The sequence below is a fragment of the Haplochromis burtoni genome, unplaced genomic scaffold (genome assembly GCF_018398535.1).
Source record: "Haplochromis burtoni strain Fernald_Lab_line unplaced genomic scaffold, NCSU_Asbu1 Contig_12, whole genome shotgun sequence".
NCBI classification, from domain to species: Eukaryota; Metazoa; Chordata; class Actinopteri; order Cichliformes; family Cichlidae; genus Haplochromis; species Haplochromis burtoni.
In genome coordinates, this window is record NW_024582373.1 from 563,384 (window position 1) to 628,780 (window position 65,397).

The following is a 65,397-nucleotide window of genomic DNA, read 5'->3' on the forward strand; positions in this document are numbered from 1 at the left end:
CCATAGCTAAAGCTGTTTTCAGGGCCTTCATGGATAGCAAACAAAGCACGCCTATGTAAGAGAACTGCCATTTACAACAGGTCATAATATACAAAGATATGGGAGGTATTCACACCCCAGTACCTCAGCGATCCAGAGGCGTGTTTGAGTTTCTGTTACATTGCTCTTGCTGATATGGAGTCCCTCTAACAAGTTGAGAGCTGATAGCAACACTGCACCAGCAGATGGAGGAGGAGGAACCTGAATTATAAACTCTAAGGCAAGAATAACAAACTGCAGATGAAGACGTGAAGAAAATAAAGATAATTTTATCAATTCTGGTGTGTAAAATGTCACCTTTATCATTGTACTGGGCTTCAATGGGTAGCTCTACATCCACACTGTAGTTACCAATGTCTTCTCTGCTCAGTACGCCTCCATTTGCTTGTACCTTTGTAGTGAAAGGCAATGCCGGACTAAAACACATGTCATATTTGACTCACAAAGTCATGCCATTTTGTATATGTATATCAGTCACCTCATCTACAATCTCTTGAGATAGGTTGCCATGGTAGAAATTCAACAAACCAGCCTCCAGGACTCCTGCCAGGCGAGGCAACCTCACATATGAACCAGCACTCAGAGGTCTTCCATGTGGCATGAATGCATTATTGAAGCTTTGAGATTGCTGCTCACCACTCACCTTTGATATAGAATCAGCTGTAGGAGATTTAAAAAAACAAAAACATCCTGATGTTAAAATTATTGTATTTATTATTGTATTGTGAAGGAAGAGAGGAGAGAAAATACAAAGAGCAGCAGTTTGTCTCACCTAAACTGTGAGACACATTGAAACCTTCTCTTGCTACAGCTGCAGCTCTGCTGACAACATCCTCCCATGGCAGACTGCAGCAGATTTATGGCATGACGTGTGACAAAAAAAAACAAAAAAACAAAACACTAAACACCTAATTAAAATGAACTTTTCTATATTCTTACCCTCCGTACAGTGTGTGGGCACGGTGCAGTCCCCTGAGCATGCCTGGCACTCCTACTTGCAGACCTGCCTGAAAATAAATTATAGGTGCAAATGAAAAAATGCAGATGTTTCAGGATTCCTCCACCCCAGCCTTTAAACTACCTTGGCCTGTGAAACATTGTACAGCACCTCCCTTCTGAATGCTTTAGGAGCAGATCCCAGAAAGTTGATCACCCTGGTTTCATTCCTGTGTATGTCATGAACGAGCATAATTCCTCCTCTACAGTGAGGAAATCAAAAAAGGTCAGGGACTTTCGTGTGTATTTATAAATAGAAGTCGCATCAGCATTGAACAATGAGCAAATCACATACCCACCAACACCTGATACGTGTGGATGAACGACTCCCAAACACAAGGCACCGGCGATGGCAGCATCCACACTGGATCCACCATCACGAAGGACTCTGTGACCGAGTGCGGTGCAGCGCTCGTGATCCGAAAACAACTCCCCGTATTGGAAGACCTGTAAACAACTGCCGTGACGAGAAATAATGTGACAGGGGTTCGACGTGCAAATTTTAGACACCATTGCATACCAAACTTTCACCCAGGTAAATCTGCAGGACCAAAGCAATTGACACTGGCATGGCAAAGATGGTAGACAGAGCGTAGACAGCTATTGGTGTGCCTCTGCTGGAGCAGTCCTCATCAGCCTCCTGATTGGATGGACTTTGGTCAAACAAATTTGTGCCATTAGGTGCCAGCTGTTTCAAATGGAAAGGATCTGTGGCAGCAGCAAGTGAGGAAAAAGCAACTTTAGCAACCGAGTTGAAATTTGTTGGGTTTTCAAGGCAAATTTGAACTGACTCTAAATAAGACGCCTTATTTACTAGTACTATATCTTTGTGTTTGAACTCTACCTCCCAATTCCTCACCATGATTTTTAGTCAAGTCACAAGTTAAGTCACTGGGTGATGAGCCATCAGCCAGCTGATTTGAACTACCAAAACTCTTGTAACCAAGTGTTGACTGCTTGTTAAGTTTTGTTTTAGGAGACGCCTCCATCCTCGCCATATCACAAGGTCTGAACTTCACGGTAAACCTCCAGATTACACCAGTTCCCCACCGAGCGCGCTCCTCCTGCAGCAGGAGCAGAACACAGCAGGTGCAATTTCCTCCAAACTAATGAGATCAACTGTTTGCATCTGTGAGAGAATGAGCAGTTCACTGTCTGTGGGACATCACAATTTCACTATAAACAAAAGAAACAAACAAGCTGCAAAATCATACTTTTATTGATGTATCAAAAAAAGGTTCTGAACCAACAACATACAGGGAAGTGCATGGTGTCAAACATAGCATAGCACTTGGTCCAACACTGTATAAATTTACCTGTGCACATACACAAAAAAAGAAACCTAGCGTATCTCATTTTATGAGGTGAAATCTTCATTTCAAATTCAGATACAGTACAAGTTCAAATGCTAATGTAGCTGCCTGGTAACAGTTAACTAGTGTTGGCACATAAAGATTAAATGTTTAGCTTAATTTGCAGAAACGTGGAAAAGCCTACAAGTGTTTTTGTTTTGTTTTTATTTTTTGTCTGTCTTCAGTTGCTTTAGCTTTTTGTGTGAGTGTGGCAATCTGTAGTGAAGAGATTCAGTGGCTGAGGCTGCGACAGCCTGGCTGTTGGAGGTGGTAGGAGTGGTGTTGGACTCCTTGGCGAACACGGTTCTGGCGTTGAATAGCGTTGCGGGACACATGATGCCGGTCTGCCAAAACCTTAGCCTGTGTCATCTTGGCTATAGCTTTGGGCTTGGACAAAGAGCTGAACACGGACTGAGCGCTGGTCCCGGTACTCCCGCTTTGTGCTGTGGGCTCGGCATCTGCAACGCTGGCCAGACACATAAAATAAATCCAATAAACGGACAATAACGCTTTTCCTTATTGTCTGCATATAACATATATTTAAAAAAACACTGTTACAGTGGTAGATGCTCACATTAAACACCGCCAGTTTAAAACACTACTAATTTAAATGCTTGCTTTTAGATTTTATCATATGTTTTGAATCCCTTAATAAGTTGGCATCATTATATTTTGCTGATCTCTTAACACCTTATGATCCCCTAAGGCACAGGTGTCGAACTCCAAGCCTCGAGGGCCGGTGTCCTGCAGGATTTAGACGTGTCCTTGATCCAACACAGCTGATTTAAATGGCTAAATTACCTCCTCAACATGTCTTGAAGTTTTCCAGAGGCCTGGTAATGAGCTAATCATCAGATTCAGGTGTGTTGACCCAGGGTGAGATCTAAAACCTGCAGGACACCGGCCCTCGAGGCCTGGAGTTCGACAACCCTGCCTTAAGGTCACTGAGATCTGCTGATGTAGCTGGGTTGGGGATTGGGCTTTCTCAATTTTATTCTTTCACTTTCAAACCAGAGTGAGAGCTTAGGTATTTAGGCTTTTTTATTTTTGTGATTCTTCGGATATCTTTACTAATGTGTGTGGGCGTGTATGCTGTATTGTCCTGTTTCATGTGCACCACTTTGGTCATCTTTGTTGTTTTAAACATGCTTTATAAAAAAATGGACTGGACTTCTTTCAGTTTCCTCTGAATCTCTGTTTTTCAGTGATATTCATAATATGGTCATCTCAGACTCATAACTCTGGCTATCAGCACAGATACCCCACCTACAGACTATTCAAAACTTTGTTTACACGAGGCAGCCAATCAGAGCAAAGATGTCTTAAAAAGAGGGTGTAAAGCGGCTGCATCAGACCCAGTATAGGATAAATAAAGGATTACTTTGAATTGTGAATCATCTTTACTTTACTAAAGTCAATGAATATAATTATGGAGCTAGAGATTAGCGTAATAGGTCCATTTATTAAAGTATTTTAACTTTAAATATAATACAGAAACAAAAAAACAAAAGCATGCGATGACCTCACCAGTCAGTTTCCAGCTCTGTTCCTTGAGGAACAGAGCTGGATGGTTGGCTGTCAGTCAACATTGCATCCTGGTTTTCTGCTGAACCTGCCTCTGTGAAGACAGAAGTTGACCTCAGTTATAAGACTGGGTAATAACCCAGTGTATGCTAAGCATTAGAGCAGGGCGATATGACCAAAAATATTTATCACGATATACATTTGAAAATTTGCGATAACGATATAACTGACGATATAATTGACACTAGACAAAATACTTTACAACTCCACAACTTTATTAGGGAAAAAAACATCAATGTATTTACAATTAAACAAACAGCTGTTTTTATGTGCATAAAGTTGTATAAAAATTTAACAGTGCAAATGCAAATTCCTTGCTGACAGTTTAACCAAAAGGCATTTCCAGTGGAAATGTTCCCTCTAAGCTGTGCGTGTGCGCAATTGCGCACTGCTGGCACGCTCTCTGCGCACAGAAAATCTGCTTTGCGCACAAAAAAAAAATCTAACCTGAATTGAAATTAAAATTAATACTTTAACAATTCTGTTTTGCAGTGTTAGTCAGTAAGTGACTGGCTGCTCCCGTATGGGATTAGAACGATGCCACCTTATCCCGTAGTCCAGCCAATGATGCGAGCGTCGTTGACAGGCTATGACAGCGTCCTTATGTGCCGACACCGGTGTTTTAGGTAGCAAAGCGGCGGATGTGGAGTGAAGCCACGTTAATGACAACGTGTACAACCATTGGAGATGTGAGCAGGACAGACGAAACAATTGACGGAAAAACTGTGGACTTTATACCAGTTTTTAAATTGTGTTGATCGGCCACGTAAAACCAGAGTTATGATAAAAATATTTGCAATGTTTGTTTTTTTCCTGAATACTATCGTTGTTTATATTTACTGCGGGAGAAACGGTAAAAACGGCGTTTTATAAGGAAAACGCTTGAAAGCACTCTCCGCCTGTGAGCAAAAACAAAAAAAACCCCACCCTTTCCTATTGGTCGAAAAATGTACCATGTCGACCAATCAAAAAAATGATGTGAGAGATTTGAGACGTTCAGCACAAATCTTGTGTAGTTAGTGTGTAGTGTAGTCAATAGTTTTGTTGTGCGTGTCAGAACAATGAGGCGACTGCTGAATGTTACAGGTGTTACAGGAGTGATACATCTCCTGTTGTCAGGCCTGCAGGTATCAGGCGGTTGTTCTCCTTCATCTCATAGTGGACAGAAATGATTTTTTGGAGTGGCACAAATAATTTGTGTGGCATCAAATTTGATGCAGAACAGCTGATTGTTCTGTAAATAGTTTGAAATGTTTATTTAAAAACTGCCTTGGCTGCATTTGTAGGTAAACAGCTGCAAAAAACTTTGTTGTTTGCAAAACTCAGTTACTTTTTTGAAGAAGTAACTATATAATTAATTGCCCATCATTGGTCATTATATTCTGTATTTTGCAGACAGAGAGTTACAGACTCTCTCACAGACCACAGACTCATACTCGTAATACAAGTCAGAGCTTTATTAAAAAAAAAAAAGAAAGAAAGTTGTGTTTTCAAAATTGGAGTTCAAGTTATTTTTTACTTTCAGTAGTGTTAACATACCACACAGGTCATGAACAAGATTTTTTTTTAATTTTCATTGTATGTGGGCTAAAGCAGTTAATTAAAAGTAGTCTAACATAAATGCTGTAATTTGATTATTTTAATAAACCATGTAACTTGGATGGATTCAATGCTGGCCTGACCACAGTGCACACGTCTGCTGTCGCTCACAGTGGTCCAAGGGAGTTTGTGTGTTTGCTCAGACACATGAAAAATTAGAGGAAACATTGCACACGGGATTATAAGGGGCACTGTCGATTTTCAGAAAAATCAAAGGACTGATTTTAAGTGTGCCGTATTTAGCATGCTCTACCAAAAATAGTGCTTTGTTGTGTATCTGACGGACGAAAGCCAAACCAGTTCCACACCACTGAAGTTGCAGCATTTTTACAAACCATTTCTGGTTCATCCGTTTCATTCAACGATCCGCTTTCGCCCTTCTCATTCTCCGTCGCCGCCATGCTTTTTCTGCCATGTGGGTATGTAAACAGAGGCAGTGAGCATGTGCATTTTACCCATCTTCTATCGCGATATTTCATTTTCTTATCGTTGCCCATCATTATACCGGTATTACCGTGAACGGTATGATATGCCCCAACCTAAGCACTGTACTCGCGTGTAAAAACAAACACTCAATATCAAGGTGTGCAGTTCACGGACTAAATAACTAACAGATGACCTACTGAATCGCAGTTCACACACACACACACACACACACACACAAACACACATACATAAACATACATGAAAGAAGTTTAAAATCTTGTTTAACTTTGTTTGACCATTTTTGTGTTAGCCTGTTGGAATGATGTAAAATATGTCACTGTTTTAATATGTTATATTACTGACAGACGCTGCATGACTGACCTTGGTGAGTGACAACATGCCACCCTTCCTCCATCGTGTCTCCAGCCTTGACATCTTCAGGGGTCTCCTCCTCTCTTCCAAAAAGCATACGCGCGATTGTTCTGAACATATCTGTTGTAGTTGCTCTTCTTTGTTCTGCACGGTGCTCGGGTGTTACAATGCTCTTCAGCTGCTGTGGGCAAGAGAAAAAATCAAAAAGAATAAAATATCATTACTTCCTGATTTAATTCAACACAGCCCTTGATCCCCCCCCCTTACTGTTTGGGAGTGGGTGATGCCATGAGATCCCATATTACTTTTAACATATTCAAGCAGTCTCAGGTCAGCTGACTGGGATGCCCAATGAAATGTTTAGTAGTTTGCTGGTTTGAATAAGAATGCCCACTCCCCAAGAATTTCATTGTTAGTGACCATCTGTTTCTAGATACATGGGGGAGGGGCTCTTTTCATCAAACATCTGACCAGTGGGAAGCTACGGCACTTAATTCATAAAGATTTATCTCTTTTTTTTTTTTATAAATGCATCAAAATTAAAACACTGCAGATATTATATCATTAAATCATATTTTCATCTCTTCTCGTTGCCTGAATTCATTATCAGATGCATTTGTTGTATATTGTTTCATGTCTTTTGCTCACTCGGCGTCCTCATTTACAATACCAGAAGATTATATCGTATCAAATCAAAAGACCTTAGACGGCCAGCAGTGCCTATCAGTCCAACGCAATAACAAGCGAACGAAATGTAGCTTTATGACAACAATTCAAATGTAGGTTATCTATTTCCCGTCAACGTTAGCAGCCTGTGAGAGCAGCTCTGCAGCGACCTTACCTGCGCTTTCTCAGTTTGACTCGAAGATCATTATGGAGTTTCAGCTGGGTACATATATTCAAAATAAGCCTATAAATGCTACAACGCACCTCAATGCGACTGTTGTTTTGGATTTCAAATATTCAACCGATAGCTCAATAACAGACCCGCCCATATCCCCGCCCACCAGGAGCAGATCACCAATCAGAGGCCAGGAGGGAGCTTGTCGTTTTGATTTGAGTTTAGTCAAAGATGAAACATTTTTGTTAAGATAATTCCCCTCATTTAAAAAAAAAAAAAAATTTAATTTTTTAATGTAACATTTACGTTTGTTGTTCGGTCTATTCAGCTTTGTAAATTACTTCTATACAAATTACACCAACGTAACTTTTTGTATTTTGCTGCATGACTAAATAAAGGGAGAGATTTTTAGTCGATATTGTGAAGTAATAACACTAAAATTTGACTTTTTGCGGCAAAAAAAACATGTTTTGCACGGGAATAAGGTATTTTTTTCATAAGCGGAAAGAACTGGACAAATATTGGTGTTATGTCTCCATCTATTGGTTTGCTAAAATGATAAGGGAGGTTAACGCATCTTAACATCCCTTGCTATTGTTCCATATTACTGGGTGTTTCATTAAATAAATAGGCCTAAATGAATAAGTATTTAACGTTCAATAACCTATTTCAATCGCAGTTGAATATTAACACGTGTACGAAAAATACTGTATCTTTTGTGAACGTGTCTAAGTCTGAAATTTAACTAGATCCTATACTAAAGCTGAACGCCAATCAAAGCGCACAACCTATGGCACAGAGCTTTTTTGAAAAACTAAGAATCCATGCTCACTTTTATATGTGTGTGCTGCTTCACAGTAGGACCTTGTGGACATCCATGATCGGCTCATTGTCCGTGATGTGAAGGACAAACACGTGCGTGAAATTTACACAAAAAAATCACTGTATGGATGTATGCTTAAATCTGTCAGGTATATTCAATTTCAGTGTTCTTTTTATTTTATTTTCAAAATCAGAAGACTGTGATTTACTCCAGGATTTCTACCTACCAGTAGGACAAACTGATTATTACTACTGGTTTATCATCTGTGTCATTCATGAATGTTCATGTTGTTTTGTGTTATTGTGTGTTATGTTCTCAGTAATGATCTTATTTTTAAATCGTGAATTACTATATCACGTTTGCTGTTCAAACGTGCACAACCTTCTTCTTAGTTTGTTTAAAGCTATTTCACGGGTGACATGACTTGGACGCAAGAAGACCGCTTTGACAGCAAAGTGGTTTCACATGGCGTGAGTGGTCATATAGTTTTACTTCCTTTCTTCCAGGAGATGGTGCCGTTACTCTGCTGACGTTGATCTACGGTCCATAAATTGATAAACTGGCATATAGCTTATTCTATATCAAGCTGCACCTTTCTTAAAATGGAAAGTCCGATGACACTTTAAACCAAGTCAAGATGCCGTTTCACAATAGCAGCCAGTGTGTTTTTAAATCAGCATATGGTTATTCTCATTCTTTCATCTGCTTGGAATTATTGTTGCGGTGTTATTATTACGTATATATGGGGTCAGATGTTTATATCCTTCCGTATCTATAATTATATGAGCTTAATAGAGGGCAAATTGTCATCACACCTCCAAGAATCTGCATTATTGCACCACAGAGAGCCACAGTCACCCAAACTGCCATTTACATGCATGTCAATAAAACAATTCGCTATGGTTCCTTCACCTTTTCTCGTCTGCGGCTCAGCGCCGCTGGATTCCTGTGGAAAGGCTGTGAGGCTCATGTTTTTGTTGTCGTAAAGTGTGTTGAGCGTGAAAGCTTCTTTCTGAGCACTTGAGCGGCGATATGTGAGGTGGGAAGGTGGGGAGGGCCCTCGGGGTGAGCACACCCCTACTTGCCTGTGTCAGAGTATTTCAGAACAGAGGCCAGTATTTAGAGACTCTTCATGAAAGCTGTACATATGACTTTTTGCTGAAGTTCCACTTTAACTTTTGGGGCTGTTGGAGGACTTTTTCTCCCCTGTTTCCCACGGATCCGCAGAGCAAGATTATAAACGACTTTTTCGACTTCTAGAAACTGCGCCGTGACCACAGGATACTTTAACGCACAGTTGCTACACCCTCAAAGAAGGACAATGCCTCGATCTTTCTTGGTCAAGAAATACTTTGCTAAGCAAAAGCCAAACTACAGTGAACTGGAATGCCAGAACGGTGAGTTACGAAGTTGTTTATCCCTTCAATGAATTATGAAAGCATCCTTACATAAGCGTCGCAAATGAGGCATGAAATTGTCCCTTTTTCTAACTGTAGAAGTAAAGTTCAAGTCGAATGTAAGAACATTTTCTAAATGTGTTGTAAGTCTGGTCCGACTACAAACCAGTCTATTCCCCGTTCAAGTTGGGACCCGTTAGATGCACTTTACCCCCCTTCCTGCACCCAGACAGAGCTCCATTCATGTTACAAGCCCTTGTGAATACGTGGGAGGAAGCGGCCACAGAGCCTTCCCATGGCTCTAACTTTATTCTCAGTAAATCATGAGGAAAAGGGGAAAAAACGAGAAGAACGCAGAACCTAAATCAGTCAAGAAGAGAATTCATGCAGTCCACGAGAATAGATAAAATAGTTTTTAGATTTCAGTAATGCATTTACAAGCTTAATATTTAACTTTTGTAAGCTTTCTAACACTGGCTGTGAAATCATCCTCTTTCCTTAACAGACACTTATTTGGAGAATTATACTCTTGCTGATCTCTCATCAGTCAACACCACTGCCACCTGCTTCACCACAGGTTTGGTGTGGGATCTGAGTGTTCTTCCCACCCTTTACCTACCAGCCTCCCAAACAGAACCCTCTGCCAACACAGGGCCCCTAGACCTCAGCTCCCCATCCAGCCTCAGCAGCAATGCCAGCAGCAGTGGAGAGGAAGATGAGGGGCGCACCTCGGACCCCCCTAGTCCTGAACCCGTGCACACGTATGGCCCTCGCCAGCGGATGAAATGCACAGGAGTCATGGCTCATATCAGTCCCCCAGAGGAGGAAGAAGAGAGAGAGACCCCTGCCACAGCTGCCAGGCCAGCTTTCCTCTGCAAACACTGCCCCAAAGAGTACACCAGCTTGGGGGCTCTAAAGATGCATATCCGCTCACACACTTTGCCCTGCGTTTGCACCACCTGCGGGAAGGCTTTCTCCAGACCGTGGCTGCTGCGCGGTCACATCCGCACACATACAGGTAAGACCCATTTTCACACGTATTGTGCAACACTGTATGGTATCTGGCAACTCTCCAATGGATTGTTGACACATGAATGAAGAAATCTGTGTTACTGAAAATTTGTAGCTCTGCGTATGAGTTGACATCATTGTTAGTCAGCAGCAGGTCACTCCCTTATCATTCAGACTGTGTATGAGGCAGCAGGATATCCATGACAATCAATGTGATGAGCTTAACACTCAATCAGCAGACATTATCACACAGGGAAGCCCTCTGTAGACCTTGCACTCATTGATTACACATTGTGTTTAATGTCTCGGCAACAATGACTCATCTGCTAATTATCTTACCACTGCTGTTGGTTATCACGCAGAATAGAGGGACAAAAGGTTTAAGGAAAGCCTGAGGGCTCCCTGCTATCACTGAGCACTTAGTACCTGCAGCAACTTGTTAGCGTAATCTCATTTGGCCCTGATTAAATCATGCTAATTCAGTCAGTCTCTGACCCCACCGGTCTGCCATGTGATTCTTTATTATCTTCACAATGTGACTGCTGTGTGTGAGGTGTTAGTGGAAAGCTCTTGTGAACTCAGTGATGCTCGAGTTGTGTCCCTGTATGGGATTTTTACTCACATCTAGAGGGAAGTTCCAGTGAAGTCATAAGTTTCCAAACTTTTCCCTGCAGGTGAGCGCCCATTTTCCTGCCCCCACTGCAACCGGGCCTTCGCCGACCGCTCCAATCTACGGGCTCATCTGCAGACCCACGCCGAGGTGAAGAAGTACCAGTGTAGCGTGTGCTCTCGCACCTTCAGCCGCATGTCACTGCTGCAGAAACACAGCTCCTCGGGGTGCTGCTCCACTTCGGTGTGAGATGGCCTGAAGGGAGGCAGAGGGGACCCACTCAGAGCTCAGGAGGGCTTGCAGCCATGGAGAAGAGGTTTTCACAAGCCCGGTTGCCCTGTTGAGGACCTATAAGGCCACAAAGAGCATGAAATGGCCTGCTTTATGAGACCTGGATGGAATTAAACCTCATTATGGATCTGACTTTACAAGCCTCTTTTTCACCATTAAAAAAACAGCTGACAAGCTGATTTTTTTTTCTTTTTAAATATAGTCCAAGGTCTTGAGGCTGGACCAAATCTGAACTGCACTATGCAGACACTCACTTGATATCAGCTCCTATGTTGCTATTGTGCCCATTCCAAACACCAAATATGTAGTGAACTCATTGGGTTAAGAGGTGTTCTTTCCCGTCTCTGTCCCGGTGCCGGTCAGCTCAGGATCATGGCCGAGACACAGCTGCTCAGAGGTAGGGGTGCGTGGGTGGAGTAAATCTCTTAGCGTGTCTCAAAACACACACACACACAGACACACAATTGAGTGCACACACAGCTGTCCTCGGTACTGTGGTGTAGATAGACGAGGTGCTAACAGGTGCTACAGCCCTGACCTTCGCTGGTTGATAGCAGGTGACTTCCACTGCCCTTGGTTTGCTTAAGAAAAAAGAGGAAGCATGTCATCACAAAAGAATGGCACCAGTTAGTGTTTTCTTCACCAGTTGGGGGATCATTTTAAGCCTCTATTTTGGCTACATCCAAACCTTCTCTTTAATCTGATGTGTTTAGGAGATAGGAAAAGCCGTTCCGTCTGTTATTTTCCAAAGGAGTTTCACTGTGCAGCTCTGCCATGCATTCTAGGTTACCACAGTGTTAATAATGTCAGCCAAAGCCATACAACTCAAATAAATACGTGCCTTGAAATTATATTATTTTTGAAACCAAAATGTGCCTTGTGTGTTTACCTCATTTAGTAGTCATGGTTTTAAGAAATGATTGCAGTATTAGTAGAAATTAGTTCTATAAAGTTTTAAAATGCAAAAAGGCTGGGACCAAAGAATTTTGTAGTTTACAGCATGGAGACGTGCTTGCCTATGATGTAATGAGGACCCTGTAAATGGACAATGCAAAGATGAATTTTTTAAAAACTTTCCTGAACATTTTATGGCAGTGTTTATTGTGCAATGTGCAAGTGATGCGTTATGTCATATTTTTGTGCTATGCTTGTGTGTTCAATTCCTATTCCCTGTATTTCGCAGCTGATATCCTTTCATTCAATAAAGTAATTTATGTTTATTAAAACCTGCAAACCGGCTGTTTTATCTCCGCTTCGATGCGACAAAACGAGCGCGGCTGAGAAGTGTTGGTTCATGGAAGTCTGTTTGATCATTAACTGGGAAATTTCTGCTCAGCGCCTTGTAATTAGTGAGCGAAATGACCGGGATGTTGAAACTGAACTGCAGATGTGCAGGTGAACACACTGTGCAGATGATGGATGGAAACAACTGAATGCACCTGCTTCCAGTTTGCACCTGCCATTTACTTATCGTTCGTCACTGTGCAAACATTACTGGATATGTGAGTGTACAGTTAAAAGAACTCAAACAAAAAAACTTCTCTTTCCCCCTTCTGTCCAGCCCAAGATTGAAGATTTAATTCACATGTGCTCACCTACCTTCTTTAAAATGATCATATAGGGGATTTCTTATTACTACTTGATTGCAGTGTAAATATGTTGTTCCCTCTCTGGGGAGAGAATTACATTCTCCTCTTCCTCTGCCTAGAGAGTGAGTCAGAAACTGTTTAGCTTTAGTACCCATGTCTCTCGTGCTCACAGTCAGTAAGTCAGGCCACTAGTCAAGCCAGCAGTCAGTCAGTTAGTTGGAGTTGGTGTGCGTGGGCTGAGCCAGCTGGGCCAACAGAGTGAGGTAAGGTGTTCCACGGCAAAGTTCCCTATTTCCTTTTGAGTCAGCTACCAGCCAGGATGCCTTCTGCAGCATGTAACGGTGACTCACCTCACACAATCCTCAAATGAGATTGCTTATGCAAATTCTTAAACATCTGTGGACAAACACCAACAACCTCCAACATGGAAATAATATGAGGATTTCATTCGAGAATGTGGCTGATTGTGGCTCCTTTTGCCCTCATGTTCTCGTGTGTCTTAGTTATTGTGCTTTTGGATAAAAGCACTATTAAAAGATCAGCTGTTGGATGTTAGCTCAAACTATTTTGATGTCAGCTGGTATGTCCCGAGGTCAGGGTGTTAGCTCTGGCAGCAGACACAGTTGAAACGAGTCCTCAAATTAAACATTATCCTCAGGTTTGCTCTTGATTGGCTTTTCCTGATGATTTTAATCTCTGTCATATTTCTCATCATCTAAGATTTATAGGATACTGCAGCGATATATGTGTGTTCAGAAAAAGCAAAGGCCTTTCTAGTTTTATTTATTTATTTATTTTTGTGCTAAATGTTTTGAACCTTGGACAAATCTGGCTTTCCTCTATCCTTTATAACTAGGTCAGAGTTTTCCCAGATAGTGCGAAGCCTTATACATTTCCTGTAAAAACACAGGCACATTTCAATTCATTGCTGCATCACAGGTTTTTGTACTTCTTTCTGCCTTTTTATAGAGAATTAAAAACACAACATGCTCCCCTTCCCTTGTTCCTCGGGGGAGAGTGGAGGCCTGGATCTGAAATCTGAGAACGTTTTCCTGCTGTGTGCTTTACAGTGCCAGAGCACTCACTGTAATTTACCAAAAGTGGCTGCTATTTATGCCATAAAGCATGTGTTTAACATTCCTGAACCCCACTGTGTTTGTGTATTCCTCGCTCACTCGCTTGCGCTCTCCCACTCACTCTCTGCCTGCCTCTACTGCTGTATGTCTATTTATGTGTGTGTGTGTGTGCGAGTAGTAAGTGGAAATGGTCCCTACAGAGCAGCAGCCCTTTCCCTCTTCACAGGAGGATCATCTCTCCCCCTCTGAGACAAGGCGGACAGGAAGTGGGAGTTTACATTGGCCTACTTTACCCAAAAAAGCAGCCCTGGGTCGAAAAGCTAAAGTGCTCATGTGGTGTTTTTTTTTTCTTTTTCTTTTTTGGCTGCTGCAGTTTGCCAGTGCCAGCGCTGTGTCCCATCCCCCCCATCAGCTGTCCCACCCATGGTTGCTCTCGCAGCCAACTTTTTGGGGTGGAGTTGGGTGGCCAGGAACTAACGAGTGGCCTTCAGTGCAGCAGCAGTAAGGGCTCATGGTCTGGGAGACAGGAAGGAGCTGTCAGCATCTCATAAACAGGACTCATCTTGCACTCATGACACACAAGACCTGGAGAGAAGTCTCCCAGGAAGAGGCCTTCAGAGACCCACTTTAGCTTCAGACTGTTGCTTAGTCTGATGCTTACTGCCCCTCTGGATAAGCCATAACACTGACACCGAATATACATAGCTAGCATGTCACACTTGAGATGTTACAGCCACTTGACAGTAGGATGAGTATCACCAGTGGACAAGTCCAAATAAAGTGTTGTAAAGCTGTGATTTAGGCAGCCATCGACTGATTTGAGATTCACACGGGAAAAGGAAGTCACATGAAAACATAAGTGTTTCCAGTCCGTCTGTTTAGGGGTTTGTGGTGTATTATGGTAGAAAATACAGTAGAGTATTCTTTCATTGTTACACTCGAGTTTAATATAAAATGTCAGTATTGGTCACCGTTGGCCTGGCCACTCCACTTTGAGACCCCAGGTGTGAAAGATAACCTAATTACTGGTGTGTCTGTGGGAATGGGAACAAAGCGACACTCGTTCTTCTACTCTTAAGAATAAAACAACTGCTCAGTTTTGCTAGGTATACTCCCCCAAAACCTCTCACCTCACGTGTTACTCTCTCAGCTTCCTCCAGCAAAATTAGCACCTCTCGGTGTCTATCACCTTGCTTAAAGAGCACTTTATTGCTCTTGAATCTTAACGTTGCCTAACATTTGGTGGGAGTTTTTTTCCTCTCTCCCTCAGAGGTCTCCTTGGAGTTCTGTTGTCTCACTCTTAATACAATCAGAGTTTGGACGAGTGATGCAAATGTCAGAATGCAAAGCTAATTCCTCTCCGCTGAGCTGCAAACAGGCCAGAGACTGGTCTGGTAAATAAGAAGGCCAACAGCGGTAACACCACAAATATGCTTAATGATGGATTTGATCAGGCTGCGGAGTTGCCCCAAGGCTGGATTGGAGAAGTGGTTGGGTGGGTTGGAGGATGGGGGTAGGGGGTGCATATTAAAGAGTAATGAATCACACACTCAGTCACAGGGTCGCCGGCTATGAATGTGCTCTCTGTTGGTTTTCCTGGAGCCTGGAGTTTACTAACTGATGACGCAGGCTGGACTTGATCAGAGACATGTGTTGCTGCAGATTCGATGCCAGTGAGAAGCATAGCGAGAAAGAGGGGAGAAGGGGGAGAGGTAGAAAGATGGACGGCGCCTGAGCTCTTTGCCTTGCCTCCATGTGTCCTTCTGGGTACTGGCTTGCACTGTGGCTGATGGGGTCGGAGGGGAGATGGAGGGAGAAAATAGACCTCAGTTATACATTGGAACAGGAAGCCAGAGATTCTCTGAGAGTATCCTGACCTAGATTTTAGTTAAAAAGAAAAAATCATTACTCCCAAATTCCTGTGTGACATCTCAGCAAGCCACGGAGAAGCATGCCTACTTGACACAAGAGCAGCCAAAGCAGAGCTTCCTCTGCCCTAAAATGAAAAATAAAACCAGGTCTCGCAATTAAACAAGGACAAGTCTAAAGCGTAGGCTGTATAGAAAAGATAGATGCCTGTGACGTCACCCATTGGTTTGTGGACAACCACTTTGAAGCTGGGACTTCAGTTTTTTGAAGAGAGCAATGAGTGCTAAATTATTACTTCTTGAATTGTCTGTTAGTACAAATAACCACAAGGAAAGCTATAGTAGTTCCATCAAAAAACATAGTCAGTATTTCCAGTAAAATGACTCGAACCAGCTGCAGGGAAGCTTAGCAAAGAGCTAGCAGGGCTAACACCTGTCCTGGCATCCACCTGTTATTCAAAGCAACCACACCCCTACCAATAAATAGGCTGAGGTTGCTACTGGGCCAACAGCCAGCTCGAGTCTCTGAGAGACTGCTACTATCATAGTGGTGCTTCAACCTTAAAGTTAACATTAACATGCTATCTTGTCCATATGTAGGAAAGCTAACTTTGCTTGCTAGCATGGAACTCCAAGTACGCTACATAGTTCTTTTTCCTTGTTTTGTAATTTTGGCATAGTGATCAACAAGGTGAGGATTGTCCAGACTTATAAGCATTTTCCAGAGGGAAAATGCAGAAGTGCAGATACTGCCCATTGTGACTATTTTCTAAAACTGTAGAAATTATCACTAACTGTTAGGGTCATGCTTAATAACCCTCTCCACCTGCCAGAGGAGGAAATATCACCTGTTTGCTACAGGAGAATGCACCTGAGCATACTTTCCCAGAAAAAGTTCAAGACGACGTTGAGCTGTTGCCTGAGGCCTTAAAAGAGTATTATGAAAGAGGTAATGTAGATTTGTGCCCACATGTTGGAACATGTCACTGTGTAACCGTGTGTAAACAGAATCTGGCGGTGTGCTGGGAAACAGATTGCCTCCCCGCTTGCTTCTAACTTTTCAAGATTTTGATTTGTTGAGCTTAGAAAGCTCTGTGTGAAAGTGAGATATGCTTACCCGGGCATGCCAGCTCATGCCGTGTCTAAATGTGTTGTACACTTGAATGTCACTATCTGGAGGAAAGCTGCTAATTGAGTCATGATAGTGTCTGTGGCATGTCATTTCCCATGAACAGCCTCATAAACCACATCAGCATGAGAAACAGACCTGTTTGGAGCAAGAATGGGAGTTTGGTTTGTCACTGCTGAAGTGGAAGATGTCCAAGGTTTCCCATTTGTTCAAGACGGAGATCAAAGAAAGTCAAAGCCAGAAGCATTGCACCCTGGGAACAGATGCGTAGCATCCAAACACTTCCCTGAGACAGTAAACAGCCACGATGTTGCTCGTGTGCGCACACACTCACGCAGAGATTACATGCAACAGCTGTCATATTGTCATCGATCATTCCTCAATTCCACCTCTCAGGCATCTTCAGATAAACACACGCAGACATAGGTGAGCACAGGCAGACACACACACACACACACTGAGAACTTGTCTGCTGCGTGGGAGGCCTATGCAGCAGCTGTTTATGATGGAAAACACCCGACACTCCCACCGACACCCCACAGGCTGTCCTGTCATTGTGACATACCAAGGGCTGCTGAATCCCCAAAGGCTGTGAGGCTTCAGACCAGGACAAGAACGATCTATTCATCAGCAGTCCAGCTTTCAAACAACTCCACCAACCACACAGAGGAGCGGTTGATTCTGCACAGTTGGTTCCCAAACAATTGATACACACAGGCCAATAAGCAAGCAATCCCAAATCTATGCACGCACAGAAACACACGCACACAGCACTGCACATGCTGAAGCCATTATCCTGTTGCTTGTTAAGTCATTACTCTATAGCTTGTTATTTTCTCAAGCAAGAGAAAGCAATCTATCCACAAAGGAGCGCTGAGAGATTTGCCACCCGACTGAGTCCTGGGATATGGGAAGTTACCCTGAAATTTGAGGAATGTGGTGAGGTTTGAAATCTAAGGAATACAGAAAATGATCATCTACTGGAACAGTGAAGCTTCTTTCCTGGAGTCTCCAATTCAGAGCTGCAGCCAAGACTGTGAGAGATGTCCACAGGGAGGGAGTATTATAGACATTACTGATGACAGCGCAGAAAAGTTTCAGTCCACCAATGGGAAGAGGGGGAACTGACATAGTCTGAGAGCTTTGACTTATTCACGGTGGATCTCAGACATCTGGTTTCCATTTCCCTCCTCTCCCAAGACAGTGAATGCTGGCAGCGGGGCTTTTCAATGAAATCGTCTATTCGACTTCCTGTGCTATCAGTTTAGCATACGTGTGCGTGTGTGTGCCACAAAGAGCAATGAAAGCAACGCTCAACACATAGACAGTTATTAAAGTGAACTGCGCTGCTTTCTTCCAGCGTTTATTTTTAGCTTCGCAGCTCCGAGCCCTGACGCCACCCTCAAGGTTTATTGGCACTCTGTGAGCAGCCATTTTCACAGCATCCTCTCCACAGCAGGAAAACCTGTGAGCCAGCACACTCTCACCATATTGCTAATGAGTGACACATGCCCCCCAATCCTTTTCCAAACTCTGCTGCTGACACTTCCAGATCAAAGCCCTCCAAGAGAAGTTTCACACCCAGACCCCCTCCCCGCCCACCATCCACCTACTCTTTGACACAGAAGCGACATGTCTGAGGGCGGCCAAATGGTGACGCACCTGTCCCTTCTACATTCAACACGGACAGCAGTGTAGCAGTCTTCACTTTCGATGTGTATTCCAGCTGTGGATAATACGAGATCAGATATCACTGCGCAGATATGGTGCATGTCAGTGGGAGACATGAGTGAGACACTCAGTGCTGTGATGAAAAATATTCATCTGCACCGTGGCCTGTGGGTGGAGAGATTAAAGAGAGGAAATGGAATTTTTAAAAAAACCAGATTGCGAAAGTCTGGATCAACACTGAATCTCTCGCCCCATGAATCTTGAGGTCCTTTTCATTAATCTAACCACTTCGCCCATCCACCATCTCAAGCTGAAATACTGTCCGAGCCATATAGCCGTAGGGCGTCGAGAACAGAGCAGGCAAGGGGAAGGGGGGCCAGGGCAAAGGCAGGAAATCCCAATGCAGCATGAACTATTTTCCTCCATAGTTCCACCAGAACAGCTCTTTGTACCACAACCACCCCCACGTCACAAACTCCAACGCCCCCACCCTCTATTGGGCCTCTGTCTCTGACAGTCATCCACTGCTGTTCTATGAGGCAACCGCACCGCCACCACCACTGTGAAAGAAACAATCCAAAATCCATACACACACATGCAGTTCACTTGTGGGCCGTTACTCAGCAGTGCTGGGGGTTGACGAGCAAGGATCAAAAAGCTCGGGGTTCCCCTCCAACTCAGTCCAAAGTCCCTCTGTGGTTAGACCGTAGACAGAGAGGCACCTTACTTTACACAGAGCCCCCAAATTCCAAAAACACACAAGTACAGAGAAGAAGACGAAGCATAAAACTGCACTCAATCTGCTTCCTTTCTCGCAATGCGAATTCGGCAGAGGCTAGACTGATCTGTGGCAAACGGACCCCTTTTCTTTCTCGTTCTTCTCGTCAAGCATTCTTTCCTTGGCAACAATTCTCCATCTCCTAACAGTATCACTTGATCGCCGAGAACACACATGGTCTTCATGTGACTCCAATGAAGAGATGGCTCTGCGGAGGCATAAGGCAACAAAACTGAGTTCTGTCTTGGGCTCATTTCACAGTGACACACATTCCACTTCATTAGGACTGAGCAGCTAGAGGAATGAGAGAAATTCAGGTCGGTGACACTGGTGGAGAAATATCCGTGTTAAAGTTTTAGCTACAAGACACACACTGAATAACGTGTTCCCACATTGCAACATCAAATCCAGACACGGTGCTGATTTGTTTCAGAGCAAGAACCGGGCCTGTGATTGACTTGGATTTATTTTATGCACCAGTGAGGCCCCATGCAAAGAGGGAGAGGCCTCCAGAGAAAAAAAGCCCAAAACCAAGGGTCTTTTTTTTCCTAAGACAAACTCAAGGCTGTAGAAGAGGCAAGTGTGAGTATATGGTGGGTGGGAGTAAGCAAGGCACCTTGGAACAGCTGGTCTGAATTATCCGTGGGGTCGGGTAGGGGGAGGTGGAGGGGAGGCGTAGAGACTCCTGGCGCCAGGATCGGGCCAGCAGGTCAGGGAGGATGACGATTACCAAAATACTAGCAGGCAGCCATAGCCTTGCGAAAAAACAGGGGGTGTTCCTGGCTCACATCGCTCACAGCTACAGGATGGGCAGGCAAGTGGACGAACATGGAGGCAGGCTCTGTGTGTGAGAGAGGGACGCTCCTACTTCCACTTCCTATGAGATAGCCGCTTCCTGTCATTGAGAAACACAGAGAAACACCATGTTAATGACTATAAGGTGAAACGACCTTTAGTTTGTGATGGAGTACAATAAGAGTGGCTCTGCAGTCCAACTTAGATGCTGTGACAAACAAAAGTTTAGAAAGCTCTCTTGCATAAAACAGAACTTTGTGTGTGTGTGTGTGTTTCCTTTAGTATACCAGAAACCAGCTGCCTGCAAGGTGCAGCTCACTCATAAGGTTCCTTTTGTGTTTCCTCTCAGGCTGAGCTGACCACATGTGACCGGATTCAAAACAGATTGTATTTATCGCACGGCGCCCTCTGCTGGTGAAAGTCTAACGCTACATCGACTGGCGACGTTTATCGTGTCTGTGTGATCATGATTATTTGTGTCAAGATCTACAGATATAATTACCTCGCCTCTTGCACTGCTGCTCTAACACACTGAAATAAAGAATGATCTCATTGTTTATGATATTTCTTTGTATGACCTCGCTGTAGGGACAATGACAATAAAGGTCTATTCTTCTATTTTGTAGATCATATACATACATATATACTATATTATATATTTTTATTAATATATATACTTATATATATATATAATATATATATATATATATATATATATATATATATATATATATTATATATATATATATATATATAGATATAAATATATATATATATATATAATTGAATTAATATATATATATATATATATATATATATATATATATATATATAAAATATATATATATATATATATAATATATATATACAAATATATATATAAACATATATAAATATATATATATATATATATATATATATATATATACACATACATATATATATCAAGATTTGCAATAATGAATTCTATAAAAACGTTTTAGGGGGTGTAGTGTTGGGTAGTGTTAACAATCTATTAAAATTTGGCTTACATCAACCAAGGTCTTCAAAGTCAGCTTAATGATTTATTGATCAAAGATTGGCAGAAATCCTTATAACTTAGAAACTATGATTATTATGAAGTGTGGTGTGTATTGTTAACATAGAGAAAGCACCATATAAAGATCATGTCATATTTGACACGATTATCAAAAGGTCAAAGTGATAATGATGCTATATGGAACTATATAGAAAAAGTTTTAACTGTTTCCTACTGCCATTGTTCGTGCTGACATCATATAGGGAATGATATAACGGGGATTCTACATATCAGGTGACTTTTTTCAAGGTCAAAAAGGGTCTACCATTTATAAAATGACATCTTTGTGCGCTTTTATTTGCATTGGCAACATTTAGGAAATGATAGCGGTATATGTGGATTCTAAATATGACTTTATAGTTTGTATCCAAATGTCACATTTGACCTCTGACCTCATTTTTACATTTCACATCTGGTTTCTTTCAAGTTGACCCCAAACTGTGTTATATCTTTAAAGAAAGTATTGTCAAGTGAAAGAGAATGAGCTTCTATTTTATTGTTGTTTGTTTGTAAAACTGCTCAGAAAAAATGCTGAATGTTCTTGTAAAATGACAGAAAATACTGCTGTATGTGAGTTCTTAGCATATTTCTCAGCATTTTTAAGAAACCTTATTAATATTATTATATTTGTAAATTTGCCTGATCTCAATGAGTCAGTGAGTCTCACATTTGCTTCCAGGCAAAGCTGGATTTGCGAACAACCATATCATTTTAAGGGCTAATTAAAGTAGCTCACTTTTTTATCTTCACCTTTTTTTCTTTTTTAAAAAATAAACATCATCTGGAGAGATGCTTTAACTTCAAAGCCAGCACTCTGCATTCAGGATGATCGCATTCAAAGCACATTTTAAGATTTGTTTGGACAGGATGATCAAACAAGTGGCGCTTGTTTAGCTAAGAAATCAGTTCAGCTTTTCTTTCAACATGGAGGCATAAGTTGCCTATCTCCAAAATCACTTTGTCTAACTTTGAAATGAAAGTTGGGGACTGCAGAGAGCTGTGATTAATGCTTTGTGGCAGCAGAGGGTAGCATTGATCACAATTACATCAGCTTACACCAAAAGGGCAAATATCTCTCGCATTTGCAGTCGTCTTGCAGCTGATTCAGAGCTGACACGGAGGCCTGTAACTCCCCCTGTGTAGGAAGTATTCTCTTCTTTCTGCAGAGGCTGTGATTTGTTTACAGATTCCAATTTTCCGCCACCTCCAATTGGCAGTCAGCCACAGTTAAGAAGACTCCTCCTGAGACTCCAACCTCCGATGTTCACACTATTCTGGTACTGCCAATTAGGAGATGAAAACAGACCACTGACACACTGTCATATTGTGAGAGAAGAGGAAGACTGAGACACATACACAGTGCCAGCTGTCCGAGTGTCTGGCCTGTTGCCGGGATGTAGCACTTCTCCGAATGCCAGGCCAATCCTTCCGTTACATCTCGGCGAGCGAAGGAGGAGAACCAAGCTTTCCCTCAGGACTCTCTTCACCTGCTCAAACTTCTTGCTGCTCAACATCTTGCGGCCACACATACCTCAGACTAGCTGTGAAATGTTGGCAGGATCTGTTAAACGCCCAGGGAGGAATCTTTAGGTGGGACAAGGGTTGATGCCATCTGCAGCCGCTGAAAAACTAGAAGCAAGCAATGAATCCCAAACACAGGGGAAGTCAAAACCTTTTTTAAAGTCACTTGAAGACTGGATCTTATTAGTGTTTGGAGAGGAAATGACAGGAGGCTGATCACTTTACTGTAAATGTGGTTTACTTCACAGAATAGGAGAAGATGTTTGAATGGTTAAATTAAAAGGAAAAGGCCATGAAAATACACAAAGAAGACACCAGCTATGACACATTGAATTTAAATAAGAACTCAGAATCCTTTGATCTTGGTCAACATAAACCGTAACATTTTGGTCTGATTAGTTTATTTGAAATATGGGAAGAAGAAAAAACCATCTCGTTTAATGACAAAATATACCAGCATATATTCTATTGGGGCCTTAAAAGCAAGGATGCAGGGGAGTACTCGAGTACTCAAAAAACCCCAAAACATGAGGACCACATGAATGAAAAAAAATGATTTTTTTTTTTAAAGTGAGCAGAATAATGGAGTTTAATAGTAATAATAAACACAGTAATAAGAAGTGTCAAGTAAAGATAACTAGAAATATAAATTTGGTTGTGAAGTTTGTTACAGTTCAAAATAAACTAAAAGCTAAAACTAGGTGTGGAAAAAAAAACCATGTCAGTTGACTGAAATAAAAATATGAAATTTCTAATTAAAATAAAAACTGTTAGAAGAAATAAAGTCAAATTTGGCAAGATAAACGTTGAGGCTAACACTGAAACTCATGAAAACGAAACATTTTCAAATAAGTAAATCTAAACTAAAATGAGGAAATTGTTTGGAAGGGTTGCCAGGAGAAAGCCTTCTCTCTGAAAAAAGTAAAATAGCAGCACAGCACAAACAGACACAAAAAAAAGATCTAGAACAATGTTGGACGGATGAGAGCAAAGTGGAAAAACAACATCTCCGCACAAACACCTCATACCGTCAGGCAGGGCTGGTGATTATTTTGGCTTGTTTTGCAGACACTGGACCTGTGCAGCCACGAGTCACCCATGAGCTCCTCCCACCAAAGTATTCTAGAGTCAAATGTGAGGCCATCTGACTGACAGCTGCAGCTTGGCACAAGTTGACGATGACCCCAGGCACAGCAGCAGATCTACAACAGAATGGCTGAAAAAGAAAAGAATCGAGGTGTTGCAATGACCCAGTCGAAGCCGTGAATGAAATGCTGTGGCGGCGACGTAAGAGAGCTGTGCATTAATGACTGCCCGCAAACCTCAGCGACAGAAGTAACTTTGCAAAGAAGAGTAGGCCAAAATTCCTCCACAACAATTTGAGAGACTGATGAAGTCATATATTAGAAGCCATCACTGGTGTTAGTTCAGTTTATTGTTGCTAAAGGTGGTCTTACAAGCTGAAAAGCTGGATGTTCCCATTGTCATATGACTGTAGACTGTGGTAGCATATAAAGCATAAAGGAAGAAAAGAATTGTCTTTTTGGGCAAAGTCAGCAATTTCTTTCTGTGTTTCCACAGAAATTGAAGTAAATTTAGATCATTCTTCAGAATAACTGATTACAAAAACAGACTGAACACAGCTGCTCAGGCTGGCTTTACACTGCGTTTTTACCAAACCATTTCTGGGGGGTTTTGATGACAGAGAAACTATGACTGGTCAGGAAGGCCACAGCAGAGGTTCCTTTGCTTTCTTTGCAGACACAAGCTGCAGATCTACATTTTTTAAGACGTCTTAAACCTGTAAAAATTCAGAATTGAGGTTTACAAGAAGTGACTAATAGGGATAAAGGGATCAGCAGTTTCTGATTTCATAATAACCCATTTATAGATGTATAAATGGCTTTCAGTAAAGCCTCCCCAAACCTCCACTTAAACAGTGCAGATTTTGGTCAGCAAGCAGCATTTTTCCAAAGGGCTCAGTCATGAAACACCAGTTGTATTTCTGATTTTGCAGATGATGTTATGTGGAGGAAGTTTGTGTTTCCTTAGCCTTGAGCCAAGCGACCCGTGTCAGTTACCTTGAATTCTGCCTGGAAACAAAGTAGACTAGCTGAACTCGATGGTGTAACGCATTTGCTGCTTGATTGGTTTCCACGGGCGACAGGTGAAATCTCACATGGCAGAGGCCCTGATGGTGTTTGTGTGGGTGACTGGATATTGGTGTATAGGCACGTGCACATACAGGAAACATACGGGGGGCTCGGAGCCTGAGTAAACTGTGAAAGAGCTGCCACGCGGCCTGCTGAAATGCCTTTCATTGTGACAGCAGTTCTGTCTAAACAGTTATGGTCAGAGGCCGAGCGCCGCCACCTGTATCCCTGGACGTCTTTAACGGACCCTCAGCAGGGCTGACAGTAAATTAAGGGAAGCTATGTCTACCCTGACAGCGAGATGCTGTAGGTCACTGACTGAAGGTCTTTCCAAGCAGCTAGACAGGTTTCCCTTCCAAGTCTATTTAAAGTCAAGCAGAGCAACTGAAGTCATGGCGCACTGTTTAGAAACAGTGATTTCATTGGAACCAAAATACAGGAGATCAAAAACATGGAGAGGGGCATCATCGTGTAACCTGATTTTTTTTTTTTCATGCATCCACGTTGCATTTTGCAGTGATTTATCGGGCTTAGTGATGCAGGTAAAGAAAATGAGCTGGACAAACTATAAAGTCCACTCAATATTTTTAAAAAACTGCTAACAGTTCACAGATGTATTCATGCGTTTCCTTGTAAGTCAGTCATTTTCTGTAATTCAATTTGAACTTTGCTAAGCAAACAGCTTACAAACTGCGTGCTACACACAAACAGCTTTAGCTCGGTTTACTTTCCATCCTCAAACAGCAAACTAACCTCACCACAGTGGATTTGTTTTAGTGTGTTTAAACGAAGACTTGTGAGTGATATGTCTAACCGCATCCTTGTTAACCCTTTCTACCAACTTTATTAGACGGGGGGGGGCTGCAGCGGGGCTGTCACTGAGATCCTGGAGTGCGTCAGATTGTCTGCGGGCCTCTGTTTGGATAAGGTTGTATTCCCATTGTTTCTGATGCCCCAGCTGGGCCGAGGTATGCCTCCATGCTCCTGAAATAGAAAGACAGCTGAGGGCTGCCATGCATACTGAGGGCAGGGTTGGCCGGGCCCACTGACCCGCACCACATCTTAGCACAATGAGAGACGGAGTATTGTCTGGAGCCAGATAGTAATAGCTGAGGTATCAAACGCCCCAAATGGATTGCTAAAAGACTGATTAACTCCTCGGCGTGTTATTGTTGTCTGTGTATGGGTAAATGTACGGGTGGGCTGGAGTGGAACGGGTGTGGCGGAGTAATTGGGGGCTTTGGAGTGTGTTTCTGCCACGCGACTGCCCGTCTCCACTCCAATGAAGCGTCAGCTAAAGACCTGAGCCCGCACAGTTGCTGCAAGGTATTGTGGGCGAGCACGAGGCGATTACAGATATATCCACCAGCGATGAATGCTTTGATCCAAAATGAAACACAGCTTCACCCCCCAATTTTAGGTTGCTGCTACAAGTCAAAGCGGGGCTCTTCAAATCATACTTTTTATTTTGCATTTTAAAACATTTTTTAGATCAATATGTTTGCTCTGAAGCGAGTAAACTGTGTTACTGCTTTCCCAGGAGAAAAAGAATAAATAAAAGAAGACAGAAATGAAAATTATAAAGAGTTCTTAGCTGAAAAAGGTGCGTAGAGGACTTTATGTAAAGATGCTGATAACCAGATTTCTGACACTGAATTTATCTCAAACTTCTTCATATTACAGTAAAACAGCTTCAAAAGAAAACGATATTTCTTTTCTCAATGACAGACTGGGATTTGTGAATGTGAAAAGATACAAATGTATCGTTTTTTGGCATTACTGTTTCTGGAGGAACATTCCCAATGCATAGAGCGAGAGGTGTGACCATGCAGTGCGTGATTAAACACTGCAGAGAATGACTGCAGTCATAATTCCCAATCTCCCTCCATCTCACTGCCTAAGCCTCCTGGCATTCGGTGCATGATGATCTAAAACAACTGTGACCGACCCCCAGATCAAGCCCTGATGCCCCAAATGTCTGCTCCTCGCATCACCAAACTGCCGGTGAGCCAACCCTCCCCAGGAGACGACTCTGTCCCCACACTTTTGGTGCTGAGCTCTACAGCTGGACGACTGCTCGGTTATTTTATACTGCAGGGTAACTTAAAGCTGCACAAATGTCTCATAATCAAAGCAGGAGTAATAATGGGCCTGGATGCAGTGGGGTGGGAGGTCTAAATGATTTTGAGGAACACTGGGGACGTAAGGAGAGCCGTTGCTCCGAGAAGTCAGCTGTTGCAGTGGGCTGCAGTATAGCGGTGCAGAGAGATGTCCTGGGCCCGACGCCGAAGCTGCAATCGCTTGTGTGTGTGTTTACATGCTGGAGTTTGTGCACTTATTTAAAGCCAGCAGCTCTGGGGACTTTGGGATTCATCTTCTCCTCGTGTGTTATCAGCACGCCAGCTTTTCAAACAGTGCACCAAAGTGACATGGTACATAAACCTGCCTCTGCTTCTCTGAAGAGACCCTCGTCCCAGAATAACTCAGGCCCGCTCTATCTAACTGATGCCTAAGAAAGTTTGAGACATCACGGCAACACCTCTCAGTCTGCCACGGCAACAGATAGCGGCATCAACAAAGATGGCCGCCCCTCAAGTCAAGACATCTCATTACGAGTGGGTTTTCTCCTTCTCTCTGTCTCACTCTCTGAGTTGTTGTGGGGAAAGGGCACTCTCTTGTCATGTTACAAGACGGCCCACCGCTTTTCAGGACTTTGTAAAAACAAACAAACAATAAACTGCAGAGAGTCTGTCAAGAGCAGATGACCATTTCTGGCTTATCTATAGAGCTTTTGCTGATTTTGACACAGCCAACAGTTAACAGTCGATCTCCCTATCAGGAATGCTGGACTCTGGCTTTGTCTATTCTGAGAAACTCTGGTCCCCCTTCCCCCCCATGCTGCTGCACTGTCACCCTGCTCTCATACCACACACCAACCTCTCCCTTTGCTCTGAAGGTCAGATCTGGTGGAGCAGGAGTGTGAGAGGCACAGTAGCTTATGACACAATTAACGGACACACTAAATTGCAGCATCTGCAAGTGATAATACAGCACACTGGGCTTTCAGTGGACAGGCATCATTCTTCTTTGCTTTTTTCCCTCTCTGAGGCTTGGTGTGGTAAATCCAAACATGTTGCTGGCATCAGCTCCGCAGAAAAAACAAACGATGAAAAAAGAAAAACATGAAACTGTGACTCTTTTCAACACTTTTTGGGCATAAATTGAAACATTTATTGATTTTAAATTCACATGAGGCTCTTTATTGTGAACCCTGCGCCATGTTTCTCTCTATTAATATAATGTTGGATATTTATAGTAACATGTTTAATGCCACACAGCTCCTGAAATAATCTCTTCTAAGGTTGCATCCTCTGTGGCCACACACAATAGCAAACATCCCTGGCAGCACTTGACAACAAAAACGCTGCATGACTATTACTTAGAGGCCAACGTGAGTTCACAGCATGAAAGTCACGCAAGAGGTTAAATGTAGGGTCAAACAAAAGTTAAGTAGATGAAAAGATGAATTATGAAGTCTTGGCTGTAACTTTGATTCTGTTGTAGTGTTGTTGTTTTTGTTTGTTTGTTTTCATCTCTGTCTCTCTGATTATTCCTGTTTTTGTTGTTGTCTTTTAAACATATTATTTCATGGTAGAGGTAATGATGCAATGCCCTTCAGAGTCTGCATAAAGGAAAATAATAACTCTCTCCCTCCAGGATGCTCCTAATGCAACTCTCTAACACTCCCTCGCTGTGTGTACAGTGTATAAAATAACTGGGATACAAAAATAGCCGGCTTGAGTTCAGAGCAATGACAAAAACGTAGCTTTCCTTTTGTGTCAATTGAGACAGGCGCCCCGCACCAATAGGAGTCGGAGGAGGTGGCATATGCTAATGAGGGACAAATGTCCACTGACCGTGACCTTGAGGAAAACAGTATAAAGGAGGGCACATCCCAGTAAGCAGTTATTTCGTTGTGCTCTTTCTGAGGTCAGTGGACAACTTTTTACCTCTGTTTGGTAGGTTGAACTTTGCGCATTTTGCGCGCGGGGATTGTCTGCCTTTTTAAAGAGTCCCAATTTAATTTTTAAGAGTAAAGTAATCTCGCTTGCCATCGCTTCGTCGGTTAACGGTCTTTACACTTCTGTAGTTTTCTTCTGATTTCTTAGTAGCGGATTTGCGCTCTTTGCGCACAGGCTGTTTTCGTTTCATCCCTTCGTGGAAACTGAAGTAACCACAGGCGCTTTGACATGTAATGAGCTACTGACCTTAATGCAAAGATTTGTCTTCTTATCAAAGAAATTCTTCAACTGGTGCCTCCGGTTTTCGGGGCCGGCGAGGAGCTGCCACCATGTCGCGCTTTGACGTGAAAGAGTTTGGAGAGGCTTCGCCGTTTTTACGCAAATCTGATCTGGAGCTGCTGGCGATGCAAACCACGGCTTTTGACGGTAGGCCTTTTAAGGAGACTTCAAAGGAACTAAACCTTAAAGCGCTTCACTTAAGAAATAGTCTTTTTAAAAAAGGAGAAATCTATCTGATGTTGTGCGATTAGGCCTTTTCGTTTTAGTAACAAAGCTGTGTTTAATGTAATGTTTTTTAAAGGGATAAAACAAACAGTTTTGAAACAACAACAAAAAAATGCGTAAACTATGTTTGGGATTTTAAAATTGAGATCATTGTGATCGCAACAAATGCATCCTAACATAACAGAACATATATTAGTTAGTTGGTTAGTTATTAGTTATTTATATTTTATTCAAAGTTTGAATTGAACTTTGCATTTACATTATATATTTTTTGCTTGTTTGTTTGTTTGTTTGTTTGTTTGTTTGTTTGTTTGTTTGTTTGTTTGTTTGTTTGTTTGTTTGTTTGTTTAAATCTGCTTAATTAAATGTTTATTACATTTTTGGAGATTTGTTTTTTTATTATCAATAATTCCCCCAATCCTCTCAATAATACTCCTCTCTCTCTACACCTCTGCCAGGTAAGAAGCGAGCTTGGATCCCGGATGAAAAAGAGGCTTACATTGAGATCGAGATCAAGGAAGTCAGCGGTGACAAAGTCATTGTTGAGACCAAAGATGGCAGGGTAAATGTTCATCCCTCTGTGGTACCTGCTGACACATCTTTTCATGACTTTAACTGTATCTGTATGATTTCCTTCTCATGTCTTTGTGTGTCCATCGCCTCAGACCCTGACAGTAAAGGACTGTGACATCCAGCAAATGAACCCTCCAAAGTATGACATGATCGAAGACATGGCCATGCTGACGCACCTCAATGAGGCCTCTGTGCTTCACAACCTGCGCAGACGCTACAGCGCCTGGATGATCTATGTAAGTATCTCAGCACCGAGGGATGCCACGTTTCCAGGTTGCTTTAAGTGGCTAGATTATCCAGAGTTCAGCTGTGAGCTTGTGTGAAGTCAGCCTCTCAGTAGAAAGATGGTTTTAGGCATCTTGTGTCTTGTCCCTCTGTTTCCTCAGACTTACTCGGGGCTCTTCTGCGTGACAGTGAATCCATACAAATGGCTGCCTGTCTACACAGCTCCTGTGGTGGCTGCCTACAAAGGCAAACGCCGCTCTGAGGCACCGCCTCACATCTACTCGATTGCAGACAATGCCTACAATGACATGCTTCGCAGTGAGTGCACACACACACTCACGCACATATGAAATAACTCTGCAAAGTGGTCTAACGCAGCGGTGGTGTCTTTTTAAATATAAACACACATCTATTCTGTCTTCATCAGATCGAGAGAATCAATCCATGCTCATCACGTAAGTTTCACCTGCTTTATTATTATTATTATTTTTAATTTGGTCTTGTTTCAAGCCACAAATTTGGGAAGAAATACACATCTTACACACGTACAACAATTTTAAAGATTTGATTTGAAGATTTTTTTTGTTTTTTCCTCCATTTTTTGTTTTTCTCTGACTGAACCTTGTTCCTTCCTTTTTAATTTTTTTACCCCACTTGTAACATGCAGTGTACGTGTACCAGTTTTGTGAGCAGTTTTTACTGTGTCTGTTTGTATGTACACTTTGTTATTTTTTTACACTCCTATAGCGGAGAATCCGGTGCTGGCAAAACTGTCAACACGAAACGTGTCATTCAGTATTTTGCCATTGTGGCAGCTCTCGGGGATACACCTGCCAAAAAAGGAGTAAGGCCGATGTGGCAACCCGTATTTTTGTTTCATCCCGTTTTTTAATCTTTTTTTTTTTCTGCTTCATTTAATTTTTATTTTCTTCCTCTTTTTTTTGGTCCCAGGACCCCTTCAGTGTACACCCTTAAAACCATGTCCATACATTTTCCTCACTGTCAACATGGTGAATGTGAGAACTGATTACATTCATGTCTGAGTCTCTACCTTCATGTGTTGTGTTCCAGCTGCTCCACTCTGCTTTCTTATTGTTTTTAATCATTTCTTTTTTCCTCTCCCCTTTTCCCTTTTTTATGGCTCAGAATTGTAATTTTCTCTTCTTTTCCCCCTTTGCTTTAATTTTTTTGGGACTTTTCCGTGTTGTTTGATGCTCCCCTTTTTCTTCCCTCCGTTCATCATAAGAAACATGGTGGCCTTTTTTTTTTTTTTTTTTTTTTTTTACCACAGCTTTAACACCAAGTTTCTAATTTTCCAGTCGATCATGGTGTTCCCCTTTGATTGTGAGCATTATTCAGTCATGGCTTCTGTGATATGACACTCACACTCTTTTCCCCTTCTTTCTTTACAGCAAGGTCCTGCAACCAAAACTGGGGTGAGTTTAGCAGCAAAATAAACACAACTGTCAAAAATTACTTTGTGTTGGCATTTTTTTTATATTACACTTTTTTTTTTCTTTGCAGGGGACTCTGGAGGATCAGATCATTGAGGCGAATCCTGCCATGGAGGCGTTTGGTAATGCCAAAACGCTAAGGAATGACAACTCATCCCGATTTGTGAGTAACTGGAAACTGTACTTAGTCTAAAACAGAGTTTATGGATTGAAACATGTTTGGAATTCTCTTAATGGTGATTATTTATTTTAAACTCGATGATTTCTTACTTCTGCAGGGCAAATTCATTAGGATCCACTTTGGTCCTACTGGCAAACTGGCCTCAGCTGACATTGACATATGTAAGTAAATAAAAGCGCAGAGTGATTAAAACCACACAGTTCTCAGTTTGTTTCATGTCCCACACAAACATGTCCTTCAGATCTTCTGGAAAAATCCAGAGTTATATTCCAGCAGCCCGGTGAGAGAAGCTACCACATCTACTACCAGATCATGTCACAGAAGAAACCAGAACTCTTAGGTTAGTTACTCTGGTTACTTTGGATATTTAGATACTGTGTACTACTGCTGATCTGCAAAATGATTTTAAAAACCTTTGTTTTCCAGACATGCTGCTGGTGTCGTCCAACCCATATGACTACCACTTCTGCTCCCAGGGCGTGACGACTGTCGAGAACCTGGATGATGGGCTGGAGCTGATGGCCACTGATGTAAACTTTTATCCTCTTTGCTGATAAAAACAAAAAACAAAAAAACAAACCCAAACCTGCACGCTGAATAGATTTGCAAAGTTGTGAGCGTTGCTTTCTTGATCTCTTACAGCATGCCATGGACATCCTGGGCTTCCTACCAGAGGAGAAGTATGGCTGCTATAAAATAGTCGGAGCCATCATGCACTTTGGCAACATGAAATTCAAGCAAAAGCAGCGCGAGGAACAGGCGGAGGCCGACGGCACTGAAAGTAAGAACCTGTAGTCTGCAAGGAGTGAGCATAAAAGAATGAAAAGAAACCATGTAGTTAAAACAGGGGTCATGTTTCACTGGCTTTTCATCTCCCTTTCTGCTACCAGGTGCAGACAAAGCCTCATACCTGATGGGAGTCAGTTCAGCTGACCTCATCAAGGGCCTCCTCCACCCAAGGGTGAAGGTGGGAAATGAGTATGTTGTGAAGGGACAGAATGTTGAACAGGTGAGGAGACGCAGTGTCTCATGTCTGTGTTTTTGTTAAGCGTAAAGAGGCATAATCCACCCCATAATAATCATACAAACATCTATTAGTACAGTGGAGTAAAAGTTCAGTGGTCGCTCTCCTACCGCTAGGCTAATGGAAGGACGGCTTCTTAATCCTCAGTCAATACACTCACCTCTCAACACACACTAGAATATGGTTTTCAAACAACAGAGGCCACCCACGTGAATGACAGTATTCCTTCTTTGTGTGTGTGTGTGTGTGTGTGTGTGTGTGTGTGTGTGTGTGTGTGTGTGTGTGTGTGTGTGTGTAACTGTGCTTGGGTGCTGAAGGTTACCTATGCAGTCGGAGCTTTGGCCAAAGCCACGTATGACCGCATGTTCAAATGGCTCGTGGGGCGCATCAACCGGACCCTGTACACCTCCCTCCCTCGCCAGTACTTCATAGGAGTCCTGGACATTGCAGGGTTTGAGATCTTTGATGTGAGTTGATCTGCATGAAAATTCAAATAACAGTCATACAGATAAAAGTTGAAAAAATAAAACTAGTTCAACACTTGCGTGATGATACGTCTTTTTGTAACCTGATCGTTCCTCGCCGTAGCTCACACTGCAATGACTCGGCAACGCTGCAGGCTGATCTGTAACAGTTCCTCCTGTTTTTCATGCTCCTGTGGTGTCTCCTCTGAACACCTGTTCTTTTTTCTTTTTTCTTCCATTGAAGCTCAACAGCTTTGAGCAGCTGTGCATCAACTTCACGAATGAGAAACTGCAACAGTTTTTCAACCACCACATGTTCATCCTGGAGCAGGAAGAGTACAAGAGAGAGGGTATCGAATGGACCTTCATCGATTTCGGGCTGGACCTTCAAGCGTGCATTGATCTCATTGAAAAGGTGAGCACAGCGTTGTGCTGTTACACATGTGAGGGCTTATAGAGACTAACATGCTGTGTTTGGTGCAGCCGCTGGGCATCATGTCCATCCTTGAAGAGGAGTGCATGTTCCCAAAGGCTTCAGATAACAGCTTTAAAGCCAAGATGTATGACAATCACCTTGGCAAGTCACCAAACTTCCAAAAACCACGGCCAGACAAGAAGCGCAAGTTCGAGGCCCATTTTGAACTGGTGCACTACGCTGGAGTAGTAAGTTGGTTTTCACAAGAGCAATTCTACAAGATAACATTTTACATTTAATACATTACCTGTTTATTCATTTGCATTTTGTTTGTTTTTTGTTTGTTTATTTGTAGGTACCGTACAACATTTTTGGCTGGTTAGACAAAAATAAGGACCCACTGAATGAGACAGTGGTGGCTTGTTTCCAAAAGTCTGCCAACAAGCTGCTTGCTTCTCTGTATGAGAATTACGTTGGCTCTGACTCAGGTACAGTTTGGATTCTGATGGATGACTAAAGAATGAATAAATGATGTTTTAATCGTTTATTAATTTAGTAATCCTTCCTTTGACACCCTTGCAGCGCCCGACCCCAAGGCAGGTGGCAAGGAAAAGAGGAAGAAGGCAGCCTCCTTCCAGACTGTGTCCCAGCTTCATAAGGTGAGGCTGATGTGGCTGCTGCAGGGCTTGTGGAAAAACACTGAAGCTGGAAGCAAATGCACTGAGAGGCTTTAATGCAGGTGTTTAGTGCAAAATTGTGGATGTCACTGGAGCATGGGGACGGAGGCAGTTAAGACTTGCAGTGATGTTTAGGGCAATGATCACATGAACATCACTTTAAGTCTGTGCTGGCTCCTCTCTTCTTTACTTCAAGGATTTCTCATGTGAGCGTCACAGAGTAACAGGTTTTGCATGGTTGATGTCTTTGGTATTTTAACAGAATATTCAAAGTATTTTTATTCACTCATTTGGTTTGCTGTGATTCTTTGTTCCTGCAGGAAAATCTGAATAAGCTGATGACCAACCTCCGGAGCACGCAGCCCCATTTTGTTCGTTGCATCATCCCTAATGAGACCAAGACTCCAGGTAAACCGAAACGTAATCATCACATATTACCAGCTGATTAAAAACAATATGGACTTTTGGACACCACGACTCATGTTTGAAACCTGTTCTGCACAGGGATCATGGATGCATTTCTTGTGCTGCACCAGCTGCGCTGTAACGGCGTGCTGGAAGGCATCAGGATCTGCAGGAAGGGCTTTCCTAACCGGATCCTCTACGCCGAGTTCAAGCAGCGGTAAGATATGCGCACACATCACTCAGATCACATAAGAGATATCGCGGTGCTATCATGGTCCTTTTTGTTTGGTAATCATTCAATCAGCTACCGCATCCTGAACCCACACGCCATCCCAGATGACAAGTTTGTGGACAGCAGGAAAGCAGCAGAGAAGCTGCTGGCCTCCCTGGACATCGACCACAGCCAGTACAGATTTGGACACACAAAGGTGTCTATTTTATTTGATATTTTTCTATGTTTCTCATAATTTATACACAGTACATTTTGTAAGATTAAATTGAAACAGTACATAAAATACTCCATATACATATTTACACACAAAGGGATAAATTAAAATTAATAATAATAATTAATCAAAATGCTAATAGTGTATAACACAGATTTTTTTATATTAGCTATTAAACAATTCAAATACATTTATTTAGAAGGTTTCTGTGTTTTTCTTTAATACAAATATGAATATATTTTACTTAGTACATTTTTATTGTGGCTGTATTCCTTGCATGGCTGTGTCAAAGTTAAAATGATTTTTGAAATTGAAAGTTAATCGACCATTTGATTATGCAAATAAAAATCTTTGTAATCCACACTTTTTAGTTTGTATTTTGTAATTAAAACAGTGTTTCTTTTCATGTAGGTGTTCTTCAAAGCAGGCTTGCTGGGTCACCTCGAAGAGATGAGGGATGAGCGTTTGGCCAAAGTCTTGACGCTGTTCCAGGCGGCCGCTCGTGGCAAAATCATGAGGATGGAGCTGCTGAAGATGACGGAAAGGAGGTAAAAAAAAAAAAAAAAAAGGGGGGGGGGGGAGTAATTTTGCTCATTACTCTAAAAGAAGAGAAAGAGTGTTAATGAACACCAGTCTTCGAGCTCCACCTCACAGGAAGGTGAAGACATGAGTACAAAAAGCAGACCTCCAACAGTTGCTCCTCCGAACAGGTTTAATAGAGCCCGGTGAGCCGCCAGCCCCCCGGCCTGTGATACACTATACCTTATCGTTCACTCCCTCGCTCAAGTATGTTTGGCATGCAAGGGCAGTGTTATCGGCGTGTGTGAGGCGTGTGCTTGTCCTTGTATGGTTACCAGTTATGCGTGTGGCCCTGCTGTTAATAAGGGCTGCATGCCCCCCTCATCTCTCTCCCGCACACCCCACGCTCGCAGGTCTCTGGCCATTCTCTCCCTCTGCTTTCTCTAAATGAAACAATGCGGACGGTGTCCTCAGAGCCAGGTGGCGACATGTGTCAAGTGGCAGCTGCTCGGGGCCTCCCTAAAAATACAACCATCACCACCACCCCCACCCACCCCACCCCTTCCCTGGATGTCCAATGGCCCCTGGCCCCTTTTGTCCACGGCGCCTGTACTTCTAAGTGTGTGCATTGATGGGATAGGTGGCGGGTGACAGAGGATTAAAGCTGGCTGTCGGACAGAGGGCTTTAGTTTCTAAATAAACACAAACGCTCACCTTTGAGAGGCACCCGGCATGGAGTCATGTCAAAAACGCAATCAGCCCCTCAACCCTCCCGCACAACCACCACCTCCCAACCCTTGCAAGCGCACGCTCGCCCAAACCCTCTAAACATTGACGCGAAGTCCTTGACTAATCTGCTCCGGGTCCATATTTAGGGCTGTGAGACACCATCCTGCTGAGACTAAATCAATCTGGCTACCCTGTTTGGCCAGAGTCGTGAAACATCAAAAGCAGCATTAGGTGTATGATTTCATGTGGCATCCATCTGTGTATGATTAGATACAAGGGAGTGGATACTCGCAGGGTTAGTGCCAAAAAATCAAGCGCCAAGAAGAAGTCGATAAATAAACGGGGAAAGCCCGGGATAAATCTCTCTGACCTAACCGCCCTGCGGTATAACATTTAGGATTTTAACTTTGCATCCACTGAACTTTCGAGCAGACTTGGCATCATGTGACACTACTTTAGCTACCTAATATATCCATTTATTTAAGTTTTCTATTTGAACTTCTTATCTGTAGCTTTTAGTTGTTTAAACCATTTATTCTGCACCTTTTATTCATTTCAAATATAACACTTTTAGCTCTCCAGTTAATATATCATTCTCTTTACTCGACCTTTCCCTGATTACATGCTCCCAGTAGAAGTGACCACAGGGAACAAAAACTACATTTATATTTACTTTTAATTTACTGAAATAACATTAAAGCTACACAAATTTAATTCATGTTTGTTCACATAAATATATAGAAAATATATTTTTTTCCAGTCAAATTGTCACATGACTGTGATGTAGTTGTTTGCGTTGAGAGATCCGTTCTGAAAGTTTACCCCTGGTAAAAACATTGCCTGTATAAGCATTAAAACTAATAGGAAAAAATGACCGAACACTAAAACATTTTTTTTTGTCAATTAAATTATGTTATATAAAACTAATTTAGCTACACAACAGGTTTTAAACAAAGAAAACCTTTTGTTGTTGTTTTCAGAGAGGCTCTGATGATCATCCAGTGGAACATCCGGGCCTTCAACGCCGTCAAGCACTGGCCCTGGATGAAGCTCTTCTTCAAAATAAAACCCCTCCTGAAGAGCGTCGCTAACAAGAAAGAGCTGGCGTCTCTGAAGGAGGAGCTGGCCAAGCTGAAGGAAGCTCTGGAAAAATCTGAAATGAAACGGAAGGAGCTGGAAGAGCGGCAGGTCAGCCTGATCCAAGAGAAGAATGACCTCTCTCTACAGCTGCAAGCCGTAAGTTTTTCTCCTGATGTGCAGTATTTACACATTCAGCCTTTACACACACTGGCGTAGTGAGAAATTTGCTAAAGATGTACTTTTTCCTTCCTCACAGGAGCAGGACAACCTGGCAGACGCTGAGGAACGCTGTGACCTGCTCATCAAGACTAAGATCCAGCTGGAGGCCAAAGTCAAGGAACTCCTGGAAAGGCTGGAGGACGAGGAAGAGATGAGCTCTAATGTGCTGGCTAAGAAGCGCAAGCTGGAGGATGAGTGTGCCGAGCTGAAGAAGGATATAGACGATCTGGAGATCACCCTGGCTAAACTGGAAAAGGAGAAGCATGCCACTGAGAACAAGGTAAGAAAAATGGATGAGAAAGAGCAGTAAGCTTCCTCCAGGGGGCGCTAAGAGGCCAGAGAAAGGACCGCAGCATGCACAGTGGACAGGAGTTCAGTTTCTCACTGCCTGATTGTTAAACTCATTTTTAATCTTTTTATTTTGCAGGTGAAAAACCTAATTGAGGAAATGGCAGCTCTGGATGAAACCATACTGAAGCTGACCAAGGAGAAGAAGGCTCTTCAGGAAGCTCATCAGCAGACTCTGGATGACCTACAGGCAGAGGAGGACAAAGTCAACACTCTGACCAAAGCAAAGGCTAAGCTGGAGCAACAAGTAGATGATGTGAGTTTAAGACTAAACACAGAAACAAAGTGCTGTTACACCATTTAGTCAAAATTGTAAGACGTTTTCTTTCTGTGGTTCATCAGCTGGAAGGCTCTTTAGAACAAGAGAAAAAGCTACGTATGGACCTGGAACGAGTCAAACGTAAGCTGGAGGGAGATCTAAAGCTCTCTTTAGAGTCTGTGATGGACCTGGAGAATGACAAACAGCAACTTGAAGAGAAGCTGAAAAAGTGAGGATTGTCCCATAATCGCAGATTACCCATCTTTTAAACTATAAAGAGTGAATGATAAAGAACGATTCCCGAACATTTTCCCAACAGAAAAGACTTTGAAATGAATGAAATTAGCACAAGGATAGAAGATGAGCAAGCATTGTCCAATCAGCTTCAGAAGAAGATAAAGGAGCTGCAGGTGAAAATGAGCCTTAGCTTCTAGTAGAGCAGATGTGAGCCACCATCACAAAGTAACTGACTGTCGCTTTTCTCCAGGCTCGCATCGAGGAGTTGGAAGAGGAGCTAGAGGCCGACAGGGCTTACAGGGCTAAAGTGGAGAAGCAGCGCGGGGACGTGGCCCGTGAGCTGGAGGAGCTGAGCGAGCGCCTGGAGGAGGCCGGTGGAGCCACCTCGGCCCAGATCGAGATGAACAAGAAGAGAGAGGCGGATTTTCTGAAGCTGCGGCGGGACCTGGAGGAAGCCATGCTGCACCACGAGGCCACAACCGCAGCTTTGCGGAAGAAGCACGCCGACACCGTGGCAGAGCTGAGCGAGCAGATTGACAGCCTGCAGAGGGTTAAGCAGAAACTGGAGAAAGAGAGGAGCGAGGCCAAGATGGAGGCCGATGACCTGGCCTCGACTGTGGAGCAGCTCTCCAGGGGCAAGGTATAGATAGAGATTTAAACTAGTACGGGAATTGCATTTATATCTGTAGCGAAATCAAAGAATTTGCATCTACTCAACAGGCCACTTCAGAGAAGACGTGCCGACTCTATGAAGATCAAATGAACGAGGCTAAAGCCAAGGTGGAGGAGCTCCAGAGGCAACTCAGTGAAACCAGCACACAAAAGGCCCGTGCTCAGGCTGAGAGTGGTAAGAGGCTATAATTTGATCTAAAAATCTCACAGATTTCATAGACTCATAAACAATGCCTGTAACTGCTTAACTCCACTATGCAGCCGAGCTGGGCAGGAAACTTGAAGAGCGAGAGGGCATGGTGTCCCAGCTCCAACGTGCCAAAAACTCCTTCAGCCAGAGTGTGGAGGAGCTCAAGAAACAGCTTGAGGAGGAGAATAAGGTCAGCTCCCAATTTATCAGTTCATCAGTCAAAACTTACCGGCTCACTCGGCGTGTGTTGAGAGTTCCTCCAGTTAAATTAACTCCTTTTCTACCATCATAACTGATCTCTTAAGGCCAAGAGCGCCTTGGCCCATGCTCTCCAATCGTCTCGGCACGACTGTGATCTCCTAAGAGAGCAGTACGATGAAGAGCAGGAGACCAAGGCTGACCTGCAGAGAGCTCTGTCCAAAGCCAACGCTGAGGTGGCTCAGTGGAGGACAAAGTATGAAACTGATGCCATCCAGAGGACTGAGGAGCTGGAGGAAGCCAAGTGAGCGTGATGTGGTTTTTAACTTGCAAAATTCGATGGCGCCACATGATTATTTGGAGAGCTGACTTTCAGTTCTGTTTGCCTCTCATTAGAAAGAAGCTGGTGGCACGCCTACAGGAGGCTGAAGAGAGTGTAGAAGCTTCCAATGCCAAGTGCTCCTCCCTGGAGAAGACGAAACATCGACTCCAGACAGAGATCGAAGACCTGGTCATTGATCTGGAACGTGCCAATGCTGCAGCTGCTGCCCTGGACAGAAAGCAGCGGAACTTTGACAAGGTACTGGCAATGACAAGGACCCTACATCATCAGTACTGCATTCCTGGTGTGACCTACTTTGGTGAATTATCTTTGCATTCTTTAGGGAATATCACCCTATTTTTGCACCTCAATCTAGACCCCCTGAGAAGCAATGCTAATAAAAAGCCAAAGAAAACCTTTGATTGTCCCTTCCAGGTGCTAGCTGAATGGAAGCAGAAGTACGAAGAGTCCCAGTCAGAGCTGGAGACCTCTCAAAAAGAGTCTCGTGGCCTGAGCACAGAGCTCTTTAAACTGAAGAACACCTATGAGGAGACCTTAGAACATCTGGAGACCATCAAAAGGGAGAACAAGAACCTCCAAGGTACACATGGCATCATTAAAATTCAGTTGGAATTTACAGAAAGGTTTTCCCTTGACGTAAATTTAAATATAATACTTTCACATATCTTCTCCACCAGAGGAGATTGCTGACCTTTCAGATCAAATCAGTCAGGGAGGAAAAACTATTCACGAGCTGGAAAAGATAAAGAAGGGTCTGGACATCGAGAAAAGTGAGATTCAAGCTGCACTAGAGGAAGCTGAAGTAAGCAGCTTGCTGCGTTTATGTGCAATATTCCTTAAGAACAGTCTGCTAAAGCCTTAATGCTCCATCTGTCTGTCTCAGGCTACTCTGGAACACGAAGAGAGCAAAACTCTCCGGACCCAGCTGGAGCTTAACCAGATAAAAGCTGATATTGACAGGAAGCTAGCGGAGAAGGATGAAGAAATTGACAACCTTCGGTGGGTTTTCTAGATAAAGCTCAATTACACTCTTGCTGATCTGCAGGAGTTTTTTATTTGCGCCTTTTTCTCCTTTTCAGGCGGAACCACCAGAAAACGGTGGAGTCTATGCAGGCTACCTTGGATGCTGAGGCCAAGTCTCGCAACGAGGCAGTGCGCCTGAGGAAGAAGATGGAAGGCGACCTGAATGAGATGGAGGTGCAGTTGAACCACGCTAACAGGCAGGCCTCGGAGTCCCAGAAACTCCTCAGAAACCTACAGGTGCAGCTCAAGGTGAGTCCATAACTACAGCCAGTCAGTGAGCTCACCTGATGTGCCATTGCACTCTAATGACTTTCTCCACCTGACGCATGACTCCAGGACACTCAGCTAGAGCTGGATGAGACCACCCACAAGAACGAGGAGCTGAAGGAGCAGGTTGCAGTGACAGAGCGTCGAAACAACCTGCTCACCGCCGAAGTGGAGGAGCTCAGGGCCATGCTGGAGCAGAACGATCGCTCACGCAAGCTGGCAGAACATGAACTGCTCGAGGCTACTGAAAGAGTCAACCTGCTGCACTCTCAGGTTGGAAGAAAATATTAGATGTTTTTTAAGATAACACTAGTTATAGTCTTGTACTTTAAATGTTGAAAGGAGTTTTCCGTTTCAGAACACTGGGCTGATCAACCAGAAGAAGAAGCTGGAGGGCGATCTGTCCGTGCTGTCAAATGAGGTGGATGATGCCGTACAGGAGTGCCGTAATGCAGAAGAAAAAGCCAAAAAGGCAATCACTGATGTAAGTGCCCCAGTAACCAAAATACCAAATACAACTGTATACATCTGTGGCATAGGACTGGTTGCAATTAAGTTAGATTATTTGCCGATTTAACAGAGATTTTCTGCATTTATAGGCGGCCATGATGGCAGAGGAGCTGAAGAAGGAGCAGGACACAAGTGCGCATCTGGAGAGGATGAAGAAGAACATGGAGCAGACCATAAAGGACCTGCAGATGCGTCTGAACGAGGCTGAGCAGATTGCCCTCAAGGGTGGAAAGAAGCAAGTTCAGAAGCTGGAGGCCAGAGTAGGAAATCACATCAGTCAACTGCATATTTACATAGTCTCTCGTCCACATGCTTTACTTTGGAGTGAGTTTTAGTCATTTGCTTATTGCAATGGTAGGTCAAAGAACTGGAGAACGAATTTGAGTCTGAGCAAAAGAAGAGCCAAGAGTATCAGAAGGGAGTGCGCAAGTATGAAAGGAGAATCAAAGAGCTCTCCTACCAGGTAACTCACTGCGTGTGCACACGGAGCATGCAGAGGTGTGCAAATAAGATGTAAGACCTACCTCTGTCTCTCTGCAGGCCGAGGAGGACAAGAAGAATCTGGTCCGCCTGCAAGACCTCATCGACAAGCTGCAAGCCAAAGTAAAGAGTTACAAGAGACAGGCCGAAGAAGCGGTGAGTTTTCTGTTTGACAGTAAATGAAAGCTGTAATCGAAGCGATGATTCTAAGTGATGTTGTTTAAACTACAAATTTCTGAGCTTTTCTGTGCGCCACCAGACTGAAAATATCAATATAATACTCAAAGATCTTTTAGTTTGGTGTAAATTGAATATTTTTCTTGGTTTTCTTTTACGCAGGAAGATCAGGTGAACACCAACATGTCCAAGTACAGGAAACTCCAGCATGAGCTTGACGATGCAGAGGAGAGGGCCGATATGGCTGAATCGCAGGTCAACAAGCTGCGGACCCGCACCCGGGATCAAGGCACCAAGGTCGGTAAACAACCCACAATGCATTTCTTGTTACAGCTCACTGCAGAATGGAATTGTATGACCTTTGGAAGAATATTTTAAAATTAGCCAGCGGGCTCCGTAGCATGGACTAATTTTAGAAGAGACTAGATGTAATCCTCTGTTAAAGATGAACTCACTTTAGCCCTCTCATGTGATCTGTAGCACGGTTATGAGTAACTCTGACACTGTGTATGTTGTTGCTAACAAACATCACTGTCTCGTGCTTTTCAGCTGGCCGAGTGATGGAAGAAAGCTGCCCTCAAACCTACGACAGTCAGCCAGCTGCAACAGCTGTGCACCAACTGTGATGGCGCACCCTCCAAATAAAGACTTTTAAACCTTTAAACGTGTCTTGTGTGTGTGTCAGTCAGTCAATGTGATAGAGAGATGCGATTCAACAAAGACAGTCTAAAGAAGAATTTATTATATGATTAATTTGACAAACAGCTGTTAAATAAGGAAATTAAACTTGAATACCAGCATTAGAGCAGGAGCATGAGGGCAAGTTTGTTACCGAAGTGTTTATTAGAATGTGGAACAGATTTTGTGAGTTGAACAGGGTTAGTCAGAGATTAACCATAAAGATGAAAAATAGATGTATAATTTCCTAAAGCCGTTTTACGACAGATTGTACACGACATTACTCACTGTCAGCATCTTTGAAATGCCGTTTGTCGCAAACCCCATAGATGCCGTCAATCCTAGTGAGATACAATCATCTTCCTTCACTCCCTCCCACCCCAAAAAAAAAGCACCATATAATCAGTTGTAAAAGTGTGTTTAGGGCTTTTTATGACCGTCCCCCTCATGCTAAACATTACATAAAATGTACAGTTAAAGTCAAAGTCAGGGGTCTAAAATAAGTCAAATAGTGTGTTATATTATGCAGCATGTTTTTGGCCAAAGAGGATAACATTTCACCATTTTTTTCTGTACAAACTAATGAATGAAAACTAAGGCCTACTGGGTGGATCACACCACATACAGCATTACTATAGAGAACCAGTTCTCTTGTGCATCATACAGAAGGGTCACTCTCAGAAACTCATCACAAAGCTACGGAAACTAGGGTGAAGAAAATGTTTATACAGGTATTCCAAAGAGCTCACACCATTCATGCTTTCATACCAACAGCTTCGTCCGACTTCTACCACCAACGGCTGAAGCGATAACAGCGTAATAAACAATCTGTCCTGAAGAACACCGTTGTAAATATTCTTGGGCATCCAACAAAGAAATGGAGAACTCGAAAAAGAAGCACTTACGGGTACTTGCGTTACTTTCACTGCAAAGCACAGAAGATGAAGTCATTTAAAGTTTGCGCACACCAGTCAAGAGTTTTAGCCCACACCAGTCAAGAGTTTTAAGACATGCTAAAAGCTAAAAAAATAGGAGAACCTTAAGAAGCTTTAAAGCAAAGAGAAGGCTTCAAAAAAAAAAAAAAAAAAAAAAAATTGACATGTTCACTTGCATCTCAAGGCAAAAAAAGCACAACTCGTGGTGTCGGAAATGCCCTCATACATTCACGTGAACACAACGTGCTGGGATTAAATCTGTACACTTGTGATTAGGAGTGGTTTGATCTGTACGGCGTTGGGATAAAACATGAGGTAGCTGATTCATTTGTACTTGTTTGACTGGACACACCCAAATCTTTTTAGCTCTGCATCTTCCATTTCAACAAAACAGGAGCACATTCAGGCTGTGGACAACTTTAACACAGCCATGCTCATCGTTTAAACTAAAGCTGTGCTATGCAGAAGGAGCCACCAAGAAGATTGTCATTCTCAGCTTGAAGGTTTCAGGAAATGCCAAATACCAGAGAAAGTGGAGGATTTCCAATCAAATGCTGATGTTGGGTTGAAAGCTAATTCGCATAAAGCAAACTTTGGGTATGGGGTGAACAAAAACTCTTATTTTAACACTTACACCTGCATAGTTTATTCTCTTCCCAAAGCATTTTCTCACAAAAGCTTCTGTTACATAATGAAGATTTTTTTTTAACAAATGGGTTAAAATATAAACAATAAAAACAAATGTGCAATATTTTATTCTACAATTTATCCAGAGCTAAAAGCCACCGTTTTAACAACACAAAATATAAGTCAAGAAAAATAATCTTGGAAAAATAATAATAATATTAATGAGTCCCTGGGTGGGGCTTCTGAAGCCATAACTGAAGGGTGGTTTTTAGATGAGAGGTACCCCATGTGATATGTGGAAAATGCCAGCACACCCTCAAGCTACCTAAATGTGCTGAGTGGAGCCAGAAAGCACCAATGAACAATAGCCACCTAATAAAATAGACAGACGGGTTCATTGAAAATTCTCTTTTTAGAGGACTCATAAGGGGGGGGAGAAGGGGGGAAAAGTAAAAAGCCATTTTCCTCCAAGCTCAGGCAGTGGAGTGACATGGAGTCAACAGAGAGCATGAAGTTAGTGCGAGAGTGAGGCTGGTGACTCCTGGCAGCCCTGTGACACACCACTAACCTGCACATGAAAGTTCAAGCTGCGGTAATTTCCAAACCAAGTCCATTTTTTTCCTAACATAACTTGTTGAATCATACATATTTATCATAGAACTTTCTAGGTTATATAAAAAGTTTTATTTAAATTTCACCTAAAGCAAACAACCAATGCAGATGTCATGTTTTGAAGGTTGTTTAATTGTCTGTTATACCATGTGGCCAATCTGGGGTGGGAATACAGGTTTTCCTCTTCTTTCTCTTGAAAAGCGGATTTAATTCAGTGAGAAGACGATGGCCAGGAAAACTCCTATTTGCTGAAATCTGTGATGACAGCCTCCATGCGAAGGTGTAGACAGCAAACAGGTGAGTTTTTACATCCAGAACACAGTTCCTAAGCAGCCGGACGGCTCAGCTCAGCGGGGTCATTGCCAGCTTTAGGTGTCCATGCTCCATGTGGCCATCTGCCCCATCCCATCCCCAGTGCACTAAGTGCACACACTGGAGGTCAATCTTCCAGCAGATCTCTGTCCAGATCCATGAATGGTTCATCGATGTAGCTCGCTATGGCACACAGAGAAGTCCTGTCTGAACCCAGCAGCACTGATACAGTCTCCTTCCAGTAGCTGAATGGGATACAGGAGCTCTGAAAAAGGGAAAACCAAGATGAATAAGAACAAAAAAAACCCCCCCAAAAAAACAAAACAACCCACAGCTAAAAAGGTATCCCAGCTATAGCTATAATAATAGTTATAATTAGTTATTCAAGTAGCCTTTTACATAAAAAGAGTAAAAACCAGTAAAAGGACTTTTACTGGTTTGTATGAACAGATAAATAGAATAGAATAGAATAGAATAGAATTCAACTTTATTGTCATTGCACATGCACAGGTACAGGGCAACGAAATGCAGTTTGCATCCATCCAGAAGTGCTTTAGTGATATAGGTATATTACAATATATATTAGCAATAGTATAGATATGTAAGTATATTACAGAAATGGGTCTATTATGGTATGTTATAATGTACACGGTATGAAGTATGTTGTGAATATTCTATAACTATAGGTAAGTACAGGCTGTAGTGAGAAATCGGTTAAATCAGAATAGGTTAGCTAGATGTCTCTTGGATCAATGTTAACACTTACAGATGAGTGTTCAAAAATAATAATACTTAAAAATAAATAAATAATAGTCTTGTTATAATGCCACTAATTGCCACCAGAACAGACTTAAGACTTGTTTATCTAGGCTAAAAGTTTTCCCTAATTTTGTGTTTTGATAACTGAGATTCAAAGAGATTCAAAAATAGAAATAGAGGTAATCAATGATGCTGAGATCTGGTGACTAACACCACAAATCATAATTGGCATCGTTTAAACATGAAACCACTGAAAATGCAAAACACCCTACACAACACCGCAGAGCTTCAAAAATCACCTTGTTGTAGGGTCAAACGTTTGGATCGGCACTGTTCTCCTGATGCAAGCATTAAATCATTTTGAACTTATGAAATTAGTTCTTTCATAATAAGCTCTGCCCCCCCCCAAAAAAAACCCCATCTCTCTACACCAAAGAATTACAAAAAGTGCATACATCTCTGTAATGAGGGATTATGTGCTAATATCCTTTACTCTGTCACTACATGACCTGATCAAACTGTCCACCACTAATTAAATGTTTCCTTTCCAAATTAAACCAATGGCAAAGCATCAACTGCCAACTAAAATCTCTGACCCCATTTATAGAAGTATTTCCCACAGGAAGCACTTCTTCTGTTAAGCAGTGTCTGTGTACCCTATACGTTTATAGTGTTTAAATTTGAAGGGTACTGAAGACTACAGCAAGTTGGTATGTGTCAAAGTCATTAACCTGTGGCAGTCACCAGTGTAATTAGGTTGGACAGTGCAAATCTAATGGAAAATTGTAGCAGCCAAGTTGAAGACATCTGCCACTTGGTGGCAGCAGAGCAAGCAAAACAAACACATTGACATCACCTTGTAAAACTGTTATGCTGACAGTGAGTGGGACATTAAGAAACATCTTTACATGTTCTTTTACAAATGAAAGAAAATGGCTTCAGAAAACAGTAAGAAGTCTGGGTTTTACAGAATTCCTGTGATAGAACTTTTAGATTGTTTTACTTTGAGCTCAATGACCATTTTGCTATTTTGTAAAGTTATTTCCAAACATCTGTTAGTCACATTGTTGCTTGTGAAAGGAGCTGAGCCCTGCATCTCCCTCCCATCAAAGCAAAATCTGTTGCACCATCTTCAGCATTAAGTCCCACTAATGAGTAAATGTTGCTCATAGAGTTGATAATTTCATAGGGCAGTCAAATGTTTTAGATCTACTTACATAATCAATGTTTAAACAGCCATGTGAAAATTAAAGGGGGAAAAAGCCCTCTTCTGAGACAACGCTACAGCAAAAGTAAACACTTCGGTTTTGGTATAACTTAGTCCCAGCATGTGTATTTTTTTCATATTAAATAATATAAAAAGAATTTTATATTTGTTTACCTCCAATTAATTAATCACAGTTTGAGTGGAGAACACAAAGAGCACATACATTTTCTTCTTTTACTCTAGTTTTATTTAACCCCTGATGGAAAAACCTGGCTGTTAATGCTCGACACCAAATTTATCCGTCTGCTGTTTGGTGATGGGCAGGTGGATTTAACAGGGATTCCTGACTGGTGGTGGCTACTGCTGCAGATGATATGTGGCACTTAAACATTCAGCAGAAAGAAACTATTTTTTAGAAGGGCAGGTTTTTAGTTGTGGTGGTGTGGCGTGGGTATTTCAGTTCTTGTATGGAAAGTCCCTGACTTACAGAAGTTCTTCACAAAAATGAAAGACAATATCTAATCTGAAAGAACTTCTATGCACCTCTACAATTTACAAGTGCTGCAGCACAGCAATCAAAGTCTTGGTTTTATCACTGTGCTTGCAAACCTTTATACTGTGGAATGTTTTGAATGCGTAACACAAATGCCACTTAATATAAGTGAAGAGATTCTTGCTTCCTGCCTGTGATGATGGACCTGGTTGAGTGTTTGTACGTTCAGCTACTCACATTCTCCAGACAAGTGCTGTCTTTGTCCTTATTGAGGTAGTGGCGCTGCCAGAATCGCAGTAGGTTGTGAAAGTTGTTAAGCAGGCAGCCCGGGTACTTCTCAGCATACTCCTTCTCACGAAGGGCGTTGAGGTAGAAGGGCAGTTTAGCCTTTCTTCTGGCCAACATCAAAATCACCAAACTGGTGTTTAAACAGCTGACATTCTCCTGTAGAGAAACAGACCTCAGTTATAATTAAAAAAAATGTTAAATGCCAAATGTCTCTGAACTGACTTACAGTTTACTTTTAAACAGACTTTTTTGCTAAATAATCACCATGATCTTCTATGAAAACATGTGGCAAGGTGTAAATGAACCCAGACCTGTGTGAGTGTCTGTACATTGATGATGTTGACCAGTCGGAAAAGGAACGACAGCCTGTTCTCAACTCTGGCCATGTACGATAGCAAGCAGCACTCAGAAAGTACCTCCACCACTGGGAAACAACAAAGAACACAAAACATGTTTGTAAAGTGGAGGAAAAAAAAACGTAATAAATCAAATAAATGTATCAATGTACTCTCACTTCTGGCGCACATTGTTTCATCAGCTATCAATTCCACTTCAAACTCTTTGCTTTCTTTTAGATTTTGTCAGCAATCATTAATTTTATGTATTCTTTAAGCACATTAAAGTCCCAAAGATCCAAACAAAACGAAAAAATAAATAAAAAGAAAAGGCTCATATTAAGTTCTGCCTTAAATATTCTATAAACACCAGTTTACAACCATCAAATTTCCATTTACCTTTGACATCTTCAGTCTGGCTCTCAAAGCGGTCCAATGAAAGAACGATACAGCGTACTAGCATGTTTGAATCCACGAGGGAGCTGTTGATCTGTGTTAAAAACATCTGAAACTAAAAAAGAAAAGAAAAAACCATTAGCAACAATGCAGTACGATCTTTTTCAGCCAGTATATATATTCTTAATAAATACTAGGATCCATCATCATACCTTTTCTGGAGTGTTGACATATTTGTTGAATCTCTTGAAAGCATCAATGTTGAACTTCATGAGCTCACCAAGCAGATCGAAGTAACTCTGAAGGACATCGCGAGATGTACAACCACTGTCTATGATGCAGAACAGGATGTGCTGTCGAGGAATGAAAATGGAAAGTGAACACCGATTCACTAAAGAAGAAGAAAGATCTCTGTACATGGGTGGTAACATTTATCTTACTTCTAGTAGGCCCCTCTTCAGAAGGAACATTTGGTCTGCATAGGATGTGGCACCTCTGAGGAAACTTTCCACTGCCCTTGCCTGCCAGAATCTATATATAAACACCCAAGAGAAACAATCAGCTAAAGCAAACTACACAGAGAAACCCCGAGCAGTCATTTAAATGGCACAATCTCTGATTCTCCAATATGTGCATGTCAGACTTTTAAAGAGATGGCTGACTATATAATCTGCATTATCTCCGTCTTTGGCCTACATAACACTTACCTGAAAGACGAGTCTGGAGGCTCCCTCTTCATGACAGTCAGGAGACGTGTGAGGAGGCCCTTCTTCCCATCACACACGAGGCTTCTATCTGTATTGACAAGAGCTTCCACCTCTGGGATATTAGCCTTCATGGAAATGGCACTCAGTTCATTCAACTCCTGGCTATTTAGAAGGAGGTACTTGTTCCTGAAAGATAGGGAACATATTGAAAAGGTAAATCAAGATTTGATATTTCGTTTAAGGTTAAAAGTTAAAAAAAAAAAAAACAAAAACGCTGCTTACTCGTGATGATCACTGAAACTCTGAAGTAATCGCAAGAATTGGATTTTGAAGGATATCTCCTGTGTGACAGGAATAAAGAGTGTTCACCCTCCATATTTTAAAAAGTGATATGTAATTGTAATGATGAGTTTAGGACTACTGAATTGAAATTTCATACTGGACTACAGTCACAGTTCTCATTCTGGCCATGCACCACGTGATTCGAAACTGTATATTTCCTCCAGATGAGCTTGTCGAACAGGTTGTTGAGCCCTGGGATGAGACGAAACTCAGCCAGCATCTTGTGAACCTGAGAGGAGTTACAGGGGGGGAAAAAACAATTTAACTCTGTTCAGACAAAAAATTCAAACTCAGCTCTAATGGTGGGGAAGAGTACCTGATTCCTTTGACGGCCCATCAGAAGAACACAGAGCACATACAGTACTTCTACTTTATACATAATCTCATGGACAATCTTCATGGACTGGGGCAGTCGATGTCTCAGAGGGCTGGTAGCCAGAGAACTCTCATCTGACGACTCTGTAGGTGAGGAGAGAGAAAAACCACAGAAAAAACAAAAAAACATGTCCAAATGTATTATTAGAAGTTCATGGAAATGCAACCATGAGTTAGCAGTATCATAAATGCCTTTTTCCTCACCTGTACTGCTTTGCTCAGGTTCCTCAGTGGCCATCTGCATGAGAGCATCCAGTACCAGAGCATTATCCAGCCATGTGTACCAGTCCTCCAGCTCCTGCAGGAAGTTAGCACCTGTGGCTTCAGATACCTTTCTAGTGGCCAACTTACAAAGCCGCTCAATAAATCCTGGGATGCTCAGCAGGGTTACTGTTGGAAAACAATGCCTGTTAGTTCAGTTTAATGACATTTCTTGTTACAAGTGTCAGAAACAGGGTAAACAAACGCAGTCAAATGCACTCTTGCTATTGTACAAAATAAATTACACAGCCAATAAATCTTTGAACTCTGAAGACAACCTACCCTGGTTGACCTCTGCACGTGAAGGACTTGCATTGCGTTTTTGCTGTGCATTTTTGGCCAACAGGGTGTGCTTGTCATCATTTCCCACATCAGGTTCTGAGATTGTGACAGAAAGGATGCGACAGAAGTTGGCTAGCTGTTGCTGGTCAAAGCTTTGGACCAGACCCGACAGGTTAGGGATGCCCTCTAACTGGATCATCTCCTGAAAGGTGTGACCAGATGTAAAACATCAAATGTGAACAGAATGCAGACATTGCAACACTTTCAAAAGTAACTTTTGAGACAGACCCCGACTAAATTTGATTTGACCCAGCAGATATATGTATAAATGCTACACGCCAGTTTACGCGTAAGACCTGAAAATATTTACTTCTTTTGTATTTACAAAACTGACAAATGATCAGAATAATACATACTAACTAGGCTAACTGTGACTTATACATTTTCATGGACCAAAGGATTATCTGTCATAATTAGTAAAAAGATAAGGAAAGCTGCTAAGTGAAGTGAGAGAGATGTCTAAACCATCAGGAGCACACAGCATAAAATTAAATCAGTCGCATTTTATAATCTCCAAAGTGCTCTGACAGATAGCTGGCTTAGTTATGGATAATTAAGTACCTGGAGTTTTTGCCAGAGTCCACCCTGTACTGGTCGCCAGTCTGTTGCATGGCTAACACACGATTATAATCCATTGCTTAAAATCATTTTTAAATAGTTGAGTAACTATGCATTAAAGTGAAGTCAAGAGATCCATAAATACATTTACCCCCTACTGTCACTTAATCCAAGTAGAACTCTTTACTTTGACACACCTTTTTTACTCCAAGAATATCTTCAATAAGGGTAGCAGTCTGCAGAAAGGTCTTCTTGTTTGTCATCAAGGTGAAGAGAAACAGAACAAAGTCATCCCTAGCAGCCAGACTCTTTGTGACACCCTCCGTCTATGAATTTAAACAAGGAATTTTACACGGTCATTAAATTATGCAAAAATGATTCTGCATCAAGGCAAACAACTGGAAGGGAAAATATGATGTGCGCGGCATATTTTATATGAAAAAGATGTAACATGGTACTTACACATATGCAACAGTTGTACAGAACACTAAGGCAGTCTTTGACCAGGTCATCATTCACTGTTGTAACAGAAGCACAAATATTAATCTGACTGTTTCAGAATTATAGGAAAAAAACTAAGAACTAAAACGCAGAAATGCGGACAGATGTTATGGCAGTCCTACTTACTTTTAGGTTTCTTCTTCTGCATAGTTAGTGTAGGTCTCATCAGGATTTCCACTAGAAGCTTTATGAACACAGACAAATGAGAAAACCATTTTATTTCTCCAGTATCTCAGGAGGAGTTGAGCTATACATGAGAGTTTATTCTTCAGAAATGACAGCTTCAGTCCAATAACACCACAAGAATGTAAGACTTACATCAACTCCACCAAAGAGGTCAAAAGTGTACGTGTTGGGGAAGGTGGATTCCTGAGCGGTCTTCCTGTCCTCTGTGACAAAGGACATGGCCTCCACAGACAGCTGGGATAATAATAACTGCCAAAAAAACAGTGGTCACATTACTATTTTCCCCACCAGTTTTCAAAGTAAAACACTAAGCAAAAAAAAAAAAAAAAAAAAAAAAGAAGCTAAAACCAGTCATTTCACTGCCTCCTTTGATGGACTAGTGCTATGTGGATACCTTAAGAAAGGTGTGGGCATGGGAGAGGTCACTGTTGGGATGGCTGCTCTCATAGAGCTTCTGCAGCAGAGTAGGGATGCCATTCCACTTGGCACGTTTATCTCTCTCCTGAAGCAGGCCTCCTGGGAGCTACAACACATAAAGAGGCAACATGAGCCCTTTTCAAACATGCACTGCAGTCCTGAACTAGATACTACTTAGAGGAGCAGTATATGAGACTGCAAATGTCAGAATCAATCCAATTAGCACTAAACAGACTTTATCCCACCAGCTCCCTAGTTTCAAGTCTGTAATGTTTGATTAAGTCAATCTGTGAATAGCACAGGTAATTGTTTTGAGAATTCACCACGAGTAAATGCTCTGTCCTGCACATTCTGCTCAGAAACCACAATACTACATAGTACTTTCAGTAGTGAAAAATCAGTCTGACATTTACTGTCCGCTATGTGAGAAGGTCTTCTCATACTTTATTCTAAACTGTATGACGTTTTTGTGAAATCAGCTATACATAGTAAAAATATACAATTTTCTTTTAGACCTTTAAATAAAATTACATCGTTAATAAACATAAAAGCAGCGTGACATTGACTATAACACATACAACACACATATTTTATGAGTCAGTCAAATAAATAATAAAATTCTCATTCCAATAGGTTTGCAACTTTCAAAGAAAGAAACATTTTATGAGAACAGCAAGGCAGTAAGCCTTCTTTTAAATGAAACTAAAAAAGCCACACCTTTGATCATACCATAGACTACAAAAGCTAACATGCCCCAACAGAGTTTCTATTTAAACCTTATGAAATCTAAAGTCATAGAGACCTTAAGATCAGAGTCATTGCCTCCCTTGATCACAGGAAACACATATTTATTGTGACATATAAACTTCCTGGAAGAAAAGAACATCTACACAAAAACATTATTGACCAAGTTAAAAATATGCGAAAGAAAATGTAAATATGCATGTTTTTAAATGTTGTTACCAGAAAACGTCTCACTGAGAAAGAATGAAATAAAAAGTTGAGATAAAAAAAAGCATATTTATGCATGACAAACTGACTTTATTACAATGTGTGATATCTTAACTCTGTTTACTCTGGGCAGGTACTGGTTGTGAAAACAGCAAACAAGCCCAGTCTTCCTACTGTCACTTTCACATGAAATGATTTGACCAATTCTTAATATTGCCCCCTTTTTTTTTTATATTAAAGATGATGAAATGAAAAAAAAAAAAAAAACTCAGAGAGTAATCAATCAAGGCCTAAGAACCTTTCAGGCAATTTTAAACAAAATGATCTGTAACAAAATTTAATGGGTAATTGTTTTGGCCATGCTCCACCATCTCCACCAACTTTGCTGAAATTGGGCAAAAAGCTGAAGAATGATCAAATAATTAGCTTTAATTCATGTCTCAGAGGCAGTTCAACCTAAAACACCAAGTGGACTGCTCTGACAACTGAAGGCTCAAACCACAGCACAAGACATACCCTCCTTAAAATCTGTTCATGTGTCAGCAGAACTGGCAGGACTCCTGTGTTTTCCCAAATTACAGCAATTCATAACATTCCCTGGACGGCCTAAGAAAACTTGTTTAAAGTCGACGTGTTCAGGGTTATCGGGGGCGTTAACAGATAACGCTGGAAATACCTTGCGTTATTAGAACCTCTACTTAAGAACAAAGCTTCTTTGTAAACGTCATTACGCAGTACGCTAGCTGGAAATGTGACAGTCACGCCACTAACATATGCATTGAAAACAAAAAAGGTGTTAATGGGTTTAATCAGCTTTGCAATTTGACGGCTTTTTTTTTTTAGGATGAAACGGGCAATATCATAATAGATATGCATGAGTTGAACGTGTGGAAACACCCGGAGAGCTGCGACATTCGTATGCACGAAGATACGTGGAAATCTAAACAGTTGGCGTAAGCTGTCGCTAGCATTAAATCAAAAACCAACCAACCCTTCACACTTAGAAATATCGTGTAAATGGCACAAAAATAAACCTGCGAACGTTAACATACCTTAACAGCTGTTGTGGCGTACCCATTTATGGAAACGATAGTTATTGTGGTTAGTGCTGTTACGTAATCACCTGAGCTATTCTGCTGGCTTAGCTAGTTAGCTGTCGCTAGCTCCTTCACTACCATTAGCAAATCTTACTGTCGTTTATACCAAGATTACAGTATTTAGAAAATAAAGTGAGGGGCGCTGTAGAAATATTTACATTATTATAGTCAGCGGCCATAAGAACAGTCCGAAGACAACCGACTTTAAAATGTTTTATATCGTACAAAACCTGGCCTCCAATGCTAAGCTAATGTAAAGCTAACAACAAAAGAGCCACTTCAACGGAGCTTTTCTCATACACTTGTAGCAGTGACAGCGTCATTTGGATTGTCAGCGAGCAAAAACATGTTTCCTGGCAATAGGTTGTATCATAGTTTAAAATTGCCAAAGAAAAATCACACCCCGTTATGTTTAGCCTCTTAGTCAAGCCCGAGCTGACAGGAGCGACTACAGCTCCAGCTAGGTCTCTCGGACAACATCTTCCTTTCAGGCTCGATTCCAAGCGCAAGTCCCTGGTCTCAGTCGATCAACTTTCGAGTGGTTTAACAGTCAAAACAAATGTCGTTTCTCCCACCTGTGTTCCTCGACTGAAGCCCTGGCCAGTGATTTTAGTGGCCGTGAACTTCGTGATGATATTGCTACTGTAGTTTCTTCGTTTTCCTCTCGTACAAGGGGACTCGCACCCCAGAAGCGTCGCCATTATTTCTTCTTCCTGAACTGAACTGTTTGGGCAGGAAGTGAAAGGCTTTGATGAATTATTTGAGGCAATTAAGCGGCATCTGCTGGCAGAGAAGCAGACTCTACGAGCTTGTGCGTTTGGTAATTACGTTCTTATACATATATACCGCGATATATAAACAAAGTAAAAAAAATAATAAAAAAAAAATTCAGGCCTGCCATAATTATTTTTGCGTTCTTAAATTTTTTTATATATTGCACACAAGCGTAGGCGTTATTGGCGGCGGCTGAATTCTACGGACACTTGAACTACTTGAACTTACGTTAATTAATCTTAAACGTACGTACTTAAAAGATGAGTTGTTGCAGTGCAAGCTCGGTACAAGTATTCGTTTCACAGTAGTTTCGTGTTTTTGCGGCAATGGTAACCAGCACGACTAAAAAAACATAAGTCATTCATCGGTTTGTGCAGCTTGTTTTCAAAACTCGAAAACTGCAAAACGAATGGAAAAGTGTTGGTAAATGGCCTGCATTTGTATAGCGCTTTTCTAGTCCATAGGACCCCAAAGCGCTTTACACTACATTCAGTCATCCACCCATTCACACACTGGCGATAGCAAGCTACATTGTAGCCCCAGCTGCCCTGGGGCGCACTGACAGAGGCGAGGCTGCCGGACACAGGCGCCACCGGGCCCTCTGACCACCACCAGTAGGCAAACACGGGGTTAGTATCTTGCCCAAGGATATTTGGCATGCAGCCAGGGATCGAACCACCGACCTTCTGATTAGTGGCTGACCTGCTCTGCCACCTGAGCTACAGCCACCCTGTTGAGGGTGTTGAGGATATTGTGTACTGATAGCAAGTGTATCGTGAATTCAGTGATCCACTTTGGCACCCAGAGAAAGTGTTTCTCTTGCTTTGCCTCTGCAGTCTAACACGGATGTCTTTGCACTTTTAAAGCTGTGGCTACATGTCTCTATGAGTGTACTATACGTGTGTGGCTATGCATGTGTCAGTACAAGAGCATGTTTTTCATTTTTTTATGGAATAGCATAGCAAATGGACTTTAGCATGTTCCCCTCGAAGTTGTTTGGTTATTTCACAGAATCTCCACATGTGTTACATAAATTATATATTTTTATTGGATTACAATGACACAACCATGATAACAATCATATTCCAATAATATTAACACATAATATGACATTCAACCTGCAAGTACACATTAGTTTATAAATTAAAAGATACATTCAATGTTTCGGAGCCAAATGAGAACACATTTCTCAAAGCTCCTCTGTATGCCTCTTTGGACACACATCCACAAAAGCAGTCCTCCAGCTCATATAGTTTGCAGTACTGCATATCTCCACACAGCGTAGTGTCTCAGCCCTCTCGCTATTCCAGGGCAGTCTCTAAAGACTGCACTTGGGCGTGTAGACGGCCTCTTCCAGTGGGATCCCCAAGCCGCAGCCGATGAATTACAGAGTCTCACTCTGCAGTCTTTCCTCAAGTGTCCCAGCAGCTGTTTTCGCCGGCCTCGGTCATTTGGAGGTAGGAGTAAATAGCCTCCCTGAGCCCCTCGCTCACCAGAGAGTGGTCTGACACTGTCCTCTTCCTCTTTAAGATCACCGATCTGGAGGGGACAAAGAAGAATTTGAGACTTCAGTGAGGAAAGTGATGTGGTAAATGAATCCGTTGGAGACTGCCGTTTCAACCTGCACATCCTGCTCTACATTTGCAGGTTCCACACATTCACAACTGGCACGTACCCACTGTAACCACAGGCCTATCTGTTGGCATGTCTGCCGGTGTTGTTTACACACTCTTCACACCAGTTTATTCAGTACATTACTGCAGTGCTGAATCATTATCTTTCTAACAGACTGTCAACATAAACGGAAAAGGCCGATCTTGATGCTAATCTAGGAAAGACAGCGCTGAAAAATGAGTCACAGAGTGACATCTTATGGAAGACATCAGTACAAGTAAATCTAGAGCGAGCCACACCTGCTGATTTCCTTCCATTTGATGGTGGGCCTCCTGGTCGTTATTGGAATAGGCCGGGCCTCTTCAGCATTGTCTAAACCCTGGATGAAGCAAGGCATTGCCAGCCGACAGCACAATCCATCTGCGGTCTCTGCAAAAGAAGGCAACATTTTAGCATCGATCTTTTCAAGGGCTTTAGTGTTAAAGCAAAAATAGCCTCAACATTAATACGAACCTGAATAGTGTTCCACCATGCAATGCAGGGTGGAGAAAGTCAGGCTTGGAGATATGTAGACCCATCCATTCGGGAGGGTAGAAATGCGGTAGTGCTTCACACAGTCCTGGTGCGAAGAGCTGGTTCTCCTCAGGATAGATAGCGAGTAGGAATCTAAAGAAAGAAATAACACACAGATGCAGGAATTAATAAAATATGCCAGTCTTAGTTGTTAACCATAGTTCCAGTTGTTTCTGAAGCAAACTAAATATTTCTACTGAGCTTTACAGTATAGTCTGTAAATAGCTGTGCCTTCATTAGAAATAGAAATAGCAGTTTAAGGGCGATTTTGCTTAAGGAAATTATTATACTGGATTCAATGTCTGATGATGAATACTCCATAAATAAATAAATTCATATACATGAACAATAACAATCCTTTATACATACTTAATAAGTGTAACAAGCCATCACCACTTTTAGAAGTACAGAAGAAATGAAAATGAAAATAACTGGGTAGGAAATACTCCTCCCCAGCAAAGCTAGGCTAAGGGGAAATGCAGCTTCAAATGAAGAAATTTCAGGGTTCCTAGCATGATGTTGGCTTCGGACTGAATGGTAATGATAAATCTAACAATTAACAAAGGGGGAATAAAAAACAATAAAAACCTCTAACCTCTGCTTGTCTCTGACTCTCGAATCAAGAAGGCTCCATTCTGGTTATTAGGACGCATGAGCAGCTCCACTGCTTTGTACCTGCTGATGCCTTTGAACAGCCACCTGCATAATAATAATTTAAAAAATGCACATTCAGAACAGTAAGATGAGAGGACAATGTCATATTTTACTGTTAGGAAAAATCCAGTGGAACAACATCAGAGCACATTCACCACTGGAGGAGGACTGAAACTGCAGGAGGGAGGAGCTGATCATGTTACCGAAAAAGAAAAGCTCTGTTCCAAACATTTGTCTCCACTGAGGTAAAAGTTCACCTACACAGGGACCCCTCCCACCTCTCAGGGAACTCCCCGCCTCCCCTTTCATTTCAACTCCTCCGACTTTTGTCACGCACAGAAAAATGTGACAAATCTGCTAACGCGGTCCTTGTGTCTGTACCTGTCAGTAACTCTGGCCGTGTACTCGATAGGGACGTAGCTCTCCCGGCCTGTCGTTGTGGATCTCACCATTATGAAGTCCCCGTCACTGTGAGTTAAAATAAATACAGAAATAAATAAATGACACTCATCACTAATTGTAGCTGAACTTTAAAACTGAAACATTAAGAGCAGTAATACATACTCTGATGTCATGGTCAGTCTTTCCCCAATGCACATGGTCAGTTGTGTTTCTCCAAATGATGGGTAATCAACAAGAGACACAATCACGGTTTCTGGGCTCTCTGCACAGATGGAAAGGAAGAGATATTTGATTTTAATCTTGCCTTTGGCTAATTATACATACATACATACATATATATATATATATACACACATACATACACACACATATTTCTGTCCTGGGATTAAACCTACCCATTGACTCATCTGGGTTTTCAAAGACTGTCAGGTTGGATTGGCATCTGGTGAGGCAGGTCCCCATTGTCTGTGGTTTTCTTGCTAATTTGAAATGTCTACTGCTGCTAGGGGGAAAAAAATATAGCGTTATTATGAAATCGCCTTTAGTAGCACAAATTCATAATTGAACTGCAAATGTAGTTCATGCATTGGCATTGTGGTATCTGTAAAGCTACTTAGAGGTGCAGGATTTTTTTTTTAGGACACCTGAATCCGGGCAACAAAACCAGAATACAGGAAGGCGCCTAACCACAACAAGAGGTATGATATCCTGTGTTAAATTTCCAATGCAATACTTATTTGAGAACTATGGTCAGTTTCTCAAATGCAAAGTGAGATGAGATTTTACTTCTGCGGTAGCAGCAAGGCAGGAACATATCTCAAACTAAAACACCGTAACTAACCACTCCATTTCTTTGCAGTGCATGATCATCACTCAGTGACAAAAATTCAAAGGAAATTTAAGCATAATTTCCTCGTTGTGAAAGTGAAGTCCTGGAACAAAAGGGGGGAAATGGTAAGAAAGAAAAGCATATTCTCACCTTTTTCAATTCTTGGATGAAAAATGTCCCTCCAGAAAATATATTCCGCTCAATTAGTTAGACTCCTTTCACGATAACAAATCAAATCCAAGTCTTCCCAGTGAAAAATGCTCTTCTGCCTTCAGCACATCCAATGTTGCTTGGGTAACGTGTAGTACATGTATAAGCTCAAGTTCCTACTCAGGCACGCTGCTCATTCAGTGTGTTCCTTGCTCTGATCAGTTACCACGAAGACTGCTGTGTTTGCGCAGCTGTTTATCGCGTGGGCTCACTGAAGAGAGGAAGCTTCCTGCCTGGCTTTTATACATGCGGCTTAACTGCAACTTCCTGTGACGCTCAACAGTGACATAAACTACCTCAAGTTGATTTCTCTGATGCAGGCTGTTTTGAAGAGGCACCAATTGTGCGCTTGTTTATGGAATGAATGTGTACGTCAGTGAAATTTGTCATCCCCATGTACATGAACCCTGCGGCGCATTGTGGGTTGAAGAGGTGTCATCAGTTTACAGTGACAGTTAATGTAAAATAAGCTTATACTGGACAAACTATCTGAATTTCTGTATTTTGAAATGTGCGGAAAAGGGAAAACCGTGGAGATGTTTTCGCTCTTTACATTATTATCCATCATGTTAAGATTCCAGTTGTTGCTGTGAGATAAAAGACAAACTTCTGCAGAATCAGGCGGTTCCACTGCCAACCCACACGTGCCATGATTTCTCATCCATCCACCACAGTGACAATGCAGAAACAGCCCACCAGTGGGGTCCTGCTCTTTTATACATGTAAGTGTGAAAAGGTGAAAGGCAATCCAGATTATTATTTTTTTTAAATTGTCACGAATTCTGTAACTGTGTAGCTCTACTGCTTATGAAACCATGAGAGGGTAGGAAAGAAAAACATGTCTCTGTTGAAAAAACACACACCAAACCAGTCGTTCTTGGAAATATTAATAAAACCAAGATAAAACTGTCATATCTCCTTGTTCTGTGTCTTAATCAGATGTACTCTGAGCTGCTTCAGACGCAAATGAGCAAGTGTACCCTGCACGGAAACAATACAGCAAGAACAGATCAGATTGGTGCTGAATCACCAGAACAGCTTGTTAGCACAGATGGAAAGAACTTTGTGCTCTTTTAAAAAAAAAAAATCTGAGATTAACTCATTCCAAACCACTGATGTACATCTTTCTCAAATAGAAACTGAAAAAGGGTCACTAAATAGTGCATATTTCCTGTGTTTTAGTCAACTCGTGTAAAAAAAATTATGCAATGATCAGCCCGACTCAGCTTCTCCGAGTACAACCTCAGTAAATGCACCACAGATGTCAACAAAAACAGGGCATTCGTCATAATGGGGTTTATGCATGTCATCACATTATATTCTATGCAAAAATGCTTGGAAAGCTCCATCAAGTAAGGGCAATTAATAATTAGCAACAGAGCTCCCACAATCATTACAGTAAGCAGGTCCTCAGTGTGTGTTCTGATTAGCATATTAACACTATTTTCCCATTCTGCTTTGTTTTCAGAAATCATCATCTTATTTACAGAGCAGCTGATCATTGTTTTTGTAACATGTGCTAAATATAGACCACCTCGTCTGTGACAGCAGAAGTTATCTCTCAGAAACAAAATAAGAAACAAGAGCGGTTGGAAACTCACTCACCACAGCCACCGCACTTTTCCACTAACGGGAGAGCCGATGTATGAGAACGCTCTGCTCGCAGACGCGCTCTTTCTGTCATTCATTCGATTAGGTTGCACGCTTGTTCACAAGCCGTTGGTTTAGCAGAATTATTGGTAAAAGCACTGACAAATAAAAACAAGACACGTTCTCGTCTCGTATCTTTATTCAGTAGTAATATAAATGAGCTAATCAGCAGACAGTGAGAAGCACCACATGGCCCCTGATGGAAGGGACTCATACTTTTCACATCAGATCCCACTTGTTGAAGGTTGTTAAAACAACAATGAATATACTAGTCAACTGAACAACATCAAAAAAAGGGGGAAAAAAGCAAATTAAAAAAAACATCAACACAAAGCAGAAGGGAAAATGAAATGCTGGGTTGAGTTAAAAAACCAAACAAAGTCAAATTACTTGAAGTGAAACACAACTGAAAGTTCAAGAGCAGCTCTACATTTAACTTAGCTGGACTTACAGTGTGCTACAGTATGCAATGCTACTTGCACGCATCATCCACATCACTTTCTATGCAACTTTATTTCTGCAAATATTAAGTGATCTCCTGCTGTGCGTTGTATCTAATTTGCATTGCAGCTAGTTTGACAATAAAGACACACAATCATGATTTACAATCGATGTTAGGAGTTTAAAAAACCCAGTTACTTTGATTTGATTTCTACACTGTGTGAAGACATTTGAAACAACGACAATGTGAAAAAAAATAAATACAGGACTGGACAGCTGAGTCATATGGTCAATCATATGGTTTTTGAATATACAACACATCTGAATGGAGTTATGGTTTCTGATAGGAATGTGAGTTTGACAGTGTATTTAATACAATATTTTATAATATGGATCTGTTAATATATTTATTACATCCTCCTTTCTAATCACATAGATCATTATAGATCTTCCTAGCATTGAGCTGCTTAGGATGAGAGAGAGAGAAAGTTAGAGAGACGTGGAGAAGGGACATAAGTTACTATGGGAGAGTGCGAGGTGGGGGCGGATTGGGGGCTTAGCAGGAGACCTCCATGGTCTGGGGCCCAGCCTTGCTGTCCAGGCTCCCGGTGGTGCCACCCTCCAGCAGGCTGTTGATGTTGCTGCGGCTGCGACTGTTGTCCATGGAGGTGATGCTGGAAGAGGAGGTGGTGCGTGAGCGAGCCAAGCGAGTCATTCCTGCTGAAGGTACTGAAAGAGAAACGCGCGTTAATATTCCACTCACACGGCCCACAGACTCGGTGCAGTGTGGGAATGCAGATACCGTGACACATCAGCAACAACAACAACAACAACAACAACAGGAAACAAGTGCTTAGCATGCAAACTGCTCTCATAAATGGAGACTAATCAAATCAAATAATCCACAAATGTGCTGACAGTAAGTACAGCAGCAGCACACCGTATTTGCAATCCAATGGAACTGACAGGAAGCAACAGCGGCAGCTCATGCAGTAAACTAGGACACTCGGGGCATGCTGAGTGGGAGTGAGGTGAATGTCATCAGAGTATGCAAAGGGTGCAGTATGCTGACTGTATCCACAACCCAGAGCTGCTGTTCCAAATATTAAACAGTGCTCTCTCGAGAACTTCGTGCATACATTGACATTCATCCACTGTACTGTTATGAGGCCACTGAGTTCAAAGCCTCGTCATCTGGCAGCTACTTAAAAACCTGGTACCTGATTCGTTGCTCAGGTGACTGAGAAGAACGTAGGGAACTTCAGGCAACGATTAAAGAGGGAAAGAAAGGAGAAAGAGAGTCATGTTGAAAAGCAAGCTCTTCGTGGTGCTTTGCCACACCTCTGTGTATTTCGCAGCAATTTTTGTAGACAAATAGCTGTCATTTGTTTGCTAGCAACAGCAGGTAAGAAATGAAGACATGCATGCAAGTTATACCGTACACTTGAGTTCCTGAACTTTCTGGCCGTTTCCCTTTGCATTTCACACTGTGGCAATGTGTTAATGAGGGAAAACCAGCTTTCAGAAACATGCTGAGGTGTTAAGATTTTTTTCCACACTTTCACTGCATGAAAACACTCTTTTTAATCTGCTCTAATCCTGCAGTGGCATTTACTCAACAGGAGCACTTGGTGGCCTTTAAGGTAAAACCCAGGCTCTGGCACACTAGATACACATAGCTGCCCTCCTACAGTGAATGGCCCGGGAAAGAGAGAATGCAAAATAGAGTTGGTGTTACAGAATGACACACATAGACAGCGATCATCTGTGCAGCTGGTAAAAGCAAAACTACATTCATCTGTCCATCGATCAGAGTCTTGGTTGGTGCATAGCAAGCCTGTAGGGTCTTCTAGAGATGTGTTTGTGGCTTTTCTGCTTTTTATGTTTTTATTTTGTTTTTTTAACAAATGAATGACTGTAAAGCCTGAAGGCCTGTTTAACCATGCACATTGAGTCTCTTTTGACAAACACTGCATCATTAAACAGTTCAGATAGAAAAGAAAACACACCAGGCAAAAAAAAAAAAAAGGGCAATTTTTAACGCCCACTCTGAACTGAACAGGAAGAAAATTGCTGTTCAGCTCACAGAATGTGATCGTCATTTCTAGAAGCACTAACACCTCACCTACTGAGGCTGGTGGGTGCCACAGACTGCAAAAAGCAGAGAGGAAATGGTGTTAGCATCCATTGAGCCACGTGGGCTGCCTCTCCGTGAGCAGGGTGACAAAAAAAAAAAAAAAAAACCCAAACAAGCAAGGGAGCTGAAGATGAAGGTATACACTGGTTCTCCACCCTAATGTGACCTGTTAGTTTTCAAGGGGCAAATAAATTTAGTTAATTGTGAGAAATGTGACAAAGAAATTAAGAATTTTCTTTTCATGTATTCAATAGATATGTTTAGACAAAACTAGTACAGACAGCACATGCTACATTCTGGTTAAAAAAATGTTTTTTTTATGTTAAACAGAACTTTCTCACTACAATCATCAAAGAAAACACTTGGATTGGTTTGACTGACAATGGAATGGAGGGACAGTGGAAATGGGTAGATGGAACTCCACTGACTCTGTCGTAAGTCTTCACTTTGGTTCAGTTTATTACATTTACTGGATTTCCAGTAGATGTATTTTTTCATGAACATAGATGTATGCAAAATCTCATCAGTAAGCTTACATGTCAGTCGGTTGAGCCAAAATAAGGGCAAAGGGTTAAAGATGGATGCTACTGACTACATGACAATCACGGGCGATTGTGGCTCAAGAGTTGGGAGTTCGCCTTCTAATCGGAAGGTTGCCGGTTCGAGCCCCAGCTTGGACAGTCTTGGTCGTTGTGTCATTGGGCAAGACACTTCACCCGTTGCCTACTAGTGGCAGTCAGAGGGCCTGGTGGCACCAGTGTCCGGCAGCCTCGCCTCTGTCAGTGCGCCCCAGGGTGGATGTGGCTACAATGTAGCTTGCCATCACCAGTGTGTGTGGATGACTGGACGTGTAAAGCGCTTTGGGGTCCTTAGGGACTAGTAAAAGCGCTATACAAATACAGGCTATTTACCATTTTTGGGGGGGCAGAAGAACTCAGTTACGACCTTTTAAACATTTCATGACAAATACATCGATCCATCCAGCTTGCACACGTCTTTGGACTGTGGGATGAAGTGGCAGAGAACCCACACAGGCAGAGAAAATGCAAACTGCACACAGAAAGGACCAGTGTTGGGACTAACGCGTTATTAAG

General features: G+C 42.1%; 6 protein-coding genes across 15 annotated transcripts in view; 2 read left to right on the plus strand and 4 right to left on the minus strand.

Annotated features, from left to right (window-relative positions):
- The window catches only part of LOC102301678 (glutathione hydrolase 7), a 9,078-nt gene extending 1,704 nt beyond the window's left edge, over window positions 1-7,374 (minus strand). The window contains exons 1-12 of one of the 3 annotated variants that reach the window (XM_042214623.1): window positions 7,210-7,374; window positions 6,378-6,549; window positions 3,915-4,005; window positions 1,895-2,853; window positions 1,556-1,743; window positions 1,335-1,482; window positions 979-1,046; window positions 812-885; window positions 518-699; window positions 337-430; window positions 124-254; window positions 1-25 (exon numbers count right to left, since the gene is read on the minus strand). The exon at window positions 1-25 is cut by the window's left edge and continues 64 nt beyond it. In XM_042214623.1, the coding sequence (XP_042070557.1) occupies window positions 1-25; window positions 124-254; window positions 337-430; window positions 518-699; window positions 812-885; window positions 979-1,046; window positions 1,335-1,412 (652 nt within the window). In that variant the 5' untranslated portion in view covers window positions 1,413-1,482; window positions 1,556-1,743; window positions 1,895-2,853; ... (1 more) ...; window positions 6,378-6,549; window positions 7,210-7,374. Of the gene's footprint in view, window positions 26-123; window positions 255-336; window positions 431-517; window positions 700-811; window positions 886-978; window positions 1,047-1,120; window positions 1,239-1,330; window positions 2,854-3,914; window positions 4,006-6,377; window positions 6,550-7,209 lie in introns of all 3 variants that reach the window. The other 2 variants (XM_042214621.1, XM_042214619.1) reach the window with 2 other exon arrangements.
- A 1,700-nt stretch (window positions 7,375-9,074) lies between these two features.
- On the plus strand, window positions 9,075-12,567 carry snai1a (snail family zinc finger 1a). Its single transcript, XM_005915299.3, has 3 exons — window positions 9,075-9,429; window positions 9,935-10,447; window positions 11,115-12,567. Exons 1-3 carry the CDS (start codon window positions 9,354-9,356, stop codon window positions 11,297-11,299), a joined length of 774 nt encoding a protein of 257 aa, XP_005915361.1. The 5' UTR covers window positions 9,075-9,353; the 3' UTR covers window positions 11,300-12,567.
- A 16,371-nt stretch (window positions 12,568-28,938) lies between these two features.
- myh7ba (myosin, heavy chain 7B, cardiac muscle, beta a) lies at window positions 28,939-44,428 on the plus strand. Of its 3 annotated transcripts, none has more exons than XM_005915301.2 (44): window positions 28,939-29,018; window positions 29,299-29,447; window positions 29,984-30,087; window positions 30,191-30,334; window positions 30,485-30,641; window positions 30,751-30,778; window positions 31,071-31,167; window positions 31,736-31,759; window positions 31,848-31,940; window positions 32,056-32,119; window positions 32,200-32,298; window positions 32,385-32,488; window positions 32,601-32,739; window positions 32,849-32,967; window positions 33,300-33,449; window positions 33,691-33,861; window positions 33,930-34,109; window positions 34,217-34,349; window positions 34,444-34,520; window positions 34,859-34,946; window positions 35,043-35,160; window positions 35,248-35,371; window positions 35,801-35,937; window positions 37,618-37,873; window positions 37,974-38,216; window positions 38,364-38,540; window positions 38,627-38,772; window positions 38,863-38,953; window positions 39,031-39,420; window positions 39,501-39,627; window positions 39,714-39,832; window positions 39,948-40,144; window positions 40,237-40,420; window positions 40,598-40,763; window positions 40,861-40,985; window positions 41,067-41,182; window positions 41,263-41,455; window positions 41,543-41,746; window positions 41,832-41,957; window positions 42,073-42,243; window positions 42,342-42,446; window positions 42,524-42,619; window positions 42,803-42,937; window positions 43,190-44,428. In XM_005915301.2, the coding sequence occupies exons 2-44, from the start codon at window positions 29,351-29,353 to the stop codon at window positions 43,199-43,201; spliced, it is 5,826 nt and encodes a 1,941-aa protein (XP_005915363.1). In that variant the 5' UTR covers window positions 28,939-29,018; window positions 29,299-29,350; the 3' UTR covers window positions 43,202-44,428. The 3 variants fall into 3 exon arrangements, with proteins under 3 accessions (XP_005915363.1, XP_005915364.1, XP_042070576.1); XM_005915302.2 differs by having other exon boundaries at window positions 28,962-28,989; XM_042214642.1 differs by lacking the exons at window positions 28,939-29,018; window positions 29,299-29,447; window positions 29,984-30,087; window positions 30,191-30,334; window positions 31,071-31,167 and having other exon boundaries at window positions 30,559-30,641.
- trpc4apa (transient receptor potential cation channel, subfamily C, member 4 associated protein a) lies at window positions 43,361-55,776 on the minus strand. The gene is made up of 18 exons (XM_005915300.3): window positions 55,595-55,776; window positions 52,949-53,077; window positions 52,687-52,803; window positions 52,495-52,552; window positions 52,330-52,385; window positions 52,065-52,193; window positions 51,250-51,451; window positions 50,911-51,096; window positions 50,648-50,790; window positions 50,429-50,560; window positions 50,272-50,330; window positions 49,990-50,175; window positions 49,723-49,813; window positions 49,495-49,635; window positions 49,286-49,397; window positions 48,863-48,975; window positions 48,501-48,707; window positions 43,361-46,069 (listed from the first exon to the last, which is right to left on the minus strand). Exons 1-18 carry the CDS (start codon window positions 55,718-55,720, stop codon window positions 45,932-45,934), a joined length of 2,325 nt encoding a protein of 774 aa, XP_005915362.1. The 5' UTR covers window positions 55,721-55,776; the 3' UTR covers window positions 43,361-45,931.
- A 665-nt stretch (window positions 55,777-56,441) lies between these two features.
- sla2a (Src like adaptor 2a) lies at window positions 56,442-60,584 on the minus strand. Of its 3 annotated transcripts, none has more exons than XM_005915305.3 (8): window positions 60,016-60,582; window positions 59,432-59,538; window positions 59,199-59,298; window positions 59,016-59,102; window positions 58,576-58,679; window positions 57,921-58,073; window positions 57,707-57,836; window positions 56,442-57,332 (listed from the first exon to the last, which is right to left on the minus strand). In XM_005915305.3, exons 2-8 carry the CDS (start codon window positions 59,496-59,498, stop codon window positions 57,206-57,208), a joined length of 768 nt encoding a protein of 255 aa, XP_005915367.1. In that variant the 5' UTR covers window positions 59,499-59,538; window positions 60,016-60,582; the 3' UTR covers window positions 56,442-57,205. The 3 variants fall into 3 exon arrangements, with proteins under 3 accessions (XP_005915367.1, XP_005915366.1, XP_042070651.1); XM_005915304.3 differs by having other exon boundaries at window positions 59,432-59,535; window positions 60,016-60,576; XM_042214717.1 differs by having other exon boundaries at window positions 59,432-60,584.
- A 1,262-nt stretch (window positions 60,585-61,846) lies between these two features.
- ndrg3a (ndrg family member 3a) overlaps window positions 61,847-65,397 on the minus strand; it is a 32,344-nt gene continuing 28,793 nt past the window's right edge. For 3 of the 4 annotated variants that reach the window (XM_005915306.3, XM_005915307.3, XM_042214714.1), the window contains 2 exons: window positions 63,387-63,425; window positions 61,847-62,895 (listed from right to left, as the gene is read on the minus strand). In XM_005915306.3, the coding sequence (XP_005915368.1) occupies window positions 62,723-62,895; window positions 63,387-63,425 (212 nt within the window). In that variant the 3' untranslated portion in view covers window positions 61,847-62,722. The remainder of the gene's footprint in view (window positions 62,896-63,386; window positions 63,426-65,397) is intronic. The other variant, XM_005915308.3, reaches the window with a different exon arrangement.

Excerpts from the sequence above, each read along its gene's own strand:
- trpc4apa (XM_005915300.3), bottom strand. The coding sequence starts at position 55,720 with ATGGCGACGCTTCTGGGGTGCGAGTCCCCTTGTACGAGAGGAAAACGA. Across the intron at positions 52,386-52,494 it reads GCAGAAGAAGAAACCTAAAA|TGAATGATGACCTGGTCAAA; the intron begins GTAAGTAGGACT and ends CTGTTACAACAG. Across the intron at positions 51,452-52,064 it reads ATATTCTTGGAGTAAAAAAG|GAGATGATCCAGTTAGAGGG; the intron begins GTGTGTCAAAGT and ends CACACCTTTCAG.
- snai1a (XM_005915299.3), top strand. The coding sequence starts at position 9,354 with ATGCCTCGATCTTTCTTGGTCAAGAAATACTTTGCTAAGCAAAAGCCA. Across the intron at positions 9,430-9,934 it reads TGAACTGGAATGCCAGAACG|ACACTTATTTGGAGAATTAT; the intron begins GTGAGTTACGAA and ends TTTCCTTAACAG. Across the intron at positions 10,448-11,114 it reads TCACATCCGCACACATACAG|GTGAGCGCCCATTTTCCTGC; the intron begins GTAAGACCCATT and ends TTTTCCCTGCAG.
- myh7ba (XM_005915301.2), top strand. The coding sequence starts at position 29,351 with ATGTCGCGCTTTGACGTGAAAGAGTTTGGAGAGGCTTCGCCGTTTTTA. Across the intron at positions 35,372-35,800 it reads ACAGATTTGGACACACAAAG|GTGTTCTTCAAAGCAGGCTT; the intron begins GTGTCTATTTTA and ends CTTTTCATGTAG. Across the intron at positions 41,958-42,072 it reads CCAAAAAGGCAATCACTGAT|GCGGCCATGATGGCAGAGGA; the intron begins GTAAGTGCCCCA and ends CTGCATTTATAG.
- sla2a (XM_042214717.1), bottom strand. The coding sequence starts at position 59,498 with ATGGGGACCTGCCTCACCAGATGCCAATCCAACCTGACAGTCTTTGAA. Across the intron at positions 58,680-59,015 it reads ACGGCCAGAGTTACTGACAG|GTGGCTGTTCAAAGGCATCA; the intron begins GTACAGACACAA and ends ATTATTATGCAG. Across the intron at positions 58,074-58,575 it reads AGAGTCAGAGACAAGCAGAG|ATTCCTACTCGCTATCTATC; the intron begins GTTAGAGGTTTT and ends TTCTTTCTTTAG.